At 43.1% G+C, this 66,775-nt stretch overlaps 2 protein-coding genes and 1 long non-coding RNA gene across 12 annotated transcripts; 1 reads left to right on the top strand and 2 right to left on the bottom strand.

Moving 5' to 3' along the window:
* Nucleotides 1-6,064: 6,064 nt before the first annotated feature.
* On the top strand, nt 6,065-11,580 carry LOC307037829. 2 transcript variants are annotated; one of them, XR_013807790.1, is made up of 2 exons: nt 6,065-6,430; nt 8,233-11,580. It is a non-coding gene; the product is annotated as an uncharacterized lncRNA (long non-coding RNA). The 2 variants fall into 2 exon arrangements; XR_013807791.1 differs by having other exon boundaries at nt 8,173-11,580.
* A 2,111-nt stretch (nt 11,581-13,691) lies between these two features.
* LOC307037827 (protein NLRC3-like) lies at nt 13,692-31,175 on the bottom strand. Of its 7 annotated transcripts, none has more exons than XM_079678973.1 (10): nt 31,079-31,175; nt 30,307-30,465; nt 29,968-30,072; nt 28,341-28,445; nt 25,241-25,476; nt 23,243-25,046; nt 20,668-20,841; nt 20,093-20,263; nt 19,619-19,662; nt 13,692-18,247 (listed from the first exon to the last, which is right to left on the bottom strand). In XM_079678973.1, coding segments are annotated over exons 2-10 (2,769 nt in total). In that variant the 5' UTR covers nt 30,435-30,465; nt 31,079-31,175; the 3' UTR covers nt 13,692-18,245. The 7 variants fall into 7 exon arrangements, with proteins under 7 accessions (XP_079535099.1, XP_079535102.1, XP_079535101.1 ...); XM_079678976.1 differs by having other exon boundaries at nt 23,243-25,043; XM_079678975.1 differs by having other exon boundaries at nt 30,307-30,444; nt 31,079-31,170.
* A 2,491-nt stretch (nt 31,176-33,666) lies between these two features.
* LOC307037826 (protein NLRC3-like) lies at nt 33,667-64,171 on the bottom strand. Of its 3 annotated transcripts, none has more exons than XM_079678970.1 (11): nt 63,947-64,171; nt 58,234-58,392; nt 57,895-57,999; nt 49,959-50,194; nt 47,964-49,767; nt 46,980-47,153; nt 46,402-46,575; nt 37,580-37,753; nt 37,009-37,179; nt 36,535-36,578; nt 33,667-35,178 (listed from the first exon to the last, which is right to left on the bottom strand). In XM_079678970.1, coding segments are annotated over exons 2-11 (3,012 nt in total). In that variant the 5' UTR covers nt 58,362-58,392; nt 63,947-64,171; the 3' UTR covers nt 33,667-35,176. The 3 variants fall into 3 exon arrangements, with proteins under 3 accessions (XP_079535096.1, XP_079535097.1, XP_079535098.1); XM_079678971.1 differs by having other exon boundaries at nt 47,964-49,764; XM_079678972.1 differs by lacking the exon at nt 57,895-57,999.
* Nucleotides 64,172-66,775: the final 2,604 nt, after the last annotated feature.

The raw sequence follows: 66,775 nt of genomic DNA, 5'->3' as shown, positions 1-66,775 counted from the left end.
CACTACATACTGATATACACCTGAACATCAGCAGGAGAGGACTCTTTAAAGTAGAGACACTACATACTGATATACACCTGAACATCAGCAGGAGAGGACTCTTTAAAGTAGAGACACTACATACTGATATACACCTGAACATCAGCAGGAGAGGACTCTTTAAAGTAGAGACACTACATACTGATATACACATGAACATCAGCAGGAGAGGACTCTTTAAAGTAGAGACACTACATACTGATATACTCCGGAACATCAGCAGGAGAGGACTCTTTAAAGTAGAGACACTACATACTGATATACACCTGAACATCAGCAGGAGAGGACTCTTTAAAGTAGAGACACTACATACTGATATACACCTGAACATCAGCAGGAGAGGACTCTTTAAAGTAGAGACACTACATACTGATATACACCTGAACATCAGCAGGAGAGGACTCTTTAAAGTAGAGACACTACATACTGATATAAACCTGAACATCAGCAGGAGAGGACTCTTTAAAGTAGAGACACTACATACTAATATACAACTGAACATCAGCAGGAGAGGACTCTTTAAAGTAGAGACACTACATACTGATATACACCTGAACATCAGCAGGAGAGGACTCTTTAAAGTAGAGACACTACATACTGATATACACCTGAGCATCAGCAGGAGAGGACTCTTTAAAGTAGAGACACTACATACTGATATACACCTGAGCATCAGCAGGAGAGGACTCTTTAAAGTAGAGACACTACATACTGATATACACCTGAACATCAGCAGGAGAGGACTCTTTAAAGTAGAGACACTACATACTGATATACACCTGAACATCAGCAGGAGAGGACTCTTTAAAGTAGAGACACTACATACTGATATACACCTGAACATCAGCAGAATGAAAACTATAGGCGCTTTCACACCGGAGTACTTTTCCCAGGAATAGTTCCGATAGTTCTTGGGATTTTGCGTTCACACTAAAAATATCTGGAACTAGAACCTAGTTTTTCACCCCCAGATAGTCCCAGCTAGAGAGCAGAGACTTTCCTTGGGAGAAAAAGGTTCCAATTTCTGATTGGCTGGGCGAATTGCAAACCACGCCCTGTATAACTCTGAAAAGTCTTGTGAAGCCGCCATTATTAGCATTAGCATTAGCCCAGCGCACCAACGGAGAGAGACTAACTTATGGCAACACAAAAGAAAACATGGGAGCGGTGGAGATGAGGAGGTGTCGGCGCTTCTGGGGATTTACTCGGAAGACTCCCACAGCTTCTACTGAAGCCAGTCCCCAACTCCGAGGACTCCGGGTGGCAGTATACGCCGTGAAGTTGTTTGCGGCCTGCCAGTAAACCCAAAGCAGAAGAAGAAGAAGTGACGTCAGTGGCTTCATTTGCCTAATCCTCCCTCAGGGACTTATTCCGGTGTGAACTCGATCTACTAGGACATTTCCGGGACTAAAGAGTTTGGCGGGAACAAGTACCGGGAACTAAGTACAGCAAATTACTTGGCGTGAAAGCGGCTAATGTAATTATAGAATGACTTTACTTCACTGTAACACAGCCTTTTAAACCAGGAAAAGACAAAACTTATATTAAAATTATTTGATATCCCAAATCGAACACATCTAGTCTCATATGACGATATTGATATGATAAACAAATATAGCTCAGCCCTAGTTTGTCGCAGACCCTGTGGGAGGCATCATTGCACTCAGAAAGAGTGTGTGTGTTTGTGTGTGTGTGTGTGTGTGTGTGTGTGTGTGTGTGTGTGTGTTTACTGGAATGCATGCACTCATGGATGCATGTGTGGCTGCACATTATGCAAATTGCTTTCTTACTTCTCTGTAAACAAGGCCAGCTTAATACCCCCCCCCCCCCACACACACACACACACACACACACACACTCACACACACACACACACACACACACACACAAACCTACACCTTTAAAGGCCTCCTGTCCCTTTAAATCTTTTATAAGCGTTACACAACAGGTCCAGTGACACACACCAACAAACAACCCCGGACAAGAAAACTGTCGAAGGTGGAACCAGACACCTACACGTGTGTGTGTGTGTGTGTGTGTGTGTGTGTGTGTGTGTGTGTGTGTGTGTGTGTGTGTGTGTGTGTGTGTGTGTGTGTGTGTGTGTGTGTGTGTGTGTGTGTGTGTGTGTGTGTGTGTGTGTGTGTGTGTGTGTGTGTGTGTGTGTGTCAGTGTATTGTTGGTAGTACTCTCATCTGCAGCAGGTAGTTTTGCACTTTGTTGAAGCAACAGGTGAGTTACCTGGCTACTACCTGACCCCCCCCCCCCCCCCCCACACACACACACACACGTTGTAACGGCATCATGGCTCTCATCACTTCCTGTCTTCCTCTCCTGTTGGAACTGAAGCGTAACACACTTCCTCCTCCTCACCTTACCTGGGAGTGGCAGAGAGAGACGACTGCAGGTGAGTCTTTAGAGGCCGTTTAATCCAATAATGAAACACTCCTTAAAGATCAGATGTACGTGTCGCAGATTCGGCTACTTCTGTATAAATGCTTCATATTCACAGTTTCATTAGTCCAACTGACTTGTTCTGGTGGTTCTTTATCCTACATTTGTTACTTTATATTTTAAATATCCAGAATATTTCATATTGTTTTGTTTATATTTGATTGCATATTTCATTTTTAATTGTTGATTTCCACTTTTTAAAGTATTTAAAGTATTGTGTTTTAATATCTGAACACACTTCTGCTTCTGTGAGGACAGAATTTCCCAAATTGGGATCAATAAAGTATCTATCTATCTAACGGAGAATCACTTTCTTTCTGTCCCACTGTTTTGACGCTATATTTAACGTTATTTCCCATAATTGTATTTCAGCTTAGCGGGCGTCACAGCAGGTGTTCCTCCTCAGAGCGGCCCCCCTTGGAAGCTGGTTTCATGTGGTGGCTTAGAGTCTCATCATCTATCTAGCACCATTTGAAATCGGTGGTCTTGGGGTGGGGAGTGTGTTTCTGTGTGGAGGAGTGTGGAGGGTGAGCGCTTTCTGCTGGTGCTCAGAGTCTCTCTGCGTCTCCATCTGAAACGGTTACAGGGAAGGACAGACCTCACCCCCCCTCCAGCAGGAGATACAGGTAAGCTGTGCTGTAGTTTAATCACTAAATACTGTAGTTTAATTACAAAATACCAGCGGTGGGACCAAGTCATTGTTTTGCAAGTCACAAGTAAGACTCAAGTCTTTGCGCTCAAATCCGATTCAAGTCTCAAGTCATTATGTGCTTTTCACCAAATGTAATGACATCCATCAACAGAATAATACTTAATAATCAAACTGCTCTTTATTAGTCACATTAATACTGTAATAATCAATTCTCTCTCTGCTGGTAAAGTAACGAGAGGGGACTTGAGAAGGGACTAGAGAAGGGAATAGGGAAGGGACTAGAGGAGGGACTAGAGAGGGGACTTGAGAAGGGACTAGAGAAGGGAATAGGGAAGGGACTAGAGGAGGGACTAGAGAGGGGACTTGAGAAGGGACTTGAGTAGGGACTAGAGAAGGGACTTGAGTAGGGACTTGAGAAGGGACTTGAGAAGGGAATAGAGAAGGGACTAGAGAAGGGACTAGAGAAGGGACTTGAGTTGGGACTAGAGGAGGGACCATGGCCGCTAGGGCCAGAACTGGGGCCGGAACCATGGCTGCCGGGGCTGGAATCCTGGCGTTTCCTTCCATGCTGCCTTGAAGCCTTGTGGAGGCTCAAAGGTCCTCCAATGGCCAGACGAGACCCAGCGAAAGGGTCCTTGAAAGGAGCCTTGTTAGGAACTGTGGCCGGCAGGGGGCTAGCATGCCAGGGGCTAGCAGGCCGGGAAACAGGTTTGACCTCAAAGCTACCAAAAAAGTCCTCCACCCGCTCGGGTAGTAACTCCCTTAACCAGGGCCTTGAGGTTACTTCTTGGCGTGCCGTTGACATAATTGACTGCCTCTCTTCACTACTGGAGGCATATCGACAGTCGTTTTTAAAGCATGTCAAATTGTACGTCACCGTCACAGGCTGTCTGCTGGGTCCATCTTTTGGTTGGTTGGTTCTGTTACGGGTGAGCGAAGCAAGCAGGACCCAAATGCAGATAACACTGAACATACCTTTATTTCAAGGATAACACGGACAAACAGAACACTCCCCGGTGAACACAGTCACAGACAAACGACGAACCAACAATGACAGACAGAAAAAACAGAACTTAAATACACACAGGACTAACCAAGGAAACAAGAGACAGGTGAGGAGGGAGGAGAAAACACAGGGGCACCAGGTGAACACAATCAAGAAAACAGGTAGGAGGGAAAAGGTAGGACGAAACAGGTAGGAGGGAACAGATAGGAGGGAACAGGTAGGAGGGAACACACACAGACAGGAAACCAAAGACAGATCTAAACACAACACAGTCACATCGTGACAGTAAGGTTACCGTGACGGTTTGATTCAGAAGGAGTTTAATGTATAAGATCCCTGATGCTAAGGTAACCAGAATGTTTATTTCCAATGTGTACAACATGTTATAAGGGAGGGACCCACAATCTATCTTTATGCAAGGGATAATGTGCAGCGAGGCGGTCTCTATGGGGAAAAGAACACCTGAATCTAGATCCCTCTGCAGGTGGTACTTTAAGTACATTTTGATGCTAATACTTTTGTACTTTTACTTGAGTAACATTTTGAAGGCAGAACTTTTTATTGTAACCGAGTATTCCTACACCACTCTGATACTTTTACTCAAGAACCAGATCTGAACTTCTCCCACAACAAATCCTGAGTGGTTACCAAAATAAAAACCGTGCTCTGAAGGTTATTTTCATTTTACAAATCCTGCCCTCAGCTTTGCTTTCTCCAATATCATTGAAATGCAGCTTCTTTTTTTGGTTTTCGCTAATTTCTTGACTTTTTCCGACGCGCTTGCATTTAAATCCGGCTCTCCGTCTCTCTGACGCTCTGTGTAGCTGGCCTGTACCACTACACCTGCTGTCTTTGGAGCGTATGCCCCCCACCCTTCTTTCACATAATGGTATGATCCTAGTGTGTCCTCGACATTACATTTCATTTAGCTGACGCTTTTATCCAAAGAGACTTACAGGGACATTCTCCCTGGAGTAACTAAGGGCTAAGTGCCTTGCTCAAGGGCACACTAGTGATGGTGTTCCTGGCGGGATCTGAACTCACAACCTTCCGATCTTCACCCCATCTCACTATCCATTAGACCACCACTATCCCTTGCATATGATTGGCCGCATGGTGGCCCAGCTAAATAAAGACCCGCACCTCCCTGCATGGATTCTCAGCAAGAGTAGAAGCGGCTGGAGATGCTGCTCTCCCCGACTGAAGTCTGCTCTTCTAGCGGCATCTCGCGGTCGGCGTGTCGGAGACCTCTGAATTAAAGTATTAAGTCACCTCAAGTCAGAAGGCTCAAGTCCAACTCAAGTCCCAAGTCATTGGTGTTCAAGTCCAAGTCGAGTCGTAAGTGTTTTTTGATTTTGTCAAGTCGAGTCCAAAGTCATCAAATTGGTGACTCGAGTCCAAGCCGTGTGACTCGATTCCACAACTCTGCAAAATACTGTAGTTTAATTACAAAATACGGTAATATTGTAGTTTAATTATAAAATACTGTGGTGTAATGACAAAATTCCCCCCTTGGAAGCTGGTTTCATGTGGTGGCTTAGAGTCTCATCATATATCTAGCACCATTTGAAATCAGTGGTCTTGGGGTGGGGAGTGTGTTTCTGTGTGGAGGAACAGATGTTTACAGGGAAGGACTGACCTCACCCCCCTCCAGCAGGAGATACAGGTAAGCTGTGCAGTAGTTTAATCACAAAATACTGTAGTTTAATTACAAAATACTGAAGTTTGATTACAAAATACTGTAATATTATAGTTTAATTACAAAATACTGAATTGTAATTACAAAATACTTTAAAATTGTAGTTTGATTACAAAATGCTGTGCTTTGATTTCTAATATTGAGTTTAATAACAAAATTCTGAGTAGTTAAATTACGAAATATTTTTGTTTCATTACGAAATACTGTAGTAGTTTGATTACAAAATACTGTAGAAGTTTAATTCCAAAATACTATAGTTTAATTACAGAATACTGTAGTTTATTTACAAAATACTGTAATTTGTAGTTTGATAAAAAAATACTGTAATTTGTCAATTAATTACAAAATACTGTGGTGTAATGACAAAATTCCCCCTTGGAAGCTGGTTTCATGTGGTGGCTTAGAGTCTCATCATATATCTAGCACCATTTGAAATCAGTGTTCTTGGGGTGGGGAGTGTGTTTCTGTGTGGAGGAACAGATGTTTAGTGTCCTTCTGCTGGTGCTCAGAGTCTCTCTGCGTCTCCATCTGAAACGGTTACAGGGAAGGACAGACCTCACCCCCCCTCCAGCAGGAGATACAGGTAAGCTGTGCTGTAGTTTCATCACTACATACTGTAGTTTAATTGCAAAATACTAAAATGTGATTACAAAATACTGCAGTTTAATAAAAAAAAAACTGTAATATTGTAGTTTAATTACAAAATACTGTAATATTGTAGTTTAATTACAAAATACTGAAGTTTATTTACAAAATACTTTAATATTGTACTTTAATTATAAAATACTGTGGTTTGATTTCTAATAGAGTTTAATTACAAAATACTGTAGTTTAATTACGAAATACCGTAGTAGTTTAAATACAAAATACTGTAGTAGTTTAATTACAAAATACTTTAGTAGTTTAATTACACAATACTGTACTTTAATTACAGAATACTGTAGTTTAATTACAAAATACTGTAATTTGTAATTTAATTCTTGAGTCTAAGTCTAAATATGATATCTGGCCTCAAATCATCTGAGGCCTGTCTGATCTTTGGCGCCCCCCAAGTTGGGAACCTACGGAGCCCCTAAAGGGACATGGAAAAAAAAAAAATGGAGAGAGAAAAAAAATAAAGTCAGGAAAACGGATTCGTTTCTCGTGCGCACGAGAAACAAATCCGTTTTCCTGAATTTATTTTTTTGGAGAAAGTTACCGATGCCTCAAGGAGGAAGTGGAACACACATTAGACAACCATTTCATTGCAGACTGTTATGTTTACGGGGGGAAATGACAGAGCATACATTATTTGAGATAGACTATATTTTGAAGTCAGACTTCATTTTATGGACATTTCGGCCAGGGGTGTAGAGCTATTGGTTTAAGCACCGGATTGGCAAAACAGGAGAGTTTGTAAACCAGTCTGCTTTGATCTATGAATTAATGTCCGTGACTCGCAGAGTACCTGCTTCCCCCGCAGCTTTTTTATAGGGAAACAAACACTCAGAACACACACACAGAGCCAGCGGCGGACTGCCCCCCCCCCCGTTGACAGTTTACGTCGGCTGGGCAGGGTGAGATTCCCGGGCTGATTTTTAGTCCCAGTCCGCCCATCATGCGTCCTGATGACCGGCGATCTCCTCCATAAAACTAATAAAAGGGGGAGTAATCGGGCAGTTCGGTGTGTGTGTAGAGGTGTGTGTGGTTAAAACGGCCTGTGGTCACTCTTTATAGCTGTTCAATGAAGGTAAACACAGAAGGCGGTGCGTAAAAGCTCTTTGAGCACTGGTGCTGCTGTTCTCTGAGTTACACGTCCCGCTGCCTCCTGGAGTGACCACACACCCCTGGCCGAAATGTCCTTAAAGTGAAGTCTGAGTACGAATTATATCTGAAATAATACACTGTCATTTCCCCACGTAAACATAACAGTCTGCAATGAAATGGTTGTGTCCTGTGCGCTTCACTTCCTCCTTGGCGCACCGGTAACTTTCTCCCCAAAAAAAAGTCAGGATAACGGGTTAGTATCTCGTGCGCACGAGATACTAACTGGTTATCCTGACTTTTTTTTTTTTTTTCATGTCCCTTTAGGGGCTCCGTAGTAACCAATGGTTAAACAACCGAAAAAAAAATAGTGGCAAAAATCTGATCAGTTAATTTTTAGACAGGTTTTTATAGAAAAATATATTTGGTATCCTTAATTTAAAAGCGTTTTAAATTAAATTCAGAAAAATAAAAAAAACTATTATAAAAGTTATTGCCAAAATTAAAGTGTTCTTCAGAAACTGTTACTTACAAACCAAACCAAAAATACAACAACAGTCATTCTCCTCTTTCTGTGTTCAGATCCTCGGCGTCCCCCCTCAGAGCGCCCATCCCCCCCATCAGAGCGGCCCCCCTTGGAAGCTGGTTTCATGTGGTGGCTTAGAGTCTCATCATCTATCTAGCACCATTTGAAATCAGTGTTCTTGGGGTGGGGAGTGTGTTTCTGTGTGGAGGAACAGATGTTCAGTGTCCTCTCTCCGAGGGTGAGCGCTTTCTGCTGGTGTTCAGAGTCTCTCTGCGTTTCCATCTGAAACGGTTACAGGGAAGGACAGACCTCACCCCCCCTCCAGCAGGAGATACAGGTAAGCTGTGCTGTAGTTTCATCACAAACAGTGGGAAACCTGCTCAAAGATTGTAGGTCAACCCTGGGAGAAACGTCATGAATCAGCCGACCATAACAACATATTAACCTCATCTCGCTTTTTTTTGCATGTTTCTTTGTTTACATTAAGCGTCTTTGGCTCTTTTCTGCTGTAACAAATGTAAATGTCCCTCTGTGGGACGAATAAAGGTATTCTGATTCAGCGTTCCACCATTTAATAAAGTCAGACTGAAGCACTCCGTTGTGCACCAGTCAATCCTTAAAGGCCCAGTGAAGTGTGCACCTGTGCATGATCTGTTATGCTAATACGTATAGTAATGACCAAAATTGTCCATTGGAACCCATATCAAAAGATGTTGGAATAGCAACGAATTTGACGAGTTTTGAATTTTCCGGGGAAATCTGCAGTCGACCTTCGCCTTTGTGGGCGTGGCTTGCGATCTACTGCGTGACGTCACGAGATGGACGCCGCCGCACTGTTTACATTCACCACCGTTCATTTTTTCTCTTTTTCAAAGTCGAATTTCTCAACGTTTTTGAGCTAGTATTTTCCTGGAAAGTGTGTCGGAGTCGACTGGAAGTGATTGCCAATCGAGAAAACCTGACAATGGAGGCGACAGTGAAGAAAGAGGAATGAAAAACACAGGGGAAACGATGCATTGCCGCTGGCTGTAGTAATGTCAAGTCTGCCGAAGTGGCGATGTTTCTGTTCCCAAAAGATGAAGGTGAGCCTGGCTGGGGTCATTGTTTCGGAGATTCTTTGATTGATCATGATAAATAAAGGCCACTGGTCGATTCGAGAGAGAGAGAAAGAGAGACTGAGAGAGTTACAGGGTTGTCGTTAGCATCTGGTGCTAGCTCGGAGCTAACGGAGATTAGCTGTTTCAACAATAAGGAGAGGGAGAGTGCTCTCCTGTGGGACTGAGAGAGATAACGTCAGCTCAGAGAGGTAAACTGTAGCCTAAGTTATCTCAGTGGGTTTGGTCATCTATGTAAACAAATATTTCCATCTATGTAATATTAGTTGTATAAAATAGGTTAAGAAATCATTCCAATGTTTTTTGATTATTGAAATATATGTTTCATATGAGTGTTGAGAGCTGTATCCATAAATCTCTTAATGTTGCCTTCAAAGTGCACCAGATTGATCACTTTCCTCATCTATCCTGTCCGAAAAGCTGTCCAAATCAATCATTTCTCTCACACTAGTATCACTTTCCAGAGTCTCCGCCATGTTTACAATCGCAACTGGGTACATCTTGTGACGTCACAGCCACTATCGTCTGCAACTTCCGTTAGGCTCAGACGGCAAAATTATGAATTCATTAATTCATTAATTATGAATTATTAAAAATTATTTTAGCAATGAACAGGCACAATGATATGTAAGGAATGAAACTGCCATTTCATTTTGGTGCAAATGCATGCACTTCACTGGGTCTTTAAGTTAAATAAAGAGTTAAATCCCAATCGTTAGAGTTCTTGAACGTGTTTCTCTTCAGTGATTGGGATGTCTTTGCTTTATATTTGTCCTTGTTTGAAGTGCAAATGGAGCTGCTGTGTTTGTGCGAATGGAGCTGCTGTGACGCAGGCAACATATCAGACTTCATCTGACATTAAAGTGTTATCATATATTGTAGAAAATACTGTGTTAAATTACAAATTATCTACTACTGTCAATAATATCTAGAGTGATGTTTGCTGTGGAGGAAGATTTATTTAGTCCATATTAAAGTTTGTTAAAAAACATCACTATACAGGTTATTAACTGAAAGTCATAATGTAGTATGTAAATAGAGATTGAGAAAAACGTCATATATGTCTTAAGGTGCCTTCACACCAAGTACTTTGCAGTTCTGATGAACTAAAGAGCAGATCACGTTCACACCGGAATAAGTCCCTGGGAGAGGATTAGGCCAGCGCCGTATAGACTGAGAGTTACGTCCTCTCCGTTCACTCCAATGGACCACTTTTTTTACAGCAATGGCGGATCGTGGAGCCTCTCAATCGTTCCCCGGAAGCTAGCGCCAAGGCTAGCAGAGCTGTAGAGTTGCAGCATAATAGACCGTTCGTGACGAAGAAGAAGTTTAAAGATTTATATTGCGGATATTATCAGTACATCTGATTCAAATGAACATGTGTATTAAAGGATGTCAGTGGATTATCCCTAAATTAGTAGATTTAGGGAACGTTTACAGATAACAGATAAAGCAAGGATACCGGATCAAGTTAGCAGCACACGTTGAACAGCGTTTTAATTGTAAATTCCTTTCTCTTAATGTCATTTCGTCCAACGTTGTATGAATTAGAGAAGAGGGGCTTCTAAACGGGATTGTATGCGGGGGTGGAGGGAGTTAAATATTAGATAAATATAACTTTGGTGCGTGTAAGAGTGAGTGTTTTTAGCAGAGCCATATTGAGCTATATCACACTATAGCTGTGATCATGAGCGATGGGCTTTGTAGATACAGGTCACGGGGTGAATCGTGGTGCAGGGGCCCTTCTCTTTTTGACCACAGGGCGATGCACGAGGATGGTGGGTATATAGCCTCTGCTCTCAGCCTAGTCTTGCCCTTTGTTGTCTTGACAAACTGGTCTGCATCAAAATGTGCCTGCGGAGTGACTTGAGGTTACTTCACACACAGAACAACTCAGCTTTGTCTGCCCACATATATATTCCATAGTGGTTGAATACACAGTATTAGGAAACACTTTATACTTACTGGACATGTTATACTCATTATATACTGTATATAAAATATGACCAAGAATGTGAGACAACTTTATAGAAATTCATATCACATCTGTTACTGATGCCATTTGTCATACTTTGTTAAACTCACAAATAATAAAGTTCCATAACTTCAGTTGGGAACAAAGACCACACCTTATCTCCCCAAGGCAATTTCCCATCCAATAGGTGTGCTATATAGGTGTGTATAACCCTTTCTCCTGTCTGTTACTCCCTCTTTCAGCACAAGAACCAGAGGGGGATTCAATGGAGCCTGAATACCTGCACTGAGACCCTCACCCTGCACCCTGAGTCTCAACTCTGTGTTTTTCAAGCCTTTCCCTGTTTTTTTGTATTAAACAAAACATTAAGCTTTCCCAATGGTGTGGTTTTCGTTTTGTGAAAAAGTGCAAATGCAGTGTTTGTATATAACTACCTCACATATTTTTTTGCTGTTGGTCGTGAAATTGCTCCTGCTGACTTGAGCCAGCTATTTTTTCCTCCGCTCTGTGTCAGTGGGGAAGCCGTACATTCGTACTCCTTTCTCAGAGCGATTTGAGCATCCCAAGGCAGCACAGCAAACCATGGTGGCCACTAGGAGGCAGCACAGCAAACCAGGACAACACGGAGGAAAAGGCACAGACAAACTGCATGATATGCTATTCAATGTTTATTGAATTCCATGTATTTGCAATGGATGTTCCTAAAACAAAACATTTAACATCAACATCATGCTGCTGCTGCTGCTGCTGCTCGTCCTTTGATAGTCACCTGTCGGTCTCCTGTCCTTTCTGAAGGCCATAAAGATGACATGAGTTTTTGCTGATATAGGCTTAGTTTGTCGGGGGACATCTTACTTCTTCCTTCTCTCTGTCTATACCTTTGTACTCTCATGTTCCCATTAACCCAGCTTCCCCAAATGTCTTTCTTTTTGGTGTCTATATACGCCGGGATCCGGAGTCATGGATGATCCTGCGGTCCTGTGTCATGGATCGCGAGTCCTGGATCTTGAGTCGTGGCTGTGGTCCTGGATCATAAGTCCTGGATGGATATCCTCGTGGATTCATCTTCCTATTATACACACATGCATTTCCAAACATTTGGTCTACCTATGTTGCAAATGTATTATCTTTTCAATTTACACACGGCATCTATTGCACGTCTGTCCGTCCTGGGAGAGGGATCCCTCCTCTGTTGCTCTCCCTGAGGTTTCTCCCATTTTTCCCTTTAAACTGTGGGTTTCTCTGGAAGTTTTTCCTTGTACGATGTGAGGGTCTAAGGACAGAGGGTGTCATATTGTCATACTGATATTCTGTACAAACTGTGAAGTCCACTGAGACAAATGTAACATTTGTGATATTGGGCTATATAAATAAACATTGATTGATTGATTAGTCATTTAGATAACTTGTGTCCTCAATTACCATGGGATTACTGAAACTACCATGAATTTAAGAAAATGGTAGAAATTAATCTAATCTGAATTTTGAAGCATTCCTTTAGATCCCCTCCCTCTAAATATATCAATAAACATTAGAAAGTGATGCTCCTGACTACCATACAAGTTTAAGAAGATAATATTGGTTTTAAAGAATTCAAAGCTATAAACAGCAACAGGCTCTTTAACCAAGGCACTGTTAGCCTAACATGTAAACTAGTTGTTCACACTAATCCTAATATTATCACTTAATATTAGCAAATTCTATTTTATTTTTTAAAACATATTGATGTAAATACATACACATATCGATTTGTTGTATAAATATTGCAAATCAAAACCTTTATTCACTAATAATTACCAAAAATCGTAGTTCTATCTCCTGTTATCAATGCATTCACATTGCCCGCCATGAACTTCCGGGGAACGATCCTCGTCTGCATGAACCACGTGACGATAACCGTTTTTGGACTTCCGCCTGGCACTGGATTAGGCAAATGCGCTGACGTCACTTCTTCTTCTTCTGCTTTGGGTTTACTGGCAGGCCGCAAACAACTTCACGGCGTATACTGCCACCCGAAGTCCCCGGCCGGAAGTCTCCGGAGTTGGGGACTGGATCAGTAGAAGCTGCTGGGATTCCCAGCAGCTTCTACTGAAGCTTTCCGAGTAAATCGCCAGAACGCATAAATAAACGACTACGGTAACGGGTCCCAAGGTGGGTAGACCGGCATACGCAACGCTCTGGGGGTCCAACGGCTCCGTGTGTGCCCTATATGATCATTTTCTGATAACGATGAAATAGCCCGCCTCCCTCTCCCCACGTCTCCTGCTGCTGCTGGGCTGTCAGAAGAGGGGGAGGAAAAGAGAGGCAGGCGCCGTTTATTAAATATTATTATATTATTATACAGAGAACAGAGTCGTTATCAATTTGTTTTAAAGCTCAATAAATAACAAAGAAGACCTCTGACCGGCACTTTCCTAATTTTGTACGGGAGATTTAAACTTTAACGGACATGTTGACCGGCGGAACATTTTTTTTACGGAAACTGCCGCACGGTCCCCTCGTTCCTTGGAAGAGGCGGAGAGGTGGGTGTTTTTCATCTGCTGGTGGACTACCTGAGAGATACAGCAGGAGAACACGCCGTCCACCGCGGAGAATAAACAGAAGGGCAACCATGGCAACCATGCTCCGGGGTCTTCTTCGCTGCTTTTGGTGTATTTCGGGTGGCAGCAGCGCCACTTACAGGCCTGACATATGTACTACATCGTTTCCAGCATTTCCAGCGGTCTTGTGTGAACGGACACGTTAATGAATCGAATGCGTGTGAACGGAAGACTTTTTTGCGCTTGCGTATGCGTTTTACCGTGTGGGGCCGGGGTCTAAGCCAAACTATATCCGGTCACAGAGATCTGCTATTTTAAAGTAAAGTCAACACATATAGACCCTAAATATAGTCTATATTAACAACGAGAAAAGTCTTAACATATATATCCTTTTTTGTAAACATATGACAAATGTGTGAGGGTGATGACGTCAGAGCATCGTCTTATGTGCCAGGGCTTAGCCCCGGACAGCCCCAGCCCAATTTAACCCCTGGGTATTTGTGAGGGAGCTCCTATAGGGCATTACCCCGCTGAAGCTCACCAAAGTTTAACATATTTCATAGTTCAAAGTTTTGTCAATTGTTTTGTTTATTGGTTAAATACTGGTTTCTAATGGTTTCTGAGGAGTTTTACTGGAATGAAAGAGCACAGAGTCTACAGAAGCAACAAAGCAGCATACTGCATTAAACCTGACCTTCACAGAGAGGTTGAAGTTCATGTGGAAAGGAGGCTTCAGTAGTCTGTCTGCACTCTGTTTAGTTTTGCTATCTTACAATCAATATAGTAAATGTGAGGTAAAGTGTGTTGCCAATGTAACCGGTTAGAACTCAAAGTTGCGATGAGGTCTTAAAATGTATGGAAAGGGTCTTAAAAAAGGTCTTAAAAGGTATTACATTTGACTTCAGGATTCCTGCATATACCCTGTTTAAGTAAACATTGAATAATTAATCAAGTTTATGAAGCTGTTGATTCTACAGTAAAGTCTCAATTATATAAGACCCCCCCCCCCCCCCTCTCTCATCTGTGATGATTCGCCTACATATGTTCTTGACTTAAACCCTTTGTAATCGTTTTTAACCCATTAATTAATAGTATATTCATATAATTAATAGTATAGTACGTAAAAAGAGATGAGAAAACCTTACACATTACAGTACGACAAAAAAAGTCAAAGTTTTGAAAATTTGTATCTAAAAGACAATCCTTCAAAAATAAAGTATTATCGTATATTGTTCAAAAATGACAAAATACCTGGTTCTGTCAATAACACCTAGATTGGTGTTTGCTGTCGAAGATGATTGACTTTTAGATTTATTTTTTCGACATACTGTACGATGACTTTTTTCAACATTATACAGGACATTCACTATATAAGTATTGGGACTCTCCTCTTAATCAATGAACTCAGGTGTTTCATTCAGTCCCATTGCCAAAGGTGTATAAAATCAAGCACCTTGCCATGCAGTCTGCCTTTACCAACATTTGTGAAAGAATGGGTCGTTCTAAAGAGCTTGCTAAATTCCAACGTGGTTCTGTAATAGGAGGCCACCGTTGCAACAAGTCAGTTCGTGAAATGTCTTCTCTCCTAGATATTCCACTGTTGGGAAAATTCTGAATGTCCTCTTCCAACATCAGAGTAACATGATAACAAAGGTATCCCAACTGTAGCTGTGAACATGACAGGATGTGTGATTACCTAGAAGAGCATCAGGACTGTTTGAGGCATATGATAGCTATGTGATTAACATGATGATTCAGCCTCTATGGAGAGAGACATATGACAAGCATGCTCATTTCTGACGTGGAGCTAATCTGAAGTAAACATTGAATACTGCTTTCTATTCCTCCATCTTGTGACTGTGGAACTCCCTCTCTTGGATATCAGCATGTGAAGGACACTGTTCAGGAAACGTGTTCTGTGGTGCGACCAATCACGCTTCTCTATCTGTCCACTGATGGCCCAGTTTGGGTTTGGGGAATGCAGGCGAACGTTACCTCCAACTTTGTGGAAACAGTTTGGGGAGGAAGAAGCTTTCTGTTCCAGCATGACTGAGCCCCACAAAGCAGCTCCATCAAGGCCTGGGTGGATGAGTTTGGTGTGGAAGAACTTGACCTCAACCCTACTGAACACCTTTGGGATGAACTAGAACGGAGAGCCAGCCTCTCGTCCAACATCAGTGTCTGACCTCACCAGTGGTGACTCGTCATTAGGGCCAGCCCCACCCTAGTGTCAGCAGAAAGTAATTAAAATAATAATTCCAAAAATATGCAAAGAATATACATCTTAAGATATATTTTAAGATCATGTTTAGTCATCTGATTCGTCTGTACATTGCTATTTTGCTAATTAGTGTCTACAGTGTACCTATTGAGCCGTGTAGAGCGATGTGGGACAAGCCCCGATTTAGCCCCTCTCTCGCTGTCAAAATGAATGAATGTAAAAACTACACTGCGCATGCTCCGAGTATTTTTGTATTTAATGTGTGCGGCAAAAAAATAATCACCAGTGGGTAGGGGTGTAACGGTATCCGTATTCGTCCCGTCACGGTTCGGACGTCACGGTTCGGCACATGCAGTCACGAATACGCCTTTTTTTTACGAGTGGTAAAAAAGTCTGTCATTCAGGGAAGTATCCATTACACTATTTATAATCCAGGGGGCGGTATTGCGCCTAAAAGCTGTTTGCCAGCCGCCCTTAAACAACAAATGAAGAACAAGAAGAAACACAACAACAAAACGAACAAAATACAAGAAGAAGAAAAGTTAGTATGGCGATTTCAGATAACACACAGGAGCTAGAACCCACCTGCTTCTTTTAAATCAGCTGTGTGGGAACATTTCGGGTTCACTGTGGACTACAATAACGATGGAGTGCGAGTGGTGGATCGGAGGAGGACGGTGTGTCGGCGTTGACTGCGGTGCGGTATGCTAATGGTAACACACCCTCCAAACATGCTAAATCACATCAGAAGGCATCACCCAGATTTGCCAATCACCGGAGCCCGGCAAAAGACAACAGCAGTTCAACAGCTTATCCCCGACTGTTTTTAAGAAGCCAATAGACATGAAGCTATTGGTATATATATTTCAACTGCTATGCGCTCTTGAAACAATTTCTTATTATTTATGATGTAATATTTTCAAGACATTCTTTTTAGTTTTACAGCTTATTGAACCTTTTAGTTTAACATCAGCCATTGTAGATAATCTGGGCATCTGAGTGTGTGTGGTACTGTTTGTGGTTTGTTTTTAACAGTGTAATACAGTTAATTATTCAAAATGTTAGAGTTCCTTATTTTTGAACTGAAACTTGCACTACTGTTCAAAAATAAATAACAACAAACCTGGAATGATGCATTGTACCGAACCCGTACCGAACCGTGACTCCCAAACTGAGGTACATACCGAACCGTGAATTCTGTGAACCGTTACACCCCTACCAGTGGGGCAAAGTGCTGGCATCCTGTAACAGTTCTGAGGATTTAACAGCCAGGTATATGTTGCAGAGTTTTAACAGAATATATATATATATATATATTGCACATAGTTGGTATTTAACAGCAAGGGGTGTTATAGTCTGTGTTGTTGTGTGGGGGGTCTACTAGGGGTCGTGGTGGTTATATAGTCTGACCGCTGCAGGAAGGAAGGACCTGCGGTATCTCTCTAATGTGTAGGTGGTCCAATACTTTGGTCTATATTGTGTATAATTGAGTATCATCTGCATAACAATGAAAATGTCCCGAGTGATTCCTTATTGCCTAAAGGAAGCGTATATAATGTGAACACAATAGGTCCAAGCTCTGAGCCCTTATGCTTTGCTGCAGCAACACTGACTGGATTCAATCAAACAGAACTCTAAACACATTTTCAGCTCCGCACACAATCTGCAATTCAACTCTGCACTTTCTAAAACCCTGCACACGGTTCTCTGAGTAACACACAGAGATCTGACATATTCACCTGGCAGCCATTTTCAAAACACTGCCATTAAACATGCTACACATATGAGCCAATGAATAGATACACATGCCAGCTGACCGTTACCGCCTGGCTGCTTTACTGCTGACTCATCAATCAGGATATAAGGACAAACAACAATATCCTGTTTATGAAATACACAAGAAAAGAAAGAAGATTGAAGTCGTTCATTCATGAGAAAAGCACTCAGAGAGAAAGTCAGAAACATTTGATTAAAAGAAATGTAAATAAAATGTCCAAAGAAAGTATTCAGAGTAATTCTTAATACAGTTTTATAATTGTTTTATATATTTCACAAATGATCTGCTTTGACTGCAGCTTGAGAAACTTCTGGATTCAGTCTGAAAGCATCCTTTTTGAACTTGAAACATGATCTTTAATAATGTTGTAGTTTAGTTGAACTCTGAGAGGTGGACTGGCTGGACTCCTCACTGGGACTCTGGTTCTGGACCAGCTTGCAGGGTCCAGGAGTTCTTGGAGAGAAGGAGCGCTTCCTGCCGCAGGACTCGGGGGATGGGAGTTCCTGAACATGGAGAAACAGCTTCAGTTATTATGCTCCAGATATCTGGAACAAAGTCACAGAAAGAATGTGTCTGCAGCTCAGAGAGTCCTGCTGGGAACCCACACATGTTGAGGAGCCCAAAGTGTGATGATAGAAATGTACAGTACGGGTCCCCAGCACATAGAAGCTGCCGGATGCTAACCTGCATATGTTGGGAGAGCTTTACAGACCAGGAGAGGAACTAAGTACATTTACTCAAGTACTGTACTTCAGTACAATGTGGAGGTACTTGTACTGTACCTGAGTATTTCCCTTTGATGCTACTTTGTACTTCTACTCCACTACAGTTCAGAGGTACATGGTGTACTTCTACTCCACTACATGTATGTAATACCTTTAGTTACTTCTCAGATCTGGATGAATGATGTGAAATATAATCAAGTGTTAAATCAGACTTTAGTTCCACCTGGAGTAAATCCACAAGCTACCCTGCAGTATACAAAGTCATTCAAACTAGCTGCACCTTTACCAGCTTTGAGAACACTTTCATGATCAATCATTATAAAACATATCATATCTATTATTCTGAAATGGACCAATCTGCACAATGACTACTTTTACTGTCTTTCACTATATTTTGATGAGAATACTTTTCTACTTTCACTTGAGGAACATTTTGAATGCAGGACTTTTACTGTGACAGAGTATTCCTACACTCTGGTACTTCTACTTTTACTCAAGAACAAGATCTGAGTACTTCTACTCAAGTACAAGATCTGAGTACTTCTACTCAAGTACAAGATCTGAGTACTTTTACTTTTACTCAAGTATAAGATCTGAGTACTTTTACTTTTACTCAAGTATAAGATCTGAGTACTTCTACTTTTACTCAAGTACAAGATCTGAGTACTTTTACTTTTACTCAAGAACAAGATCTGAGTACTTTTACTTTTACTCAAGTACAAGATCTGAGTACTTCTACTTTTACTCAAGTATAAGATCTGAGTACTTCTACTTTTACTCAAGTACAAGATCTGAGTACTTCTACTTTTACTCAAGTACAAGATCTGAGTACTTCTACTTTTACTCAAGTACAAGATCTGAGTACTTTTACTCAAGTACAAGATCTGAGTACTTCTACTGAAGTATATTTTGATGGTAATACTGTAACAAACTGGTTATAATGTTGATGTTTTCATGTGTTTTATTCTTCAGAGTTTATTTATATTTTACAGAGTGTCAGTGAACGCGTCACTGTGTTGATAGACAGTTGTTGTGAAGAGAAACAGACAGAATGATGAAGAGAGAGAAACCAGAGTGTTGTTTTCCTCTGAGGTCATGCTCCATCAAAGAGTTTCATATCTGGATGAATGGAGGATATTCAGTACTCACAGGTCTTCTGGGTCTCGGCTCTGATCGTCTCATCATCTCTGATCCTGTAGGGATGAACACAATCCAACAGTTATGGATCCAGTTTAAAAGAAGTGTTTGTTCTTTGAGTCAGCTTCAGAGTCCTGACTGATCTCATGCTTTACATCCCATCATATCTTCTCTGCAAACACTACGACTGACTGCCACAGCTCTCAGCTGCATGACAGGAAGTAACAGTCATTAGTCAAGGAGCTCAAAACATCCCATCAAACACAGACTACCTTTTCCACTCTTCTGTCAAATCCCATATGTCTGGTGGAAAGTTGATCACTTACTAAATGTGGCTTTGCATTTCCAGCTGGCCTTCTCTAGTTGATGGAAGAATGAGAGAGCCTGCAGTCAGTGGGTAACATCACTGATCTGTTTCCCCAGTGAGAGAAACACCTCCCTGTGTTTCATACAATACTGCTGAACCAGCAGAGACCCCTTACTGACCTGAGGGTCTCCAGTCTGCAGTCTGGACTCTCCAGAAGATCTCTCAGCAGCTCCACATCTGAATCCTTCAGATCGTTCTTACTCAGGTCCAGATCTCTCAGATGGATGTTGGACTTCAGAGCTGAGACCAGAGCAGAACAGCTGATCTCTGACAAACTGCAGCCCCTCAGTCTGAAGAAAGAAAACATGATGTCACTTTAGAAAACAATTTTCCTGTTTGAAATAACTCCATGTTTAATAATCTGTTCAGAGTCAAACAGGGTTTTGATGTCAGAGATGATTTAGAAACAATCCACTGATAATCTGGAACTTTAACTTTGATCAGATGTTTAACAACTCCTTCATCTCCCTCACAGCTCATCAGTACTGACAGCATCTCCACTGACTCATGGAGCACAGGGTGAGTCTGTGGAAGCTCAAACTCTCTCCCTCACACATTCACCTTCTCTCAGTTGCTCTGATCAATATTCAGTCATTAGCAAAAACGGAACAAATAACAATAACATTGTATTTGTTGAAATTCAGAAAATCATAAACACAAACAGATCAATATGAACTGCAGTCAGTGAACTGACCTGAGAGCCTCCAGTCTGCAGTTTGGACTCTTTAGTCCAGAACTCAGCAGCTCCACTTCTGAATCCATCAGAGCGTTGTGATTCAGGTCCAGATCTCTCAGATGGGAGGGGTCAGACTTCAGAGCTGAGACCACGACTTCATAGTCAGTCTTTGAGAGTCCACAGAGATTAAGTCTATAATAAAACATATATTACAACATGTGTTTAAAAAAGAGGGAAAATTATATTAACTTCAAGCATTTGATGAAAAAAGATTTGACATGTTCTGATAGACCTTTGCTGCTAGTCCATTTAATATAATATATAATAATATATGATAATAGAGTGTAATGATTTGTCAGTGTGATCTGATCACATGTCTGTGCTCCTGCTGTCACTGACTGTTACCAACAAAGACCGAAATTAAATGAATCACTTGACGATATTAGAGATGTACATATTGAAATGTTAATTAATATTTGGATGTGAATGATGGATGAAGGATGTTTTGGCTTCTCTGAGCATCTGAACATTTATTGCGCACACAAACACAATTAACAAACCAATAAAGTTATAATATATTAATTTTTGTATCAGATGTTCCCAGTATAGTGGGGCAACAAAGTATTTAGTCAGCCACCAATTGTGCAAGTTCTCCCACTTAAAAAGATGAGAGAGGCCTGTAATTTTCATCCTAGGTATACCTCAACTATGAGAGACAGAATGAGAAGAAAAAATCCAGAAAATCACATTGTCTGATTTTTAAAGAATTTATTTGCAAATTATGGTGGAAAATAAGTATTTGGTCAATAACAAACAAACAAGATTTCTGTCTCTCACAGACCTGTAACTTCTTCTTTAAGAGCCTCCTCTGTCCTCCACTTGTTAACTGTATTAATGGCACCTGTTTGAACTTGTTAGCAGTATAAAAGACACCTGTCCACAACCTCAAACAGTCACACTCCAAACTCCACTATGGCCAAGACCAGAGAGCTGTCAAAGGACACCAGAAACAACATTGTAGACCTGCACCAGGCTGGGAAGACTGAATCTGCAATAGGTAAGCAGCTGGGTGTGAAGAAATCAACTGTGGGAGCAATTATTAGAAAAATGGAAGACATACAAGACCACTGATAATCTCCCTCCATCTGGGGCTCCACGCAAGATCTCACCCCGTGGGGTCAGAATGAGAAACAAGAACGGTGAGCAAACATCCCAGAACCACACGGGGGGACCTAGTCAATGACCTGCAGAGAGCTGGGTCCAAAGTAACAAAGGCTACCATCAGTAACACACTACGCCGCCAGGGACTCAAATCCTGCTGTGCCAGACGTGTCTCCCTGCTTAAGCCAGTACATGTCCAGGCCCGTCTGAAGTTTGCTAGAGAGCATTTAGATGATCCAGAAGAGGATTGGGAGAATGTCATATGGTCAGATGAAACCAAAATAGAACTTTTTGGTAAAAACTCAACTAGACATGTTTGGAGGAAAAAGAATGCTGAGTTGCATCCAAAGGACACCTACTGTGAAACATGGGGGTGGGAACATCATGCTTTGGGGCTGTGTTTCTGCAAAGGGACCAGGACGACTGATCCGTGTCAAGGAAAGAATGAATGGGGCCATGTATCGTGAGATTTTGAGTGACAACCTCCTTCCATCAGCAAGGGCATTGAAGACGAAACGTGGCTGGGTCTTTCAGCATGACAATGATCCCAAACACACCGCCCGGGCAACGAAGGAGTGGCTTCGTAAGAAGCATTTCAAGGTCCTGGAGTGGCCTAGCCAGTCTCCAGATCTCAACCCCATAGAAAATCTTTGGAGGGAGTTGAAAGTCCGTGTTGCCCAGCGACAGCCCCAAAACATCTCTGCTCTAGAGGAGATCTGCATGGAGGAATGGGCCAAAATACCAGCAACAGTGAAAACCTTGTGAAGACTTACAGAAGACGTTTGACCTCTGTCATTGCCAACAAAGGGTATATAACAAAGTATTGAGATGAACTTTTGTTATTGACCAAATACTTATTTTACACCATAATTTGCAAATAAATTCTTAAAAAATCAGACAATGTGATTTTCTGGATTTCTTTTTCCCTCATTTTGTCTCTCATAGTTGAGGTGTACCTAGGATGAAAATTACAGGCCTCTCTCATCTTTTTAAGTGGGAGAACTTGCACAATTGGTGGCTGACTAAATACTTTTTTTCCCCACTGTATCTTCATTAAGACATAACTATGTTATTGGTGGGAAATTATATAGATCTGATTTTAAACTATTGTGATCAAAACGTGTGTTTAATGATAAAGAAACTTCTAGAAATTAATAATAACATGTTTCTGTGATAACTGTAAGTCCTGCTGTGTGGTGTGATCACATGCTGAGAAACCTCTCAAGTCCTTCATGTGTTTGACATGTCGCCTCCATCACTCAATATGAAGAGAGGAACGCTTCAGTTGAACTATTATTATAAATAAATAGAAGAACAGGGTTGGTTTTATTTTGCTCTCAGTATTTCAACAGCAGAAATGTTATAGTGTTTATTTGAATAATTAAACTCCTGATCCACATTAGTTTATAAAGTTAATCACATCTGGACTTACTTGGCCTTCCTGCAGTTCCTCACAGCTGGAAGCAGTCTCAGTTTTCCCTCCTGTGATGTGTTGTATTTCTTCAGGTCCAACTCATCCAGAACCTCCTCTGACATCTGCAGTATGTAGGCCAGAGCAGAGCAGTGGATCACAGAGAGTTTCTCCTCTGATCTGTTCTCTGACTTCAGGAACTCTGTGATCTCCTGATGTACTGAGAGGTCCTTCATCTCTGTCAGACAGTTGAAGATGTTGATGCACCTGTCAGGAGAGAATTCATAACTGCTCATCTCCGTCAGGTTGCTGATGGCTCTCTGGATGGTTTCTGGTCTGTTGTCTGTGCGACCCAGCAGGCCTCCTAGCAGACTCTGGTTGGACTCCAGAGAGAGGCCGTGGAGAAAGCGGACAAACAGGTCCAGGTGGCCATTTTTACTTCTGAGGGATTTCTGCATGGCTCTCTTCAGAAAGACATCCAGGGATGGGTAATCCTGATCTCTGCTGTTGTTATAGTCTACCTGCAGGAAGTCCTTCAGTACCTCTGTGTCTCTGTTGGTGTAACAGTGCAACATGTAGACTGCAGCCAGAAACTCCTGAATGCTCAGATGAACAAAGCAGTAGACTGTTTTCTGGAAGATCATACTCTCTCTTTTGAAGACCTGTGTACAAACTCCTGAGTGCACCAAGGCCTCGGAGACATCAAGACCACAGCGCTGCAGGTCTTCTTGGTAGAACATGATGTCTCCTTTCTCCAGATGTTCAAACGCCAGCCTCCCCAGCTTCAGAAGAAGCTCCCTGTCAGCCTCCGTCAGCTGCTGTGGACTCGTCTCATGTCCCTCTTCGTACTTCTGCTTCTTCCTCTTGGTCTGGACCAGCAGGAAGTGTGAGTACATGTCAGTGAGGGTCTGGGGCAGCTCTCCTCTCTGGTCTGTAGTCAACATGTGGTCCAGAACTGCAGCAGTGATCCAGCAGAAGACTGGGATCAGACACATGATGTGGAGGCTCCTGGAGCTCTTGATGTGAGAGATGATTCTGCTGGACAGGTCTTCATCACTCCATCTCCTCCTGAAGTACTCCTCCTTCTGGGCGTCAGTGAAGCCTCGTACTTCTGTTACCCTGTCCACACACTGAGGAGGGATCTGATTGGCCGCTGCAGGTCTGGAAGTTATCCAGACGAGAGCCGAGGGAAGCAGCTTCCCCCTGATGAGGTTTGTCAGCAGCACGTTGACTGAGGACTGCTGAGAGACATCAGACACAACCTCATTGTTTCTGAAGTCCAGAGAAAGTCTGCTTTCATCCAGGCCGTCAAAGATGAGCAGCACTTTGCAGACAGCCAGCTGCTCTGCTGTGAGCTTCTGTAAGGTGGGATGGAAAACATGGAGCAGCCTGAGAAGACTGTACTGCTCACCTTTGATCAGGTTCAGCTCCCTGAAGGAGAGTGGGATCACCAGACTGACATCTTGGTTTCCCAAACCCTCGGCCCAGTCCAGAGTGAACTTCTGCACTGAGAAGGTTTTTCCAACTCCAGCGACTCCGTTGGTCAGGACCGCTCTGATGAGAGTCTGTTGGTCAGGTGAGGCTTTAAAGATGTCCTGGCACTTGATGGGAGTGTCATGGAGGGGCTTCTTCTTGGAAGCTGTCTCCAGCTGCCTCACCTCATGTTGGGTATTAACCTCTTCACTCTGGCCTTGTGTGATGTAGAGCTCAGTGAAGATGCTGTTGAGGAGGGTTTCACTTTGATCAGTTCCTTCAGTCACACGTTCACATCTCCTCCTCAGACTGAGCCTATGTTCATCTAGAACCTTCTGCAGACCACGTTCTGCTGGAAGAGAAGGAAACAGGAGAGAAGGAGGGAAACGCTCTGAGAATCTAATTAGAACAATAAAACAACAAGAAACAGACGGAGTTTAAATGTTGTATAAACAGCTCACTGTCTCTGCTCTACAGCAGTATACCTATTCAGAAACAAAGGAACCAGGAAGAGGAATGAAACGCTGCGTGTGTTCGGCCTCTTACCTCGTACAGTTCTGCTCTGACTGGCTGTCTGCAGGCCAGCTCTGGTTCTGGGTCTTTCTCCACAATGGGGACAGGAGGGGTCTCCTGATGGAGGGCTCTGCTCCCAGAATGAGGTGATGCACTGTCTGCAGAACCAGTGTCCACAGCTGGTAGAGACTGGATCCTTCAGGACGTCCTGACACAGAGCACAGCTGGACAGCTGCTGCTCCACAGGAACACCACTCTCCCTCTTCCCTCTGTGGAGAGGAACACATCCTTTACAGCACTTTACATTAGAGGAGCTGATTCTCACCAATGGGCAGAGCGTCACCAACGTCTCACTCAAGACTCTTCTTCTCTAGTAGTGTCAGGGGTGGGGAAAAATAGAGGGAGTACGAGGAAGGAAACTAGGGATAACTAGGGCCAAAAGGGTGGGTGGAGGGGCTCCGGAGGAGGTGGAGGGTTGACGGCACGGGGGCATGGCAGAAGCCGAGAAGGGGGACTCGGGCGGACAGCCCGGGGGCAAGGCAAAGTTCAAGGAGGGGCGAATTCAGGAAGCCGGGCACAAGGGCGAAGGCAGCGGCTGGACAGCCCATTACGTTTCGGGAGGCCCCTCACTCCTCTGGGCACTCTCTCCGTGCCAGCCTCGGGGGACCTGTTGCTGGTCTTGTTCACTTGTTTGTTTATTATAAATAAACGATAGTTATATTCATACCCCTCGTCTCACCTCCCAACTTTTTGTTGCAGCCCAGGAGCCGGGTTTTAACTTGAGAAGGGACTAGAGTAGGGACTAGAGTAGGGACCTGAGAAGGGACTAGAGTAGGGACTAGAGTAGGGACTAGAGTAGGGACTAGAGTAGGGACCTGAGAAGGGACTAGAGTAGGGACCTGAGAAGGGACTAGAGTAGGGACTAGAGAAGGACCTTGAGCAGGGACTAGAGTAGGGACTTGAGAAGGCACTTGAGAGGGGACCTGAGAAGGGACCTGAGAAGGGACTTGAGAAGGGACTTGAGAAGGCCGGACCGCCAACCGGAGACAGGGAGCTGGAGTTGGTCGGAACGCCGACAGGACACAGGGAACTGGCGCCGGTCGGAACGCCGACAGGACACGGGGAACTGGCGTCGGTCGGAACGCCGACAGGACACGGGGAACTGGAGTCGGTCGGAACGCCGACAGGACACGGGGAACTGGCGTCGGTCGGAACGCCGACAGGACACGGGGAACTGGAGTCGGTCGGAACGCCGACAGGACACGGGGAACTGGCGTCGGCCGGAACGCCGACAGGACACGGGGAACTGGAGTCGGTCGGAACGCCGACAGGACACAGGGAACTGGCGCCGGTCGGAACGCCGACAGGACACGGGGAACTGGCGCCGGTCGGAACGCCGACAGGACACGGGGAACTGGAGTCGGTCGGAACGCCGACAGGACACAGGGAACTGGAGTCGGTCGGAACGCCGACAGGACACAGGGAACTGGCGTCGGCCGGAACGCCGACAGGACACGGGGAACTGGAGTCGGTCGGAACGCCGACAGGACACGGGGAACTGGAGTCGGTCGGAACGCCGACAGGACACGGGGAACTGGCGTCGGCCGGATAGCCAGTACTGGAGCCGAAACTGGGGCCGGAACCATGGCTGCTGTGTCCATACTTGGTCTTTCTGTACTGTCAGGGGTGGGGAAAAATAGGACCCAAATGCAGTAAGAGGACTAAAAGGTTAGGTAAAAAAAAGCGAGCTTTATTTCCCAAAGCTGATGACAACTGAAAACAAGGAACAACCTAACATTACCAAAACCAGGGGAGTACAAGGAAGGAAACCAGGGAGCACGAGGAAGGATCAGGACAAAAAACCTCAGGGACAAGGATGGAGCGTGACAGGTAGCATGGACAAGAGCATGGACATCAAGAGACGGGCAGGTAACATAGACGAGGAGAGAAGGAATAGACGAGGAGTACAGGGGAAGACAAGACTAAATACACAGAAGGGTAATCACAGGACAAGACACAGCTGGGCAGGGGAGGCAGAAACACAAGGGCAACAGGTGAACACAATCAGACACACCAGGGAAACTAACGACAGGAAGGCAAACAAAGGAAGTAGGATCAGACAAGACACAAGGGCCCTTTCTCATTTCACTAATTTCCCCCCCTCGACTCCTCAAATCGGAGGAATCGAGGAGGGGAAATTAGTGAAATGAGAAAGGGCCCATGACAAGTATGACTTAGATGAGGGTGTTGCACTTGTCCTTGTTCATGTGTTGTTTTTTAGTTTTGTTTCTTTCCGTTAACTGTCAAGTGGGAACTAAGTATTTTTGTTAGTACGTTTTTGTGCTTCTCTTATTATCCTACGATACTGTAATGTATAGGGAAGGTAAGGGAAAGGGGCAGGTAATATATGATTATTTTATTCTCCCTGCTCCTTTGCGGTCAATAGTGTGTTTATAAAGACATGTTTTGTAAATATTTGTTATATATTAAGTTTCTTGGTGTTGCCAGGCACAGATCTGGGTCTTTGCATTGACTCTACATGTAATCACACAAAGCTCTGTTATATCTGCTAATGCTAAACACAACCAGCTCACCAGGTTATCACTATTATTAATAAACATCTTTAAAATACATATCATTACATTACATTGCATTTAGCTGACGCTTTTATCCAAAGCGACTTACAATAAGTGCATTCGACCATATCATGAACATGCCCAAGTAGTGAATAATGTGTTGGACGATATATTATATATATTTTTAGTGAGTATTTATCAATATCTTCGCCATTTAAAACCATGTTATGCCACTTGTTGAATTATGAATTGTAAGATATGAATTTGTTTATTTAATACTCTTATACTAATCACTTCCTGTATTCCCGTGATAAAAGGGACATGCGCAATAAAATGAGTCACTTCCGGTGACGGTGTATGTGTGTATTTATTCCTCTTTATTCCAATGATGCTATAAATGCATATTGAAATATCCTTAAATAACGTTAGCTTGCTGAACTCTGCTGCCTTTGTTCTGTACTATACTGCACACATGATATTATTAAAGAACAGTTTGATATATTAGATTATATAAGAACTGGATCCTCTTCAGGTCAGGTTACAGCAGAAACTCTTACTTTGTGTCTGAGGGTCCAGGTTCTTTACTGAAGTTTATAGGTTCCTCTTTAGACCAGTCACTCTTCAGAGACAGACAGCTGGGGACTGGAGACTCTGCTCTCTGTCTGTGGAAACAACACATGTTTTAAACATCATTAGTTCATTCAGAGAGCACATTTTGACTTCTGTCTGTATGTAGATTATTTACTATCGCTGATGACGCCAGGGATCAAGAGTTTAAACTTTGTTACTGTTCTGTTACTAAGTTTCTTTACTGCGATCATTAAAGAACAGGTTAGATGATCAGATAACAGAACAACTGAATCCTCTTCAGGGGCCTCATTTATAACGCCGTGCGTAGGATTCACATGGGAAGGTTGCTTACGTAGTAGAAATCCGAAAAATAGGTACAGACATTTTCCGATTCACCAAACATTGCGTACCGGCGAGGAAAGTGCATACGGCACGTCCCACGCCGGTTTCCCTTTATAAATCCCAATCGACTCAAAATGCGGTGCAGCTTTTGCGGGCTTCACGTAACGCCCATATTTGCCTATAAATAGTCAAATAAACGCCCTTTCATTCATTTTGACTGACTGCATGGAGAAGATCGCAGGAAATGATGACAGAACAGCTAAAAAAAACACATCTCACACCGTGTCAGATTTTGGTTATTTTGGGGAGGTGGAGATAAATCATATTGTTTGGTGGATGCAGTTTGAACCAGGGTAGCAGCATGGAGGTCGGATCGTCACCAAAATAAATAAATAAGTGGTCCGAAAAAGGTTAATGACAAAAATAAATACACACAGTCTTCCTCAGGCAGTGTGTTTATACCGGGGACAGGACACACCCCCTTGATGAGAAACTGTATGAAATGATCGGGGAATCCCTCCGGAGTGTAGTCATGACGACTGGATCTGAATTATGTTTTTGTATTTGGTGGTTTGTGTCCCAGCTGTCGATCAGCAACTATACATCCATAATCCACCAGTTAAAGGAAATACAACTAATGTGTTATATTAGCTGTTCAATTTACAACACATGGTGTTCTTAGTTTCCATACCTCCTGTGTTTTATGAGCGACTTGTCAAGTCTTGGCAAACAGTATAAAACACGTTTAAACATGATAGTATATAAAACCATGCTCATATCTACAACCTATAGAAAAGCAAAACGGCGTCAGTTTAGACGTAATGCTGTCCTCCTGCTTACCGCATCATTTATGAGAAAAGATTTCATAACATTAACACAACATATTCGAAGTGGTTTTAAATAACATATCCGTATTTATTTATTTCTCCCAGTTATGTGTTTGTGTGCACTGAGGAGTCTCAAACAGGCGTTTGTTTCTTCATTTTAAGATTGGCTTCAATCAATGTTTGAAAATGAATTCTTCATATATGATAAATGAGAGGTAACATTTTATTTATGGTATTATTTCCACATATTTCTCTCATGTTTCTCGTCCCTCCCGTTTTTGTGCTTAGTGCGTACGCATGTGTTAGAGTTTGCGTGGAGGACCGCACGTTTTCCCGTCAAGTTAGTATTTTATAAATCGCAAACATTGCGTAGAAACTGCCGTACGCCATTTTTTGAGCGTATATCCCTTTATACATGAGGCCCCAGGTCAGTAGAAACTCTTACTTTGTGTCTGAGGGTCCAGGTTCCTTACTGAAGTTTAGAGGAGACACTTTAGACCAGTCACTCTTCAGAGACAGACAGCTGGGGACTGGAGACTCTGCTCTCTGTCTGTGGAAACAACACATGTTTTAAACATCATTAGTTCATTCAGAGAGCACATTTTGACTTCTGTCTTTATATAGATTATTTACTATCGCTGATGACGCCAGGGATCAAGAGTTTAAACTTTGTTACTGTACTGTTACTAAGTTTCTTTACTGTGATCATTAAAGAACAGGTTAGATTATCAGATAACATAAAAACTGAATCCTCTTCAGGTCAGGTTACAGCAGAAAGTCTTACTTTGTGTCTGAGGGTCCAGGTTCATTACTGAAGTTTATAGGTTCCTCTTTAGACCAGTCACTCTTCAGAGACAGACAGCTGGAGACTGAAGATGTGTCCTCTTCTTCCTCATCTTTAAAACCACTCATCTTCTCCAGTCTGAGAGATAAACCACTAACACTGGAGACACACACACACACACACACAAACACATTATAATAACACACTTGTTTCAATTGTAACCGTCACAATAACAAACTTGTGTTATGATATTAGGGAGAGAGAGAGAGAGAGCGAGAGAGAGAGAGAGAGAGAGAGACGCATGTGTGTGCGCATGGTAGAGCGAGGGAGAGTGAGCGAGCGGTGGTGTGTGTTTCTGAAGTGAACGAAACAGCAGCAAATGTCTGTCGAGTGTCTTCAAAGTTAGATCTGTAACAAAGACCTTAATAAATGCAACGGCCTCCCAAAGAAGAGCTCGCCTGTCAGCCTTATTGAAAAGTGGGTTATTGAACCGGAAGTTTGTTGCTTCGGCCCTGGAAGACTGCAGAGAGTCACCCCTGTTTCCTCCACTACGGTCTGGGAGCCGACAGGAAAGTTTAACACTTGGTTCAAAATACATCAAATCAGTCAGACTTCAGACAGGCCGCTCCCCATTTTGACTCGCATGTTATATTGCTTTGATGAATCAGTCACTTGTAGAAGTCTCTTTGGACTCTAGGACGCTGATGTTCAGACATCCAGTAAAACGGAGTAAATAAAGTGTTAAAAAGCAGATCCTGGTGTTAACACTCACCCTGTTGTCCTCCTGCTCCGTCCAGCTGTAAAATGGCGTCTGGCAGTCTGCCAAGTCTGACTTTATACTTTCAACTTCCTCCCCTCTTGATTCATAACCAGCCTTATCAGCTGAACCAGTTCACATACAGGGACTTTGTTGAGTGAGATAGAAATAGAGCTAAAAACAAGCTCAACAAAGTTATTGAAATAAACATATTAAAACCACAGTGTGAAAATAACCCAGTAAATTTCCTGCAATCAAAACCTCACTTAAGTTAAAGTGTGTAGGTATTTAAGTACTCTAGTGTTAACGGTGCATACGATTGTTCCCTATTATGTAAATATATATATATATTTGTTTCTGGATTAATAACCCTGCTGCATTAATTGCATATATTACTGTATTTTCCCAGAATACAGAATGTGTGCCTCTGCATGTTGAGGTTAAGTTGTAACCACATTGACATTTACTCTTCACAATTAACTTAAGACTAACACAACTGTGTTTAAATTATAATTAGATCAAGAGGTTAATAGACCTTTTTAAAATTGATATCTAATCATTTCAACCCACCATTGAGCGCTGTTAATTAGCAACAAATTAAACAGCAGATAAAAAGAGAACCATTGAAGCCTGAGCTGGATGTAAAGGTATCCCAAACCCAAAATACACAACAAAGGTTTACTCTAATTCTAGGTTGCATTACGATATTGGTGTAGCAAACTCTAAAAGTAAGGGATATAGAAATATTCATCATATTATACTCTGTCGTTTTTTGGAAATATTCGACATACTAAAATGTGTCCTCTTTTAAATATTAGACGTATTATACTCTGTAGTATTTTTAAATATGCGAAATATAATCGTTTTTATGAAATATTCGACATACTATGTTTTCGTTTTTATGAAATATTCAAAATACTATACTCTGTATTTTTTTTTTAAATATTAGATGGCAGGGCCGGCCCGCTGGCGTTATAGATGTTCGCCTAGGGCGCCAGATCTGGGAAGGCGCTGCGCTGGTAGAAAAACATTTTTGACCGTTGGTGCTCATCCTAATTTTCGGCCTTGATAACAATATTCATGATTAAGTAAATGTAACACCCTTTTCATCCCGGTTACATGTTTCATTTGCCCTGTACGTTGTATTGCACCTAAAAGCTGTTTGCCAGCCGCCCTTAAACAACAAATGAAGAACAAGAAGAAACACAACAACAAAACGAACAAGAAGAAGAAAAGTTAGTATGGCGATTTCAGATAACACACAGGAGCTAGAACCCAACTGCTTCTTTTAAATCAGCTGTGTGGGAACATTTCGGGTTCACTGTGGACTACAATAACGGTGGAGTGCGAGTGGTGGATCGGACGAGGGCGGTGTGTCGGCGTTGACTGCGGTGCGGTATGCTAATGGTAACACACCCTCCAAACATGCTAAATCATTTCAGAAGGCATCACCCAGATTTAGCAATCACCGGAGCCCGGCAAAAGACAACAGCAGTTCAACAGTTTATCCCCGCTGTTTTTAAGAAGCCAATAGACATGAAGCTATTGGCATATATTTTTCAACGGCTATGCGCTCTTGAAACAATTTCTTATTATTTATGATGTAATATTTTCAAGACATTCTTTTTAGTTTTACAGCTTATTGAACCTTTTAGTTTCACATCAGCCATTATAGATAATCTGGGCATCTGAGTGTGTGTGGTACTGTTTGTGGTTTGTTTTTAACAATGTAATACAGTTAATTATTCAAAATGTTAGAGTTCCTTATTTTTTAAATGAAACTTGCACTACTGTTCAAAAATAAATAACAACGAACCTGGATGATGCATTGTACCGAACCCGTACCGAACCGTGACTCCCAAACTGAGGTACATACCGAACCGTGAATTCTGTGAACCGTTACACCCCTACCAGTGGGGCAAAGTGCTGGCATCCTGTAACAGTTCTGAGGATTTAACAGCCAGGTATATGTTGCAGAGTTTTAACAGAATATATATATATATATATATATATATATATATATATATATATATATATATTGCACATAGTTGGTATTTAACAGCAAGGGGTGTTATAGTCTGTGTTGTTGTGTGGGGGGTCTACTAGGGGTCGTGGTGGTTATATAGTCTGACCGCTGCAGGAAGGAAGGACCTGCGGTATCTCTCTAATGTGTAGGTGGTCCAATACTTTGGTCTATATTGTGTATAATTGAGTATCATCTGCATAACAATGAAAATGTCCCGAGTGATTCCTTATTGCCTAAAGGAAGCGTATATAATGTGAACACAATAGGTCCAAGCTCTGAGCCCTTATGCTTTGCTGCAGCAACACTGGCTGGATTCAATCAAACAGAACTCTAAACACATTTTCAGCTCTGCACACAATCTGCAATTCAACTCTGCACTTTCTAAAACCCTGCACACGGTTCTCTGAGTAACACACAGAGATCTGACATATTCACCTGGCAGCCATTTTCAAAACACTGCCATTAAACATGCTACACATATGAGCCAATGAACAGATACACATGCCAGCTGACCGTTACCGCCTGGCTGCTTTACAGCTGACTCATCAATCAGGATATAAGCACAACAAATGGGATATTCATTTTTCAAATGTGTTTATTTATTACAGAGCTGAGAAAATAATATTTAGTCTTAAAGCTACATGAAAAAATCAAATATCATGTTTATGAAATACACAAGAAAAGAAAACACGATCTAAGAACAAATTATCATTAAATATAAGCAAAACAAAGATTATGCTATTTAGAAAACATAAAACAAATCCTTAGGTGCAATTAATACTAGACAAGATAAACATAGAGAGAGTATATGTAAATATGTTTCTTGGTGTGGTTTGAGACCACAAAATCAGCTGGAGACCTCATATCAATCATGTAAAAGCAAAACTGGCTGACTATCGCAATATTGGGGAAAGCAAGACACATTCTGGACTACAACTCATTATTATTATAATCATATATATTAGTAGTAGAACAAATATGTAGATAGCTATGTCACTATATGTACAGATGTCCATTTAACTCATTTCGTACTTCATAATTTAGATGACCAAATATGTATATATGCTGATAGTTATTTTACTCATATTGCCACATCTGAGTTACTGTGTGGAGATTTGGAGGAACACAAACCAACCTGCAGCCGTTATGCACATTACAAAAAAGGGCTATAAGAATAATCAATAATGTTGGATATCTTGAACACACTCATTCATTATTCTTGAAGTCACACACACTGAAGTTTACTGATCTGGTTACATTTAAAACAAATCATGTGCAGAGCAAGACATCATCTACTTCCTAAAAGCACTGATCATAAACAAAGAGGGTGGGGATACTTTGAGAGGAAATACATTTGAAACAATTCAAGGTCAAAACAACTCTGAGAAGTATGAGTAGAACAATCTGTGGTGATTTCATGGAACGGTTTGGAGCAGGAGTTCAAACAAAGCATAATTCAATTTAAAAGGATGTACAGAAACACTTTCTTGGAAAACTATGAGAATGAAGAAAGGTGATTGAAGATGAGAAATGATTGTAAATGTATGTATAAATGTGAATATGTGAGTAGGAATAACTTGCAGAAATGATTTAAAGGATAATCATTGATCAGCGGTAATAAGGGGTGGGAATTAATTCTGTTTTTCACATTTGTTATTTTTTATTTGTTTTTTTAATCTGTTCGAAATAAAGATGGAAATAAAATAAAAATTAATTGAAGTCATGAATTCATGAGAAAAGCACTCAGAGAGAAAGTCAGAAACATTTTAAATATGTTTTAAAAATAAATGTAAATAAAATGTCCAAAGAAAGTATTCAGAGTAATTCTTAATCCAGTTTTATAATCTTTTTATATATTTCACAAATGATCTGCTTTGACTGCAGCTTGAGAAACTTCTGGATTCAGTCTGAAAGCATCCTTTTTGAACTTGAAACATGATCTTTAATAATGTTGTAGTTTAGTTGAACTCTGAGAGGTGGACTGGCTGGACTCCTCACTGGGACTCTGGTTCTGGACCAGCTTGCAGGGTCCAGGAGTTCTTGGAGAGAAGGAGCGCTTCCTGCCGCAGGACTCGGGGGATGGGAGTTCCTGAACATGGAGAAACAGCTTCAGTTATTATGCTCCAGATATCTGGAACAAAGTCACAGAAAGAATGTGTCTGCAGCTCAGAGAGTCCTGCTGGGAACCCACACATGTTGAGGAGCCCAAAGTGTGATGATAGAAATGTACAGTACGGGTCCCCAGCACGTAGAAGCTGCCGGATGCTAACCTGCATATGTTGGGAGAGCTTTACAGACCAGGAGAGGAACTAAGTACATTTACTCAAGTACTGTACTTCAGTACAATGTGGAGGTACTTGTACTGTACCTGAGTATTTCCCTTTGATGCTACTTTGTACTTCTACTCCACTACAGTTCAGAGGTACATGGTGTACTTCTACTCCACTACATGTATTTAATACCTTTAGTTACTTCACAGATGTGGATGAATGATGTGAAATCTAATCAAGTGTTAAATCAGACTTTAGTTCCACCTGGAGTAAATCCACCAGCTACCCTGCAGTATACAAAGTCATTCAAACTAGCTGCACCTTTACCAGCTTTGAGAACACTTTCATGATCAATCATTATAAAACATATCATAGATATTATTCTGAAATGGACCAATCTGCACAATGACTACTTTTACTGTCTTTCACTATATTTTGATGAGAATACTTTTCTACTTTCACTTGAGGAACATTTTGAATGCAGTACTTTTACTGTGACAGAGTATTCCTACACTCTGGTACTTCTACTTTTACTCAAGAACAAGATCTGAGTACTTCTACTTTTACTCAAGTACAAGATCTGAGTACTTCTACTTTAACTCAAGTACAAGATCTGAGTACTTTTACTTTTACTCAAGTATAAGATCTGAGTGCTTCTACTTTTACTCAAGTACAAGATCTGAGTACTTTTACTTTTACTCAAGTATAAGATCTGAGTACTTTTACTTTTACTCAAGTACAAGATCTGAGTACTTTTACTTTTACTCAAGAACAAGATCTGAGTACTTTTACTTTTACTCAAGTACAAGATCTGAGTACTTCTACTTTTACTCAAGAACAAGATCTGAGTACTTTTACTTTTACTCAAGTACAAGATCTGAGTACTTTTACTTTTACTCAAGTACAAGATCTGAGTACTTCTACTGAAGTATATGTTGATGGTAATTCTGTAACAAACTGGTTATAATGTTGATGTTTTCATGTGTTTTATTCTTCAGAGTTTATTTACATGTTACAGAGTGTCAGTGAACGCGTCACTGTGTTGATAGACAGTTGTTGTGAAGAGAAACAGACAGAATGATGAAGAGAGAGAAACCAGAGTGTTGTTTTCCTCTGAGGACATGCTCCATCAAAGAGTTTCATATCTGGATGAATGGAGGATATTCAGTACTCACAGGTCTTCTGGATCTCGGCTCTGATCGTCTCATCATCTCTGATGCTGTAGGGATGAACACAATCCAACAGTTATGGATCCAGTTTAAAATAAGAGTTTGTTCTTTGAGTCAGCTTCAGAGTCCTGACTGATCTCATGCTTTACATCCCATCATATCTTCTCTGCAAACACTACGACTGACTGCCACAGCTCTCAGCTGCATGACAGGAAGTAACAGTCATTAGTCAAGGAGCTCAAAACATCCCATCAAACACAGACTACCTTTTCCACTCTTCTGTCAAATCCCATATGTCTGGTGGAAAGTTGATCACTTACTAAATGTGGCTTTGCATTTCCAGCTGGCCTTCTATAGTTGATGGAAGAATGAGAGAGCCTGCAGTCAGTGGGTAACATCACTGATCTGTTTCCCCAGTGAGAGAAACACCTCCCTGTGTTTCATACAATACTGCTGAACCAGCAGAGACCCCTTACTGACCTGAGGGTCTCCAGTCTGCAGTCTGGACTCTCCACAAGATCTCTCAGCAGCTCCACTCCTGAATCCTGCAGATCGTTCTCTTTCAGGTCCAGATCTCTCAGATGGATGTTAGACTTCAGAGCTGAGGCCAGAGCAGAACAGCTGATCTCTGACAACCTGCAGAGCCTCAGTCTGAATAAAGAAAACATGATGAGGATAAACATCTGTTTATAATCCAATCAGATGTTACTCAACATTTAAATGAATCTGAACAGAAACATCTGTCTACTTCAGAAAGTGAACTTTATCATGTAAAACTAAAATGACTTCAGATGACCTTTATTCAGACGTTATCGTTTACTAAATATTAAATATATAGATTTACTTTTTACAACTAACATCGATTACAGTTCCTTTAAGAAAGAGTCAACATGTGTGTCTGCAGTTCTTACTTCTTACTTTTAAAAATGAAATATAAATATAAGGACATTTACAACTTTATGGATGTTAGTTATTAATGAATATAAATCAGGTTCAGTTAGAAAGTGAACATGTGAGATCTCCAGCAGTAACAGAGAGTCAGTGAACTGACCTGAGGGTCTCCAGTCTGCAGTCTGGACTCTCCAGAAGATCTCTCAGCAGCTCCACTCCTGAATCCTGCAGATCGTTGTTACTCAGGTCCAGATCTTTCAGATGGGAGGGGTTGGACTTCAGAGCTGAGATCAGAGCAGAACAGCTGATCTCTGACAAGCTGCAGTTCCTCAGTCTGAATAAAGAAAACATGATGAGGATAAAAATCTGTTTATAATCCAATCAGATGTTACTCAACATTTAAATGAATGGTAACAGAAACATCTGTCTTCTTCAGAAAGTGAACTTTATCATGTAAAACTAAAATGACTTCAGATTACCTTTATTCAGACGTTATCGTTTACTAAATATTAAATACAGAGATTTACTTTTTACAACTAACATCTATTTCTGTCGAGACGAAAGTCAATATAGAAAGAAAAATAATATCTGAGAAAAACGGATGGATAAATAATTATTTGTATGTATTTTCGTTTAGGTTATTATTGTGTATAGTATTGTTCAATATCAGGGGGGGGTATTCATTTTATTTTGAAGCGTAGGCTACTTTTTCTAAATGAGAAGCTCCAGTTAGTCAAAAACATGAATGCCGCTTCCGGTAACGTGGCAACAAAAAGGGCGGGAATTGTGATGGCTGCTCTCTTGCTCCCAAAGCCACGGAGGGAGAAGTTGGCGACAGTGTGTGTGAGGCTCCAGAGACGCCGTTGGTATGTTTCTCCGTTGTTTATTGCGTCTTGATCTGTTGCCTTATTGTGTGAGAGTGTCGTTGCGCAATCAACCGCTTTTACGCAGCGTGGTTTGTGTGCGCTCCGTTTTGTTTAGTGTATATTTTTAGACAGCGCAGATGATGTTCAGTGAGATTTTCTGCCGGTGCCTCGCTGTGACTGGATTGTTTGCTCTCTGCCTGAGCTTTTGCTCCTTCAGACTCTGGATTGCTGTCTGTCCTGCCGTGCTGTCGGGGGTTGATCTACCAGAACTGCGGATCCACCAGAGCTGCGGGTCCACCTGAGCTGCGGATCCACCTGAGCTGCGGATCCTGAATTGGGTGTGTTAAGGCACAATGTTGCCTAAAGCTACCCTTGTGTTCGCTTTCTTCCTGGGATTAATTGTCAGACCGCATGTCGGCAGAACTGACGGATTGCCTCCCAGCAATATCTCTATTCACTTTCGGACTTTCGGATGGTGGAACCTCTGGAGCGCTGACTCCATCGGATAGTTTTTACCAAAAGCTGACGTTTCATGGCACGAAATTCGCTCTCCCGTTTGCCCTTTTTACTCTGGACTCGCTAATATCAAAGGATTGGAGCAACCCTGCCCCCCCGAGGAGCGACGCGTCCAGAGCCCATGTGAAAAAATCATCTTCCAGACTGTTAATATTGTTACTGCTACTACTCTCTGGTAACGTTAACATTAACCCTGGTCCTGAGTGTTTCTCTGCTTCCTTGCATCATTTGCCAACTCCGAATGAGTTTAGCTGTAGGCAAGGATTGGGTTTTCTGCATGTTAATGCTAGAAGCCTAGTGCCCAAATTAGATGTTTTCAAGACCTGGTTTTTAGTTGCTAAACCTGATATTGTTGTAGTTTCTGAAACCTGGTTAAAACCGTCTGACACTGTTATTCACATTGATGGATATAATGTATTCAGAGCAGATCGTAAGGGCAGAGCTGGTGGTGTTGCAATATACACTGCTGAGAAACTACAGTGCTCAGTCCTTCACTCAATTTCAATTCCAAGGCAATTTGAGTTGCTAGCAGTCCAAATAACTATAGCAAATGCTCCTCTCACTGTTATTGGCTGTTATAGGCCTCCATCGGCCATCATGGATGCAACTACTAGCCTTACTGAATTGTTGTCTACGTTTTCTTCTGAAATCATATTATTGGGTGATTTAAATTGGGACTGGTTGAGTGATAAATCTTGACAGTTTAAGCAGGTTTGTGATTCTTTGAACTTAACTCAGGTTATTGATAGTCCGACTAGAATAAACCCTGCCAAACACAATAACGATACTGTCACGATCTGTCGGTGTTGTGTTTTGTCTTCTCTTTTTTCTGTCTTTTGTTTCCTGTTTTATTTTGTAAAGTGTTCACCTCCTGTCTTGCCTGTTGCTGTCTGTCTGTTTTCCCTCCCTGATTGTCTGATTATGTTCACCTGTGGCCCCTGTGTTTCCTCCTCCCTCCTCACCTGTGTCTTGTTGTGTGATTAGTCTTGTGTGTATTTATGTTCATGTTTTTCTGTCTGTCTTTGTCGGTTCGTCTTGTGTTTTGACACGGTCTTCGGTGAGTGTTCTGTTTGGTCGTTGTCTGTTCACCTAGCCTTGAAATAAAGGAGTTTTTTCAGTTGAAATCTGCATTTGGGTCCTGCTTCCTTCACGAACCGTAACAGAACGAACCGACCAGAAATATGGGCCCAGCAGATCTTTTTGAGCAGGAGTTATTGGAGTTAACCTTTGCTTCGGCTGTTTGCTCTAGTCGATGGTTGGGAGCGTCCAGGGTTCAGCAGCGAGAGGCTGTTCGGGTTGAGGCACACCAGATGGCAATGGAGAAACCAGGTTTAGTTAAATTTTTACCTGGCTGGATTTTGGACTTCCTCTCAGTGTGTGATTCCCGGCCTGCTAGCCCCAGGCATGCTAGCTCTATGTCTCCCAATTCCCAACCTGGCACCATACGCCTTGTTGGGTTCCGTCTGAAGTCAACCCGTGCTTCTGCCCCAGTTCCTGCTCCTGTCCAGGAGTCGTATTCGGGAACTCGTCTGGCTTATGGAGGTCCACGGAGTATTCAGGCGGCTGCTAAGAGGAGTCGTCGCAAGGCCAGGCTAGCAGCCCGAGCCCCAGCAGCCATGGTTCCAGACCCAGTTCTGGCCCCAGCGGCCATGGTTCCGGCCCCAGTTCTGGCCCCAGCAGCCATGGTTCCAGCCCCAGCAGCCATGGCCCCATGCTCCAGTACCGGCCCACGCAGCTTTACTTCCATACTCCATTACCTGGCTTACGCAGCCAGGGTCCAGGCTTCCGCTCCGCGCCCAGCAGCCATGGTTCCGGCTCCAGTGCCGGCCCCAGCAGCCATGTTTCCGGCTCCAGAACCGGACCTTACAGCCATGTTTCCTGCTCCAAAACCGGACCTTACAGCCATGTTTCCGGCTCCAGAACCGGACCTTACAGCCATGGTTCCGGCTCCAGAGCTGGCCTCAGCAGCCATGGCCCCTGCTCCAGAACCGGACCTTACAGCCATGTTTCCGGCTCCAGAACCGGACCTTACAGCCATGTCTCCGGCTCCAGAACCGGACCTTACAGCCATGATCCCGGCTCCAGTAACCATGGTCCCGACTCCGGCTCCTTGTGTCCTGTTGGCTGTCCGTCCAACGCCAGCTTCCCGTGTCCTGTCGGCGTACCGGCCGACTCCGGCGCCTCGTCTCCTGCTGGCTACCCGGCCGACGCCAGCTCCCCGTGTCCTGTCGGCGTACCGGCCGACTCCAGCACCTCGTCTCCTGTTGGCTCTCCAGCCGACACCAGCTCCCCGAGTCCTGTCAGCATACCGGCCGACTCCAGCCCCCCGTGTTCTGTTGGCGAACCAACTCTCTCAAGTCTCCTCTCCAGTTCCCACTCAAGTCTCCTCTCAAGTCCCTGCTCAAGTCCCCTCTCCAGTCTCCGCTCAAGTTCCTACCCGAGCCCTCTATCAAGTCACCTCTCTAGTCTCCTCTCGAGTCTCCTCTCAAGTTCCTACCCAAGTCCCCTCTCAAGTCTCCTCTCGAGTTCCCTCTCAAGTATCCTCTCGAGTTCCCTCTCGAGTCCCTTCTCAAGTCCCCTCTCAAGTCTCCATTCAAGATCCCTCTCAAGATCCCTCTCAAGCCATCTCTCAAGTCAACTCTCAAGTCTCCTCTCGAGTCCCCTCTCGAGTCCCCTCTCGAGTCTCCTCTCGAGTCCCCTCTCGAGTTCCCTCTCAAGTCACCGCTCGAGTTCCCTCTCAAGATCCCTCCGAAGTCATCTCTCAAGTTTCCTCTCGAGTTCCCTCTCAAGCCCTCTCTCGAGTTCCCACTCAAGTCCCTACTCAAGTACCGTTGGAGGTTCCGCTGGGGGTCCTGCCAACCCTATGTCCTGTCCCGTTGGAGGTTCCGCTGGGGGTCCTGACAGCTCTTTGTCCTGTCTCGTTGGAGGTCCCGCCGTCTACTCTCCTGCCGGGGGTCCTGCCAATCCTATGTCCTGTGCCGTTGGAGGCCCCGCCAACTACTCTCCTGCCGGGGGTCCTGCCAACCCTATGTCCTGTGCCATTGGAAGCCCCGCCGACTAGTCTTCTGCCGGGGGTCCTGCCAACCCTATGTCCTGTCCCGTTGGAGGTTCCGCTGGGGGTCCTGCCAGCTCCTTGTCCTGTCTCGTTGGAGGTCCCGCCGTCTACTCTCCTGCCGGGGGTCCTGCCAATCCTATGTCCTGTGCCGTTGGAGGCCCTGCCGACTACTCTCCTGCCGGGGGTCCTGCCAACCCTATGTCCTGTCCCGTTGGGGGTCCTGCCGACTACTCTCCTGCCGGGGGTCCTGCCAACCCTATGTCCTGTCCCGTTGGGGGTCCCGCCGACTACTCTCCTGCCGGGGGTCCTGCCAACCCTATGTCCTGTCCCGTTGGGGTTCCCGCCGACTACTCTCCTGCCGGGGGTCCTGCCAACTCCATGTCTTGTCCCGTTGGAGGCCCCGCCGACTGCTCTTCTGCCGGGGGTTCTGCCAACCCTGTGTCCTGCGCCGTTGGAGGTCCCACAGACTGCTCTTCTGCCTGGGGTCCTGCCAACCCTATGTCCTGTGCCGTTGGAGGTCCCGCCGACTACTCTTCCGCTGGGGGTCCTGCCAACTCCATGTCCTGTTCCTTTGGGGATTCCGCCGACTGCCCTCCTGCCTGCCCTGTGTCCTCTTCCATGGGGGATCTTGCCGACACTGGCTCCTGACCGGCCTCCGGAGCTGTCCGGTCTTCGCCCTCGAGCCTGGTCCCCTGAGGTCGCCCGCTGTGGTCTTCACCCCTCCTCGGACTCTGCCTTAACCCCGGGCCGTCCGCCCGAGATTCCCTCCATGGACTCTGCCTTGCCCCCGGGCCGTCCGCCCGGGATTCCCTCCATGGACTCTGTCTTGCCCCCGGGCCTTCCGCCCGAATCCCCCTTCTCGGCTTCTACCTTTCCCCCGGGCCGTCCGCCCGAGATCCCTTCCTGGTCCTCTGCTGTGCCCCTTGGCGGTCAGCTCAGTCCCGTCCTCCTGACCCCCTCCACCCCCCTGTGTTTCCTCCTCCCTCCTCACCTGTGTCTTGTTGTGTGATTAGTCTTGTGTGTATTTAAGTTCTGGTTTTTCTGTCTGTCTTTGTCGGTTCGTCTTGTGTTTTGACATGGTCTTCGGTGAGTGTTCTGTTTGGTCGTTGTCTGTTCACCTAGCCTTGAAATAAAGGAGTTTTTTCAGTTGAAATCTGCATTTTGGTCCTGCTTCCTTCACGAACCGTAACAGATACCCTTATAGATGTCATTCTAACAAATGCAGCTCATAAGTACGTGTCTGTTGGTGTTTTTCCTAATGATATCAGTGACCATTGCACTATTGCTTGCGTTAGGAGCACTAAGTTGCGCAAAGCCAAGGGCCTTATTGTACTCAGGCGCTGCTTCAAACACTTTTCTGAGCAGGCTTTCCTACACGATCTGGCGGAGGTTACATGGCACTTCATAGCGTTAATTCCATCTGTCGATGTTGCCGTCCAATTTTTTTATCGATTATTAATAGACATGCCCCCCTTAGAAAATTCAGAGTCAAGAATAGGAACACTCCATGGTTTGTTTACTAAAGAACTATCTGATGTAATTCAATATCGAAATAAGCAATGGTCTTTAGCTAGAAAGTCTAACACTAGTGATGACTGGCTTATTTTCCGTGTCCTCAGAAATAAATGTTCAGCCCTTATTAAAAAAGATTACTATCTGAGCTTAACCACTGATTGTTTTAATGACCATTCTAAGTTCTGGAAAACAATTAAATCACTTCAGAACAAGAAGGTTTCTAGTTTCCCACAAAAACTGAAGGTGAGTGATTATTTTATTTCAGATTCAGATGGTATGTCTAATGCTTTCAATGCTCACTTCAAAAAGGCTGGTCACATTTTTGATGAGCAAAGTCATGACTCTCTAAATGGTCGTACTCACAGCCCTAGTCAAGAGATGAGCTCCCCTGTTCCCCTGACGGCCTCGACCCGTTCTTTTTAAAAATTGCAGCTCAGATTATAGCACAACCAGTAACTGATATTTTTTATCTCTCTCTGTCCACTCACACACTTGCCAGCTCTTTGGAAGCAAGCTCTGGTATCGCCCCTCTTGAAAGCTGGTGATCGCACTGAGTTAAATAATTATCGTCCTATCTCAAATCTTTCTGTGTTATCAAAGATTCTTGAGTCCCTAGTTTCTACTCAGCTAAAACTTCTTTTAAATTCACACAACATCCTTAACCCTATGCAATCTGGATTCAGATCAAAGCACAGTACTGTGACTGCCAGTCTGAAAGTCTTAGACGATATTAAGGCTGCTTTGGATAAAAAATCTGTTTGTGTTGCATTGTTTATTGACCTAGCCAAAGCATTTGACACTGTAGATCACCACATTATGTCTAATGTTATGTTGATGTCTCGTTTCGGTCATAATGCCATTTGCTGGTTTCAGAGTTATCTAACCGACCGTACTCAATGCGTCAGGTTGGGTAGTACTGTCTCTGACCCTGTCACCTTGAAGAAGGGAGTTCCACAGGGCTCTATTTTGGGGCCTTTGCTCTTTTGATTATATGTAAACAATATTTGAAATCAGATGCAATTTTCTACCTATCATATGTATGCTGATGACAATATTGTATATTCATGTGCTCCTTCTCTGGATATGGCCGTTTCCAATTTAAAATCTGATTTTATCACGCTGCAGCATGAACTTCTTGATTCCAAACTGCTTTTGAACAGTAAGAAAACCAAAGCAATGCTTTTTGCTCCCAAGTCAGCGTCCTCTTGCCTCTCCATTGACACCCTTGATGGCGTCTCTGTTGAGTTTGTTGATACCTACAAATATCTTGGCTTTTGGTTGGAAAGTAATCTGAATTTCAAACACCATATTGAAGTTCTAACAAAGAAATTGAAATTCACTCTTGGCTTCCTTTACAGACTTAAATGTTGTTTTTCAACTTCATCCCGTAAAACGTTGGTCTCTGGCTTATTCCTGTCCCAGCTGGACTACGGTGATACAATTGATAGATTTGCCTGTCCCACTGTCTTGGCCAAACTTGACCCACTCTACCATGCTGCACTGCGTTATATATCAAATGCACTCTATAGCACTCATCATTGCACACTGTATAGCCTAACTGGATGGTCCTCACTCACTATGCGTAGGATGCAGCATTGGTTTTTATTAATGTATAAAGCCATTTTAGGAAAGCTTCCACTGTACATATGTGCCAGATTTGCTCCAGTTTGTGACTTTTACAACCTCAGATCCAGTGCCTGGATACGGTTCCAGGTTCCTGCTGTGCGGACTGAGGCTGGAAAAAGGAGTCTCTTTTATTATGGTCCTTGGTCTTGGAATGACCTTCAATCACGCCTCAAACTGACGGCACTTGTTTCTATAGCCTGTTTTAAATTGAAGTTGTCAGAAGTCCTTACCACCAGCTGCTCTTGCAGTAATAAGTAGTGCCTTTCTTACTGTCCTAATGTGCTCAATGTAATGACGGCTTTTTTTGTCTTTTGTTTTCTTAGTTATGTTCTCTGTATTTTATATGTTTGTGTTATGTGTTATGTGTAACGTTGCTGCCTTCTTGGCCAGGTCAGCATTGTAAATGAGATTTTATCTCAATGCTTTTTATTAGGGATGCACCGAATATTCGGCCACCGAAAATTATCGGCCGAAAATGGTTAAAAAGGCCCTTTCGGCTTTCGGCCGAAAGAATTTTAGCACCGAAAAAATATCACCGAATGTCAGAGAACAGCGTTACGTTGATCATACTCAGCATATTTGTCCGGGTGTTTTGATTTCAAGTGGTGGAGTAATCCCGAAGTGGTGAAAGTCTTTGCAGTTACAACCCCTCGAGAAATGTCAGCAGAACACGTTTTACAAATCGCAATCCGCGCCTCTCTCTCGGATATTTTGAAATATCTCCAAGCAGCAGACATGTTGGCTGTGAGCCAGCCGCGAGCATGGTCGCGCGCCGCGCTTGTCGCCGCGTTTTGATTACGTCATCACAACAACACGTTAGGTTACCAAACTTATAGGTGCATTTGTTGTTGTTGAAGGCCTGGCTGTTACAGTCTTTATTTACACTATTTTGTTGTAGGCCTACTGGCCTAGATGTTTATGCAGTTTTAAAGCACCGTGGCTTTGTTCTGAATGCACTTTGTTCTAGTTATCCTACAGAGAAAAGAAAACTTGACTTGGAATTAATGTACTGTATGCATTCAAAAGTGCTGAATAAATGTTTTATGGACCCATAATAGTGATTATTATTTAAGTTAAGTTTTGCCATAATCATGTCCTTTTCCATAATCAGGTAGCTGAACAACATTGGTAAAAAATGTATACATTATATATATATATATTTCTATATATATATATTTCTATATTTCTATTAATCATTTTCGGCCTTTCGGTATTCGGTTTTCGGCCAACTGTTTCCTATTTTCGGTATCGGTTTCGGCCAAGAATTTCCCATTCGGTGCACACCTACTTTTTATCTGGTTAAATAAAAAAAATAAAAAAATAAAATGAATGGCTATAAATGAGGTTCAATTACAAAGTGAACATGTGAGCTCTCCAGCAGTAACAGAGAGTCAGTGAACTGACCTGAGGGCCTCCAGTCTGCAGTCTGGACTCTCCAGAAGATCTCTCAGCAGCTCCACTCCTGAATCCTGCAGAGTGTTCCCACTCAGGTCCAGATCTCTCAGATGGGAGGGGTTGGACTTCAGAGCTGAGATCAGAGCAGAACAGCTGATCTTTGACAACCTGCAGTCCCTCAGTCTGAAGAAAGAAAAGATGATGTAACTTTAGAAAACAATGTTCCTGTTTGAAATAACTCCATGTTTAATAATCTGTTCAGAGTCAAACAGGGTTTTAATGTCAGAGATGATGCAGAAACAATCCACTGATAATCTGGAACTTTAACTTTGATCAGATGTTTAACAACTCCTTCATCTCCCTCACAGCTCATCAGTACTGACAGCATCTCCACTGACTCCTGGAGCACAGAGTGAGTCTGTGGAAGCTCAAACTCTCTCCCTCACACATTCACCTTCTCTCTGTTACTCTGATCAATATTCAGTCATTAGCAGAAACGGAACAAATAACAATAACATTGTATTTGTTCAAATTCAGAAAATCATAAACATAAACAGATCAATATGAACTGCAGTCAGTGAACTGACCTGAGAGCCTCCAGTCTGCAGTTTGGACTCTTTAGTCCAGAACTCAGACGCTCCACTCCTGAATCCTGCAGATCGTTGATACTCAGGTCCAGATCTCTCAGATGGGAGGGGTCAGACTTCAGAGCTGAGGCCACGACTTCACAGTGAGTCTCTGAGAGTCTACAGCCAGTAAGTCTATAATAAAACATATATTAAAACATGTGTTAAAAAAGAGGAAACATTATATTAACCTCAAGCATTTGATGAAAAAAGATTTGACATGTTCTGATAGACCTTTGCTGTTTGTCCATTTAATATAATATATAATAATATATGATAATAGAGTGTAATGAGTTGTCAGTGTGATCTGATCACAGGTCTGTGCTCCTGCTGTCACTGACTGTTACCAAAAGAAACAGAAATTAAATGAATCATTTGACGATATTAGAGATGTACATATTTAAATATTAATTAATATGTGGATGTGAATGATGGATGAAGGATGTTTTGGCTTCTCTGAGCATCTGAACATTTATTGCGCACACAAACACAATTAACAAACCAATAAAGTTTCAATATGTTCAACTTGATACCATCAGATGTTCCCAGTCTATCAGCATTAAGACAGAACTCTGTTATTGGTGGGAAATGATATAGATCTTATTTTAAACTCCAACACATTGTGATAAAAACGTGTGTTTGATGATAAAGAAACTACTAAAAAGTAATAATAATATGTTTCTGTGATAACTGTAAGTCCTGCTGTGTGGTGTGATCACATGCTGAGAAACCTCTCAAGTCCTTCATGTGTTTGACATGTCGCCTCCATCACTCAATATGAAGAGAGGAACGCTTCAGTTGAACTATTATTATAAATAAATAGAAGAACAGTGTTGGTTTTATTTTGCTCTCAGTATTTAAACAGCAGAACTGTTATCGCGTTTATTTGAATAATCAAACTCCTGATCCACATTAGTTTATAAAGTTAATCACATCTGGACTTACTTGAACTTCCTGCAGTTCCTCACAGCTGGAATCAGTCTCAGTCGTCCCTGCATTGATGTTTTGTGCTTCTCCAGGTCCAACTCATCCAGAACCTCCTCTGACATCTGCAGCATGTAGGCCAGAGCAGAGCAGTGGATCACAGAGAGTTCCTTCTCTGAACTGTTCTCTGACTTCAGGAACTCTGTGATCTCCTGATGTACTGCGTGGTCCTTCATCTCTGTCAGACAGTGGAAGATGTTGATGCTCCTGTCAGGAGAGAATTGATAACTGCTCATCTCCTTCAGGTTGCTGATGGCTCTCTGGATGGTTTCTGGTCTGTTGTCTGTGCGACCCAGCAGGCCTCCTAACAAACTCTGGTTGGACTCCAGAGAGAGGCCGTGGAGAAAGCGGACAAACAGGTCCAGGTGGCCATTTTGACTTCTGAGGGATTTCTGCATGGCTCTCTTCAGGAAAACATCCAGGGATGGGTACTCCTGATATCTGCTGTTGTTATAGTCTACCTGCAGGAAGTCCTTCAGTACCTCTGTGTCTCTGTTGGTGTAACAGTGCAACATGTAGACTGCAGCCAGAAACTCCTGAATGCTCAGATGAACAAAGCAGTAGACGGTTTTCTGGAAGATCACACTCTCTCTTCTGAAGATCTCTGTACAAACTCCTGAGTGCACCAAGGCCTCGGTGACCTCAAGACCACAGCGCTGCAGGTCTTCTTGGTAGAACATGATGTCTCCTTTCTCCAGATGTTCAAACGCCAGCCTCCCCAGCTTCAGAAGAAGCTCCCTGTCAGCCTCCGTCAGCTGCTGTGGACTCGTCTCATGTCCCTCTTCATACTTCTGCTTCTTCCTCTTGGTCTGGACCAGCAGGAAGTGTGAGTACATGTCAGTGAGGGTCTGGGGCAGCTCTCCTCTCTGGTCTGTAGTCAACATGTGGTCCAGAACTGCAGCAGTGATCCAGCAGAAGACTGGGATCAGACACATGATGTGGAGGCTCCTGGAGCTCTTGATGTGAGAGATGATTCTGCTGGACAGGTCTTCATCACTCCATCTCCTCCTGAAGTACTCCTCCTTCTGGGCGTCAGTGAAGCCTCGTACTTCTGTCACCCTGTCCACACACTCAGGAGGGATCTGATTGGCCGCTGCAGGTCTGGAAGTTATCCAGACGAGAGCCGAGGGAAGCAGCTTCCCCCTGATGAGGTTTGTCAGCAGCACGTTGACTGAGGACTGCTGAGAGACATCAGACACAACCTCATTGTTTCTGAAGTCCAGAGAAAGTCTGCTTTCATCCAGGCCGTCAAAGATGAGCAGCACTTTGCAGACAGCCAGCTGCTCTGCTGTGAGCTTCTGTAAGGTTGGATGGAAAACATGGAGCAGCCTGAGAAGACTGTACTGCTCACCTTTGATCAGGTTCAGCTCCCTGAAGGAGAGCAGGATCACCAGACTGACATCTTGGTTTCCCAAACCCTCGGCCCAGTCCAGAGTGAACTTCTGCACTGAAAAGGTTTTTCCAACTCCAGCGACTCCGTTGGTCAGGACCGCTCTGATGAGAGTCTGTTGGTCAGGTAAGGCTTTAAAGATGTCCTGGTACTTGATGGGAGTGTCATGGAGGGGCTTCTTCTTGGAAGCTGTCTCCAGCTGCCTCACCTCATGTTGGGTATTAACCTCTTCACTCAGGCCTTGTGTGATGTAGAGCTCAGTGAAGATGCTGTTGAGGAGGGTTTCACTTTGATCAGTTCCTTCAGTCACACGTTCACATCTCCTCCTCAGACTGAGCCTATGTTCATCTAGAACCTCCTGCAGACCACTATCTGCTGGAAGAGAAGGAAACAGGAGAGAATGAGGAACATGCTCTGAGAATCTAATTATAACAATTAAACAACAAACAGACTGAGTTTAAATGTTGTATAAACAGCTCACTGTCTCTGCTCTACAGCAGTATACCTATTCAGAAACAAAGGAACCAGGAAGAGGAATGAAACGCTGCGTGTGTTCGGCCTCTTACCTCGTACAGTTCTGCTCTGACTGGCTGTCTGCAGTCCAGCTCTGGTTCTGGATCTTTTCCCACACTGGGGACAGGAGGGGTCTCCTGATGGAGGTCTCTGCTCCCAGTATGAGGTGATGCACTGTCTGCAGAACCAGTGTCCACAGCTGGTAGAGACTGGATCCTTCAGGACGTCCTGACACAGAGCACAGCTGGACAGCTGCTCCTCCACAGGAACACCACTCTTCCTCTTCCCTCTGTGGAGAGGAACATATCCTTTACAGCACTTTACATTAGAGGAGCTGATTCTCACCAATGGGCAGAGCGTCACAAACGTCTCACTCAAGACTCTTCTTCTCTTGTGCTGTCAGGGGTGGGGAAAAATAGGACCCAAATGCAGTAAGAGGACTAAAAGGTTAGGTAACAAAAAGCAAGCTTTATTTCCCAAAGCTGATGACAACAGAAAACAAGGAACAACTTAACATTACCAAAACCGGAGGAGTACGAGAAAGGAAACTAGGGATAACTAGGGCCAAAAGGGTGGGTGGAGGGGGTTCGGAGGAGGGGTTTGGGTTGACAGCACAGGGGCACGGCAGAAGCCGAGGAGGTGGTCTCAGGTGGACGGCCTGGGGGCAAGGCAAAGTTCAAGGAGGGGTGAACTCAGGAGGCCGGGCACAAGGGCGAAGGCAGCGTCTGGGAAAGTCAGGGGGCCGGGCTCGAGGACGAAAACTGCTGGGGAACTCAGGAGGCCGGGCAAGAAGGCGGCGACAGGACAGCTCCGGAGGACGGACAGGACCCGGTGTCGGACGGACAGGAAACGGAGCCGGCGGGACAGGCGTAGACTGGATCCTGGACGGAGCATGGGCTGGTGTCGGGGCGTTCCGTGGTCTCTTTCTCGCAGTCACGTACCGTTGGTCTTGTCCCTGTTAGGCTTCAGAACGGTCTCCCTTGGAGGTCGTAGGGGGGGCTGTTAGTGTGGTGTGAACGTGTTTGGAGCTATTAGCTCGGGAGCACGCCGAGGCTGTAGGTGGAGTTGCCGATTTTCTGGTCGCTTCGCCGAGCTTACGGTATTAAGTGCGTAAATACCCGCCGTAATTAGAACCTGAATACTAGGGGGGAGTTTAGCTAGTTTTTGTGAGGCAGTTAGAGGGACAGGCCGCGGTGACGTGTAGGCTGTGTGAGTAGCGTGAGCGTGCCGCAGTGTTGTCATGATGGGGATTATAGACGATTTTTTGAGAGCGCCTTCAGAGGAGCTGCTGGAGGGTTTCTCACGTGAGCAGCTGATCTGTGTTGCATTTCCACTTGGATGTTGGGGATGAAATGATGAAGGAAAACATAAGAGGGCTTGTTAAAGCAAATCTGTTTGAGTTAGGTGCTTTCAAAGGGGGAAAGCATACTGTTGATCCTAGCAGAGACGGTGTCGATATGTCTGGCTGCCGTGATGCAGGCCTGACGTTTGAACAGAGAAAGGAACTGTTGCTGTTGCAGATAGAAATGGAGAAACTGGCAGTGGAAAAAATGAGGGGAGAGGTAGAAATGAAAAGGCTTGAGTTAGAGGAACGGAGGTTGAATGTAACTGCTGGAGGGGCCAGCCGTGCCTTTGATTTCTCTGGTAGAGGTAATACTCCGTTTGACGTTGCCAGTAATCTGCGGGTTGTTCCTCAGTTTAGTGAGCGAGATCCAGATTCCTTTTTCTCCGTCTTTGAGCGTGTGGCTGAGAGCAGAGAGTGGTCGGATGTTGATAGTACCTTATTGTTGCAGTGTGTGCTAACAGGTGGCAGAGAGCAAGGTGTATTTGACTGTTAAAACTGCTTTGTTTAAGGCTTATGAGTTATGAGAGTCCCTGAGGCATATCACCAGAGGTCCAGGTCCTGGGAGAAGTCTAGCAGACAGACCCATGTGGAGTTTGTCAGAGATCTGGTACTTTTTTTTAGCAGATGGTGCAATGCCCTAAATGTGAGTTCTTATGCTGCATTATGCGATATGATTATTTTTGGAACAATAAAAAAATTCTGTACCCAGCCACATTGCGGTTTACATCAGCGAGCGCAAGGTGAAGACTGCTGCACAGGCTGCTGTACTGGCTGATGACAACGTGCTGATACACAGGGGCGGTCGAGACTTCAGGGTCCAGGACGAAGGTGGTATGTATCGTGCAGCAGGTAGATGGGAGGCGGAAACTCATTTGCACTGGGGTAAACCTGAATGTGCCATGCGAGGTCAGACACAGGGTGATTAATCAGAAATCTGTAACTTCTGCAGGGGGAGAGGGCACTGGAAGGCTGACTGTTCAAAAGCTAAGGCTAGCAGGGGGAATAATGGGGGTCAGTTTAACTCTGCTGCTTGTGCTGTGTCTGTAAAACCTGTCCCTGTCATCTCTCCCTGTCAGCAGGTTAATGAGCCATGCGGGGTGAAGGAACCGGATTTCTCTGCATTTGTGTCAGACGGATACGTGTCACTAGTGGGAAGTGACATTAGCTTGCCGGTAAACATTTTGAGGGACACTGCAGCATATGATTCCTACATTCTGAGCTCTGTGTTACGGTTTTCTGGCAATTCTAGAACTGGGGATTTTGTCCTGATGCGAGGTATGGGAATGAACGTTGTGCCTGTTCCTCTGCATTCTGTGCTTATCTCTGGTTCGGTGCAGGGTGAGGTCGCCATGGGGGTCCGTCCTGTATTGCCGATTGAAGGTGTGGATGTTATCCTTGGTAACGGCCTGGCTGGCAGCCGTGTGTGGGCTGAGGGTCCACCGCCTACCATGCAGTCATCTTCACCCGCTGTGACTGTTAACCCAGAGGAAAATGCTAAGTGCTCTCCTGGAGTGTTTGTGGCTTGCGCTGTGACACGGGCTGTGAGCCGGGTACAGGGGGAGTCTGAGCAGGGTGAAGAGGTGAGATAGATTATGTGGTTGTTCCTGACTCATTGTTTTCTGTATCCCGCAGTGAATTGGTGATAGAGCAGAAAGCTGATGTCTCCCTCAGTCCCTTCTTTGAGGCGATTCTCTCCACCGAGGATGGAAATGGCGCCACCGGTAGGTGTCTGCAGCAAGGGGAGCTGCTGGTCAGAAAATGGTTGTCACATGGGAAAGGCTTCATTGGTGAGCCAGTCTATCAGATTGTGGTTCCTGTACAACAGTGGTGCCCAACCTTTTTTGAACCGAGAGCTACTTTTAAAGTTGCCAGTCTGCCGAGATCTACCAGTCCAAATAGAGAGGCGTAGCCAGTGGCGGCCGGTCCATAGGGGCGCTAGGGGCGCCGCCCCCCCCTCTTCCCACATGTTTGATTGTCATTAAAAATTAAAAATTCATAAAGATATATATTTCCCAAAAACATTTTTATTTTATTTTTATTTTTATTTTTAAAGAACAAGGTAAATATTATATAGTTGGTATCAGTAAAATGTATAATCTACAATAAAATCTTGTTTAAAATTGTTTTACGATGTCTAAAGTTACTGATAAGTCAAATGTTTCCTGCCTGGCCGCAGCGTGTATCATTACCCTCTCTCGTCCGGGCGGTAGAAAGGAGCCCTCAGCCAGAGCAGCTGCAACCAACAAGCTGACTGTTGCTATGCCGCCGAAACATAATTTCAGCCAATCAGCATCGTTAGATCTGATGCTCAAAGGGCGCCCTTTCAGCGCCCTGGCCTGTGTGTCTGTTTAGACTCGTATCCAAGGTTACGCTACAGTAGGGGATGGCTGCTTCTGCAGGTGTAGACTCCGGTTCTAGTGGATCGCCGGAGCTGTAGATTAACATTTACATGCTTATTGTAGTTGTAAGGGCAATGCCTTTGGCACCATGGAGCATATGTGTGGGCTGGACCTGTATTTTACAGGAAAGGAGTGATCAGAGGGTCGAGTTGTCGATTCTTGTTCAGTTTTCATCTTCCTCACCCTCTCAGACTTTGAGTTGCGCGCGCTGCTAAAGAGACGCGCTACCATGGAAACCAAACAATGGTGTAGCTGTATTAAAGTCCGAGTGGAAACAGTCGTGAGTAAATCTGATTTTGTCAGAAATCGGGAGAAATGCGGGAGTCTCCCGCGAAAATCGGGAGGGTTGGCAAGTATGACTGACACACACACACACGCACGCGCACACACGCACGCGCACACACACACACACACACACACACACACACACACACACACACACACACACACACACACACACACACACACACACACACACACACACACACACACACACACACACACACACACACACACACACACACAGTTCGTATTTAGTCTCCTGATTTTAAATGCCCTAGTATGGTTTTGTCACCATTTCCATAGCCCCACCAAAAATATTTTCCACCAGCCACCACTGGGCGTAGCCATTACTGACAGCCTACTACCAGGTGAATACACACTTCTACTTATATAAAACTGACCTTTGTACGATTCATACTTCATAAAATACTGCAGATCCCTTATCTAACCTCTTTCTAATCTACACAAGTATTTAACTGAAGTTACACAACAGTGTTGTTGATACAGAGTTGAGTTTATTCACACGTCACATTCTACAGTGGGTAATGTTTTCAAGAAACATTGAACAGTGCTGCCACACATGACACAGGGAAAAAAGAAAAGACTCTGAACCCTTTCTTTGCCATCATATACAAATAGCGTTGCTACAAAAGTATAAATGGGGCTTACTAATAAGACAACACAGATCTGAAGCTACACAGGAATCTACTGCCAAATTGCAATAAAAAAGACAAAAATTAATAGAATCAAACCCTTTTTTTGTTTAGAGTATAAAAAGAAATGCCTTTAAAATCGGATGCAAGCAACACTAGTTTCTTAACCTGAATTGATAATAGACTAGAATCAATTTAAACAGAACAGATCTTAATGTTTGCATTCTTATACCATTTTGTACAATAATTATAATGATTAAGTTCAAACAAACTCAAACTTACAGCTGATTTAATAACGGTATCTAACTTGAGTTTTTATTATATCAAAAACCTGTTGAAATGCTACTGTTATTTTTACTGTCCCCCAAAAGCCCGTCGGCAGCCTCCAGGAATGCTTCTTTCACAACTTCTCCGTCTTTGAAAGACTTCATGTGTTTCGCAAGAACGTGACTGACACGATAAGATTCGATGGTAGCACTCTTGCTCTTGTTGTTGGGCCCGGTGAAAATGGACTGCTGTGCATTTAGCTGTCCTCTCAGGCCCCTCCCCTTTTGGGAGCGTAGGGCAGAATTAGGAGGGAATTCCGTCTCGTAGCGTTTGTACTGTTTTGAAATGCCGCTCCTAAATTACCCTTCTTCGATAAAGCCACGCTCGCATTGCAGATGAGACAGATGGACTTTGAATTGGAACAGATAACAAAATAATCATCCTCCCACTCGGATTGAAAATTATATATTTTGGGCTTTTTTGCTTCTGCCATAATTGCGGTCTTGTGTGTGCGGACTGTCACTCCTGTTCACACGGACAACGTCAGTGAACTAGTGTCCACTGCCCACCAGCCACGCCCCGACACATGGGGTCACGCCGGCCAATCACAAAGCTTTGATGCATTCAAGTGCATTATTCTGGCACAGGAAGATTATGTTATAGGACATTAACGATAAAACAGAATATTGTGGTTCTATTTTTAGACACATCCCCCGATCGACTGGTTGGGCACCCCTGCTGTACAATTTCGTGAGGAGGTCCTCAAGAAAGCACATAAGCAATCGGGACATCTGGGTGTCCGTAAAACATGTAATTACATGTTACGGTATTTCTTTTGGCCTTGTTTAAAGAGAGATGTGTCTCGGCATATTAAATCATGTCACACATGTCAAACGAAAGGTAAGCCAATTCGGTCAAAAGAGAAGTTGTCGTCTGCCCAGGTAAGGATGAAACATCTGGATGAGCGAAAAACTGAGCAGCGCTCGTTTAGTCCTGGGGGTCAGGTCCTGGTTTTGTTGCCAATGGCTAGTTTTCCGTTTCTGGAAAACCATTCCGGGCCTTTCCATGTGCTGGGTCAAGGGACTTACCAAAATTGTCTCCTGTCCACACCGAAACTTCAAAGAAGAGCTCCTAGTTTGTTTGGGTTTGCCTGACGGTACTATGCTGTTGGCTCTGGTCTTCTAGAACTACTCTGTCACTCTTAAATTGCTTCAGGTGCTGGAGTTGCTGAGTGGGCAGGGGAAGGTTTGTTGGCTGGTTTGAAAAGGATTATATACGTCAGTGTGGAGTTTTTGAAGGGTATTGTACCTGTATTGTTTTGGTGTGAAGCGGGTCCTGTTAGATAGTTGACGGTGTTCTTTATGGAACTTCTTTCTTTATGGGTGGGGGGGGAGTGTGACCTGAAGGTTTTAAGGTCAAGTCAGACACAATGAAAAGCTAGTCTGAAAGTCTGTATGGGTTAAAACTATCTGGAAGAAACTGGAATCAAATGTTGCATGATCATCTCTGTGAGAACGGTTTTGCACAAAACCCAGCTGATCACTGTGTCTACAGTAAAGGAATAGAAAATGAGAGGATAGTTCTGATTATTTGGGTGGATGACTTAGTTATCGCAGCTAATGATATTCACACAATTAATACTGTGAAAGAAATGTTGAGCACAAAATTCAAAATGAAGGATCTTGGGAAACTTAAACTTTTCCTAGGCATTGACTTTACTCAGGAAAAAGGAGAAATAAGGATGAGTCAAAGGAAATTCATTACAACAATACTGGAAAAGTCTGGTATGAACCACTGTAAGCCAAGGTCCACCCCGTGTGAACAGAAACAAAGCTTTGATGATGATGGTGATGATGAGGATGGTGAAGCTGTTGATGCAACACAATATCGTGAAGTGGAAAGCAGCTTCATATATTTAATGACATCTACACGGCCTGATCTAAGTTGGATAGTCAGTAAACTGTCACAGTATTTTTCAGAGCCAAAGGAACAACACTGGTTAACTGCTAAACATGTATTGAGGTACTTAAAGGGCACAATTAACTTGCTATGTTTTAAACAACAAGATGAAAAACTGAAACTTGTTGCATGTGATGCGGATTGGGCAACAGACCAAAATGACAGACGGAGTATAACAGGGTACCGTTTTAGTCTAACTAGCAATGGGCCTGTTATTTCTTGGAGATCAAAGACACAGCAAACAGTAACTTTGTCGACATGTGAGGCAGAGTACATGGCACTGGCTGCCACAGCACAAGAGACTTTGTATCTTGTGCAATAGAGAGCATGGACTGTGAGGGTCAATATACTCCTGTGAACATCTTTGAAGATAACCAGGGTGCAATCGCTCTATCCAAGAAGCCAGTATGTCGTCAACGATGTAAACATGTGGATATCAAGTATCATTTTGTTCAAACTGTACTGAGTGATAACATGATAACCATTGACTATTGCCCTACAGCTGATATGGTTGCTGATATTTTCACTAACCCTGCAACAAAGGTCAAAAGTGAGACATTTGTAAAGTATTTGTTTGGAATGTAAATAACCCCAGAAGTTTAAAACACTGTGTTATTGTATAAGTGTACAAGGTGTTTACATTTGAATTTATGTTGAGAAATTGTGCACTATAAGAGTAAGTGGGGGTGTTGAATTATCAATTGTAATATGTGAATTTGTTTATTTAATACTCTTATACCAATCACTTCCTGTATTCCCGTGATAAAAAGGGAGATGCGCAATAACAATGAGTCACTTCCAGTTGAAGCAAAGCCGACGGTGTATGTGTGTATTTATTCCTCTGTCACGTTAAACTATGTTCACGGTATATTCCTGCCCTAAGATCATGGCATCGTTAACACCACTGATACAATGATGCTATAAATGCATATTGAAATATCCTCAAATAATGTTAGCTTGCTGAACTCTGCTGCCTTTGTTCTGTACTATACTGCACACATGATATCATTAAAGAACAGTTTAATATATTAGATTATATAAAAACTGAATCCTCTTCAGGTCAGGTTACAGCAGGAACTCTTACTTTGTGTCTGAGGGTCCAGGTTCATTACTGAAGTCTAGAGGTATATCTTTAGACCAGTCACTCTTCAGAGACAGACAGCTGGAGACTGGAGACTCTGCTCTCTGTCTGTGGAAACAACACATGTTTTAAACATCATTAGTTCATTCAGAGAGCACATTTTGACTTCTGTCTGTATGTAGATTATTTACTATCGCTGATGACGCCAGGGATCAAGAGTTTACACTTTTTTACTGTTCTGTTACTAAGTTACTTTATTGCGATCATTAAAGAACAGGTTAGATGATCAGATAACATAAAAACCGGATCCTCTTGAGGTCAGGTTACAGCAGAAAGTCTTACTTTGTGTCTGAAGGTCCAGGTTCATTACTGAAGTTTAGAGGTGGATGATTAGACCAGTCACTCTTCAGAGACAGACAGCTGGAGACTGGAGATGTGTCCTCTTCTTCCTCATCTTTAAAACCACTCATCTTCTCCAGTCTGAGAGATAAACCAGTAACGCTGAAGACACACACACACACATTATTATAACACACTTGTTTCAATCGTAACCATCATCATAATAAACTTATGATATTAGGGTCATGCAGTCAGGCTGCTGTCCCTTTAAGAGAGAGGGGGGGGGGCGGGTGCATGTGTGTGTGCAGCTTGAGCAGCTGTCAACTCAACATTGTAAATAACCAACCAAAAACGATCGCCGGTTCATCTTGTTATGGCGTGAGAATAGTTTGGGCAACGTGAGATTGAGAGTGAGAGCGTGTGTCACACGCCAGATGCGTGAGAGTTGGCAACCCTGAACTGTTACTTACAGTTACGGCATTTCCTGTTTCTGCCGCTGTATTTACTCCCTCCATCTGACAGGAGGGAGCCTCGTTGAGCTGCGAGTGTCACTCCGCCACGGAGTGGGAGTGGGTAGGGTGTGGTTTGGAATTGGGCCAAAGTGTTGTGATGAGGCCCTCTGTGTCGCAAACGTCGACGGGGGGAGGCGCTAGTGGAGCACCCGCGTGAACTGCGAGCAACTGCGGCGCGCCTAATTGCGGCGCATTTGCGATTGAAATTAGGCTCCCTCGCGAGGTGAGGCGAGGCCCCACGCAGTCTGCGTGATCTGCGTGTAGGGAGGGGCAGGCTTGGTTAGAATACATCAAATCAGTCAGACTTCCAGTGGCGGAGCCAGGACATTTTCAGTGGGGTGGCCAGGATGGAACCAGTGATCATTTTGGGGTGGCATTGAAATCACTATTATATGAACATGAAAATACATCTCACTAGAAAATAAGGGGTTATTTAAGGCACCTACAACACACCTCTACATTATTTGGGATTAAGTGGTGGAATAGATCAATAATATTCTGTAGCTATATCTAACTTTTTTTTCTTTCTTCGTATTCCCACAGGAAAGGATCAACGAAGCTTACATTATAGAAATGTATAGTGCAATATACAGACTGTTTAGCTTATGATGATCAGCAGCCCTTTGAGCTCATTCTCTCAGTGTATCATCAGGAATACAGAGACACACACACATCATTTAAATAAGAGTTTTTAAATTCAATGATAGGTTAAGAATAAACATCATAAAGTAGATAACAATAAACAATAGCCCTTAACCCTGTAAGGCCCCCAGTTGTAATTTTACAACATTACTTTAAGCTATCCTAAAAAAGTCAGTCAATGTTTTTTGTTTAAAAGACTACATTTACATAGTCAAAAGGTCCTTTTGTTCAGCCTCACAATGCTATTGGGTAGTAAATGTGTTTATAGGTCCTGCCCTCTGGCCATACACTCACACAACCAGGGGCGCCGTCAGGGATTTTGGGCCCCATGAAAATATATCACATTGGGCCCCACCACCAGGCCCAGGCCACGCCAACCAAGCACAATTGCTGTAGCCACACCTCCAGAACCCAACCGACTTATTTTTTACATGACATGCTACTTGTTAGACACTTTTATCCAAAGCGACTAACATACTCAGTACTGTGGACAATCCCACAGGAGCAATTTTGGGGTGAAGTGTCTTGCCCAGGGACACAACGACATGCTGACTGCAGTGGGGTTTGAACCTGCTGTGACCCCCTGATCCCAACACCAAGGCTCTATCCACTGCGCCACACGCCTCTAGTGTTAATGGTGGATTGAATTGTTCCCTATTATATATATATATATATATATATATATATATATATATATATCTGTTTCTGGATTAATTACCCTGCTGCATTTATTGTACTGTATTTTCCCATAATATGAATAGCCTTTTTTGTTACTGGCACCAGACGAACACAACTGTGTTTAAACAACCCAGTCTCACGGCATTTTCTGTTATAGTCAGGACATTTAATCTATTGAATTGTGTTCACCAACACGATTTTCCCCTTTTTTTTTCGTGTCACACAGAACGATTTTAAAAGCAATGTATTTCTATTGGTAGTATGTTTCGTGCCTGCACCACGTCTTTTTGTCCGTTCGGGTCGTGGAAGACCGGAAGCTGTGTGGTTCATAAAAACATCTCCTTACTCAATATCAAGCCATGATTATTGTTTTTATTTTAAATCGTATAATGTCAGACTTTTTTTTGCCGCCTGTGAGGAAAATAAATGGGGCTGAGAGCCTCAGAATACCGAAATCTGTATTTTTTAAATCTTTTTTTCGTTCTAAATTGTTATTCTTTTCTAAATAACACACTTTTATTTACTCAACAATAACACACAATTGTCCTTGTTTTTATTTATTTGTTTAATTGTATAATCTCTGGGTTTTTTGACATCTGTCAGGAAGTGCATTTCAAAATAAAGTAACAGGCAACAGACGTAAGCCTACATGGGAAATTTCGAGCATCATTGCGATAAACACCCACTGAACTAATTACCCAAGATCCTCAGCTATGGTTTAAGCTCGGTATTTGGATGTTTTTAGCTGCAATACACTTTGGGATATGGTGTTAATGCGATATGAAATCCGAAAAACATTTCGGAGTTTAGGATGGTTGAAGACACTACACTACCCATAATCCTCAGCTATCGTTTGGGACTATTTCCCCGTGATTAATCTTCAAGCTCTGGGATTGGATGTTGGAGTGGCAGTGCGCCAAGGTTACGCCGAGCGTCAAACAGCTCTTCGAAATTGAACGACACCACGGCAGACTATCCAAAACTGGACTCGGACGGGACCAGCCCCCCCCCACCCCCCCCACCCCCCAGAACTACACATGCTGGCTTAGTGTGTTTCGCAAAATGTTCTATGGGACGTCTCGACTCGGAACGTTTTCGTTTTTTCCCACAATTAGAAGTTGCCGGTATTAAACACATTGGTGTTATCAAATGTAAAACATATAATTAATAAATGGGTGAAAATCGCTTATGTCCATAATATATACCCACATGACAGCTCATTGTTACTTTGTAATTCTACTCCACTACAATTCAGAGTTTAACCTGGTATTTTTACTCCACTACACTTATTTGAGTTACTTTGCAGATTCTGATTAATGATGTGAAATATAAACAACCCTTAAAGCAGACTTTAGTTACACCTGAGTAAAATTCAGGGAAGGTGAACAACAATCAGGAGAGATATTTGATAGTCTGTGCTTGAGAAGACTAAACATTTATCTGCAGATCTCTATAAAGTATATTAATTACTCGTTATTCTCTACTAATAGTTCATTAAAAACTGTATATAATTGCTATTTTGCACATCCCTTTCAAGATTTTCAAAGGTTTATTGACATATCATATACACAATTACGGAGAAGTTATGCAATGAATTAAAAACTTGGGTCGCAGGTTCCTCGACAAGACATCTATCAATATGTGTATACCTCCACCATTAAACTGTCATATTCTGCACATTTCTTATTCTATCTACATCTATCTACGAGTATAATTCATATGTATAATATCAGTTAAAATAAGTGCTTCAACATTGCAGGAAAGCAATATATTAGACGTTAAGTACTTTGTCAGGCTTAATATTTATCTGTCGATAGATACCCCCAAAGCTTTTTTCTTATTTGAAAGAAGACCTTAACCTAAAGTATTATTTAATGTTTAAATAAAGGTTAATTAGTTTGTCTGTTTTGCACGTCCTCATATTAATATCTTTATACATCCTGCACTAAACTGTTTTATTGTAGAGATCACTTACAGTATCTTCTTGATTTTTTATATTCTATATTTCTATCATTGACCGTCTACTTTCCCCCTATTTTGTATTTACTCTTAATATTTTTTTCATCAAATATAACATTAAAAAAAAAAATCAATAACATGCTTTAACCACTAGGCGTTGCACACAAGGTACACACAGCCATAATAACTTTGTATTATTAGTGTAGGACACTTATGTATGTATAACATCTGAAGATCTGTAGTTTTATTAAAGTTTTCACATCATTTGATGCAAGAGGGAGCAGATGGGAATACATTGCAATCAGTTGAAAGCTATTTGCGTCCCTTTATGAAGCTGAAGGAGCCTAGGAGCGTCACAACTGCACGCCACGGGACCCTGACCAAACGTCGCTCCTGGACGTTTATGGAGTGAGAGTGTGTTGGTGTGTGCGCATGGTAGAGCGAGCGAGCGGTGGTGTGTGTTTTTGAAGTGAACGAAACAGCAGCAAATGTCTGTCGAGTGTCTTCAAAGTTAGATCTGTAACAAAGACCTTAATAAATGCAACGGCCTCCCAAAGAAGAGCTCGCCTGTCTGCCTTATTGAAAAGTGGGTTATTGAACCCGAAGTTTGTTGCTTCGGCCCTGGAAGACACTGTGGTCAACTCAGCCGTCTCTCAAATTTGCTTGGTCAAATTAGCAGCTCTTCATTTTTGAGTGCGCGATTAATAGCGTCTTTACGTTAATCGCAGAGAAGCGGCACTGACGCTATACAAGAATAAAATAATGCATGTTTTTGTGCTATATTTTCCGATACAAATATGTTTTAACATAAATTCTTAATAGAACTGGTACTGTTGGATTCAGTACTTGTTACACTACTACCACAAGTACAATCAAGTACTTTCACTGTGTACTTTTTTAGTAATCCCCTGTCAAACTCCCCTCCCTAGTACAATAATTCATGTATTTGCTATGTTTGATGAGGGATACAATTATTGTTATGTGAAATTTGAAACATATATGTGACCTGCTCCATCGAAATCAGTCGCATTGAACCAAAGACACATTTTGAGTTGTATACACTGACTGTTGGAAAGAGGAGATTCCTAGCTTTCTAATGATATCAGGATTGTTTGTGTTCTCCAAGTGGTTGTCCCTGTACCAGGTCTATTGCAGAATACATGAGTTATTGTACTCGGGAGGGGAGTTTGACAGGGTATTACTCAAATGGTACACGATAAAAGTACTTGATTGTACTTGTGGTAGTAGTCCAAGTAGTACCCTGTCCAGCAGTACCACTTTCACTGAGAACTTATGGCTAAGAATCATTTTATCCCTCATCAAACATAGCAAATACATGAATTATTGTACTCGGGAGGGGAGTTTGACAGGGGATTACTAAAAAAGTACACAGTAAAAGTACTTGATTGTACATGTGGTAGGAGTCTAACAAGTACTGAGTCCAACATTACCAATTTTATTAAGAACTTATGGTAAAACATATTTTTATCGAAAGATATATAGCACAAAAACATGCATTATTTTATTCTTGTACTAGCGTCAGTGCCGCTTCTCGGCGATTACCGTAAAGAAGCTATTAATCGCGGCGCATTTACGATTGAGATGAGGCTCCCTATGCGAGGTGAGGGCCCCTCCGCGAGGTGAGGCGAGGCCCCACGCAGTCTGCATGATCTGCGTGTAGGGTAGGGAGGGGCGGGCCTGGTTAGAATACATCAAATCAGTCAGACTTCAGACAGGCCATTCTCCATTTTGACCTCGCTGGGCTGTCGCATGTTATGTAGCTTTGATGAATCAGAAAACAGGAAATACAAAAAGTTCGCACCACTTGTCGAAGTCTCATTGGACTCTAGGACGCTGATGTTCTGACATCCAGTAAAACAGAGTAAATAATGTGTTAGAAAGCAGATCCTGGTGTTAACACTCACCCTGTTGTCCTCCTGCTCCGTCCAGGTGTAAAATGGCGTCTGGCAATCAGACTTCATATTTGGACTTTAACACCCTCACCTGTCTGCAGCTCCTCCTCTTGAGTCATAACCGGTCTTATCAGCTGAACCAGTTCACATACACGGACTTTGTTCAGTGACATAGAAACAGAGCTAAAAACTAGATCAACAAAGTTATTTAAATAAACATATTAAAACCACAGTGTGAAAATAACCCAGTATAATACACCCACAACATCCTGCATTCAAAACCTTACTTTAGTTAAAGTGTGTAGTGTGGTGACCACGTATTTAAGTACTGGTTCATAATTCAAACTGGGAACTACAGTTGCGGCTATTGTTCCCGCACGGACATTTTATGTGTTGCCTATATATGGTGTGTGCCCTCTTGGCTCTTTCTCTTGTCGACCCGGGCTGCGACCCGACAACATGTCCTATTCTGCTCCCTATTAAAGTATCCTTTCACATCTCCATTGCACCGCCTCCGACTCCATGTCCTCGGCACTACACTGGTGACCCCGATACGTCTTGGGAAGTTTCCTGGACGGAGCCGAACACGGCAAAAGGAACTCGAGTTCCTTTCTCGAAATGCCGGGGTTTGATTGGAGACGTCCGTGGCTGCCACCGGCACGCGGACTGAGGCTCGGTGCGTGCTCCGCAGAAGGCTGGGGACGTTGCTCGCCGTTCCCGCATCGGCTTTCTATACAACGGGGGGACGATGCACGACCTGCTGGGTCGAACAGCAACCCCATTGCTACCTCGTGGGTTTGTTGTTCGGGGCGTGCGGCTGCACATCCCGGCTGCTAACCACGTGGGGCTAACGACGGCTAGCAGCCACCCATGGCTGCCAGCTAGCGGCTAACCACGTGGGGCTAACGACGGCTAGCAGCTACCCATGGCTGCTAGCTAGTGGCTAACGGCTAGTGCTAACGGCTAATGCTAACGGCTAATGCTAACAGCTAATGCTAACGGCTATTGCTAACGGCTAGTGCTAAAGGCTAATGCTAACGGTTAGTGCTAACGGCTATCGGCCCTTTTGAGTTTTCTGGTGCCGGAGAGGAGGTTCGACCAGCCGGTTGACCCCATGTGGACACTCTCACCTTCTCACCACATTGGCGGCGGTTCCAGACGCCACTCACGTTTTCATCGATGCCTGGGTGGTGCACTCCTGGACCCCGTCTCGCCTCGACAGTTCCAGACGTCGCCCATGCTCCATCGGCCCATGGGTGGCACGCTCCGGGACCCTGTCTGGCCTCTCCTGCTTCCCGGGGATTTCATGCCCGCCGCCGCGGCACGTCTGCCTGAGGCTAACCAGCTAGCAGTTAGCATTCATTAGCATTGCTAGTGTAACCCTTTATGTAATCTTACCCTGATGGTAGGAGATCTGTAATGCTAACGATGGCTTCAGTATCTATAGTGTCTAAATCTAGATCTCTAAGGTATCCCAAACCCAAAATACACAACAAAGGTTTACCCTAATTCTAGGTTGGATTAGGATATTGGTTTAGCAAACTCTAAAAGTAAAGGATATAGAAATATTCAACATTCTATACTATGTCTTTTATTTTTTATATTAGACTACTCTGTAGTTTATGACACATCAACAAGGAAAGATATGAAGACATGATTCCTTGACATTTCAGAAAAAATTATGAAAATTCCAGAAAAAAAACACATCGTATGTCTGAAAAATAGAAAGCCAATCAACTTCCGTGACATACTATGACTTTTTTTTCCCAAAATGTCAAGGAATCTAAATAATATCATGTCTTCATATCTGTCCTTGTTGATGTTGCAAATGGAGCTGCTGTGATGTAAAATTTCAGACTTGATCCGACCATTACATTATTATCGTATCGTATATCGCACAAAATACTGTGTTAAATTACAAAATACATGGATCTGTCAATAAAACCTAGATTGATGTTTGCTGTCGAGGAAGATTTATTTAGATTCCTTGACATTTCGGAAAAAAGTTTGAAAAAAACGTTCCAAAAAATCATAGTATATTGGTTCAAGTCCATATTACAGTTTGTTTGAAAACATCACTTTGGAGGTTGTTAGTTAAAAAGTCAAACTATAGTATGTCTAAAATATCAGAAAAAACGACTTAATAAAGTATCATTCATCATTAACTCCTCCAAAAAATATATTTTATTTAATAATAACACTGAAAATGTGAATCATAACACTGATTGACAGCTGATAGGAATAATATGATTGTTAATAGTATCATATTAATTCAGACAAACATCGACGAGACAGTTAGTTAATGTACTTATTGCAGCAGCATAGATTTGGTACCCCTGCTGGTCTAAGAGTGAAACAAACTCATTCAGTTATTGTTCAGTTAAAATTCATAAGATTATGTGTGCCACCTTATATATTTCTCTGTAAGGCTTTACTGATGTGCAACAATAATGTATCCTAATGTTATTGAGTTAAAATATTAATATTGTGGCTTTCCAAGTTAACATTGATTGATATGACTGCGATTAAATCAGCATATACTTCTGCCAGGGGAAGCCACCCCTCAAAATCTCCGGCCACCCTCTTTTGCCACCCCATGAATATTTGTCTAGATCCGCCCCTGGGCTGTTAGTTAAAAAGTCAAACTATAAAAATATGAAAATATCAGACAAAAACGACTTAGTTTAGTATCTCGAATAAATGCTCCCAGTATTGTACGTCGAACATTTTTCGTAATAGAGTGTGTAAAATAAAAAAAATAAAAAAAGTCTTCGTATATTATGTCGAAAAACTAGGAAAGAAACACAAAACAAAAGTCAATCATCTTCCGTAATTAGCTCT

This window comes from Notothenia rossii, assembly GCF_949606895.1.
Source record: "Notothenia rossii genome assembly, chromosome: 4".
In the NCBI taxonomy this organism is placed as follows: Eukaryota; Metazoa; Chordata; class Actinopteri; order Perciformes; family Nototheniidae; genus Notothenia; species Notothenia rossii.
This window is presented reverse-complemented; position numbering and strand designations above follow the sequence as displayed.

Coding starts and splice junctions, on each gene's coding strand:
- LOC307037827 (XM_079678973.1), bottom strand. CDS start 30,434: ATGAGTGGTTTTAAAGATGAGGAAGAAGAGGACACATCTTCAGTCTCC. Junction 25,047..25,240: donor TCAGAGCAGAACTGTACGAG/GTAAGAGGCCGA, acceptor CTTCTCTTCCAG/CAGAACGTGGTCTGCAGAAG. Junction 19,663..20,092: donor TGCAGACTGGAGACCCTCAG/GTCAGTAAGGGG, acceptor TCATCCCTACAG/GATCAGAGATGATGAGACGA.
- LOC307037826 (XM_079678970.1), bottom strand. CDS start 58,361: ATGAGTGGTTTTAAAGATGAGGAAGAAGAGGACACATCTCCAGTCTCC. Junction 46,576..46,979: donor TGCAGACTGGAGGCTCTCAG/GTCAGTTCACTG, acceptor TTCTTTCTTCAG/ACTGAGGGACTGCAGGTTGT. Junction 37,754..46,401: donor TGCAGACTGGAGGCCCTCAG/GTCAGTTCACTG, acceptor TTCTTTATTCAG/ACTGAGGAACTGCAGCTTGT.